The 70,647-nt window shown below is 47.2% G+C and overlaps 3 protein-coding genes across 3 annotated transcripts; all 3 read left to right on the top strand.

The window, feature by feature from the left end:
• The first annotated feature begins 12,056 nt into the window (after nt 1-12,056).
• Nucleotides 12,057-31,614, top strand: LOC103017913 (uncharacterized). Its single transcript, XM_057534088.1, has 7 exons — nt 12,057-12,214; nt 14,921-15,010; nt 15,656-15,747; nt 24,559-24,664; nt 27,039-27,128; nt 29,118-29,209; nt 31,309-31,614. Exons 2-7 carry the CDS (start codon nt 14,941-14,943, stop codon nt 31,489-31,491), a joined length of 633 nt encoding a protein of 210 aa, XP_057390071.1. The 5' UTR covers nt 12,057-12,214; nt 14,921-14,940; the 3' UTR covers nt 31,492-31,614.
• Nucleotides 31,615-36,139: 4,525 nt separating this feature from the next.
• LOC103018191 (uncharacterized) lies at nt 36,140-47,982 on the top strand. The gene is made up of 7 exons (XM_057534089.1): nt 36,140-36,286; nt 38,714-38,803; nt 39,432-39,523; nt 41,943-42,048; nt 44,427-44,516; nt 46,483-46,574; nt 47,693-47,982. Exons 2-7 carry the CDS (start codon nt 38,734-38,736, stop codon nt 47,873-47,875), a joined length of 633 nt encoding a protein of 210 aa, XP_057390072.1. The 5' UTR covers nt 36,140-36,286; nt 38,714-38,733; the 3' UTR covers nt 47,876-47,982.
• A 14,750-nt stretch (nt 47,983-62,732) lies between these two features.
• Nucleotides 62,733-69,712, top strand: ZIM2 (zinc finger imprinted 2). Its single transcript, XM_057533752.1, has 6 exons — nt 62,733-63,164; nt 64,767-64,870; nt 65,517-65,564; nt 66,843-66,969; nt 67,165-67,257; nt 68,730-69,712. Exons 1-6 carry the CDS (start codon nt 62,786-62,788, stop codon nt 69,710-69,712), a joined length of 1,734 nt encoding a protein of 577 aa, XP_057389735.1. The 5' UTR covers nt 62,733-62,785.
• Nucleotides 69,713-70,647: the final 935 nt, after the last annotated feature.

Genomic DNA, 70,647 nt, shown 5'->3' with positions numbered 1-70,647 from the left:
CGTTTGTGTGAGTGGGTCGTAGTTTCTAAAAGGCCTGCAAGCTGAGCGGGTGTCTCTGATTTTCTAGGAATGTCTGTGACTGCAGTGTGGGTGTGTGTCTGCAGTGTGTGTGTGTGTGTCTGTGTGTGTGCACGACTGGGTGTTGCTGAGCTTTTGGATGGATTTCCGCATATTTGTCTGTCTGATCTGCTAGTAGGTCTCAATGTTTTCAAGCTTACAAGGCTGAAGGAGTGATTCTGAGGTTTAATGTGAGCCATTGTGAGTAGAAGCTGGGGGGGCGTCCAAAGCGGAGTGATAGGCGGCATCTGAGAGGGGGAGGCCTCTGAGGGGATGGGTCCCCAGGTGAGAGCAGAGTGATAGGGGGCATCTGAGAGGGGGAGGCCTCTGGGGGGATGGGTCCCCAGGTGAGACTGTGGGTGGACCCTGGGGTGTCAGGCAGAGGTGGTCTGAGTATCCCATAGGATGCCCTTTGAGTTTTAAGTGTGCCGATGTGGGTGTCCTGCGTGTGTGTGTGCCTGGTGTGCCCAGTATTTGAAGCTGTATCTGCACATTTGTGTGTGTGTGTGTGCGTGCACATGCCTGAGTGTTACTGAACCTCAGGATGTGTTACTGCCCATTTGTGTGTATTTGAGGATCTACAAGTGGGTCTTAAATTGTATAAGCAGGACACTGAGGCCAAAGTGGTGTCTCTGAGATTCTGAAAGTATCCCACTGTGAGCAGGAGTGTGAGTCCTGGGCAGGAGGTCACCTCGTGGGAGGGATTCATTGTGTACCTGATGATCCTGCAGGACCCAACGTGTCCCCCAACCACCCCCAAGGGGTCCCCAGGCCCCAGTGCCTCTGAAGCATGAGCCTCTGTGCCTTTCCTAGGAAGACCTGGGCTGGGCAGTGGGGGAGGAGCGCTGGGGGAGGGGACGGATTCTGAGGCCCAGCAGGAACCCCTCAGTAACAAGGTTAGTGATGCTGGCAGGCTGGGGGGCCTTCGTGGAGGAAGAGGCCCCCTGACCCTCCCCCCTAAAAATACAATTGCAGCCAACACTCTGACGCCTGTGCTGGTGTCGGAGACTGTTTTAACCACCCGACTTGTGCTTGGGGGCGGGGGTTGGGGGTTTGTGTGTGTTGCTGAGCAACTCGGCCCCGTTCATTCACGTGAGTTTGTCCACAGATTCCCCGGGCATCTCCGGAGCCAGCCCTGCTCGGGCGCCAAGGACAAGCACTGAGCAAGCCCTCCCGCTCCTGCCAAGGGGCGCAGATAGACCCGGGTCCGGAGGTCAGTCCCACGGCCGCAGCTCTGAAGGGTCGGCGCCATCAGGGCGGGGGCGCAGCTAGGGGCGGGGTGCGGTGGCGGGGGGGGGGGGGCGGCGGGATGGCGCTGCGGGGTCTCCGCGGGGAGGGCGGGGCACCAGGCCAGGATGCGCGGGTGCGTTCAGGGCAATGGGGCGCAGGAACTGCTTTCTAGGAGCCCCTGAGGCCCGATGGTGCCCACGGTGGGGCCCCTTCAGGAACCCACGTCTCCCGTGAGGGCAACCCGAGTCCTCACCCCCTTTGAGCCTCGGGGGAAGTCAGGGTCCTATGATTTCTCTGGCCACTAGCTGGAGGGGACAGAGGAGGCTGGGGTGTCAGTAGTAGGGGTGGCGGTGACTCCGTCCAGGACGGGTGGAGGAGGCGCCCGGGTCCTGGTCCTGAGGTGTTAGGAGGCAGGAGGGGCGGACGGGGGACTTCGCAGTTGGATGGAGGAGGTGGGAGGTATGGGGGGGTGCTGTAAGGACACTGGAAAGGTCGGGGGGGGGTCAGGGGGGCCAGGTACAGAATTGGCCGAAGAGAACATAGGAAAATCATCTGGGGGGAATCCAGAGGGGAGTTTTGGGGACAACTTGGGGCAGGGAGCATTGTGGAGGCGTTTGGGGGTCCGCTGAGGACACATATGATGATTCGCTGATGAATAAGGTGATTGCAGAAGGGTTTTTGAGCCTCCAGTGATTCTGGGGGCTCATGTCTGGCTGCAGGTGGGGGCTGGGAGCGTCCTGGTGGCTTAGAGGGGCATCTGCGTGAGAGTAGCGTGGGCCCAGGGTGTCAGCCAGAGGGGAATTGTGTTGGAGAGGGTGACTTGTATTTTCAGGTTGTGCATCTGCCGTTGTGTGTGTCCCAAGCATGTGTGTGTGTGTGTGTGTGTGTGTATCTACTGGTGGGTCTCAATTTTTACAAATAGGTCTGTGGGCTCAAAGGGTGTCTCAGAGGTTTTCAAAGAACATCACGGGGTGTTGGAGTGTGCTTGTGAGTCCCTGATGGGGGATCACCAAGTTCCTGGGGGGTCATCGTGTGTCTGATGGTCCTGCTGGGCCAGCCCTAACTCCCCAGCCACACTTGAACGGGCAGCCAGGCCCTTGTGCCTCAGCTGCTCTGAAGCATGAAGCTCTGTGACCTGCGGATCTTCTTCCATGAGGTTCTGTCTTCCCTGGAAGACCTGGCCCAGAACCCGGGCCTGCACGGGTGGGGGAGGGGCACTGCGGGAGATCAGAGGTCAGAGGCCAGGTTGGAAGGTCCTGGCAGCAGGGACAGTGAGGCAGGGAAGGTGGGGGCGGCAGAGGAGGTGGAGGAAGAGGCCTCCTAACCGCCCGCCCCCCCACCAATAACAAGAGAGTTGGATCCAACACATAAACTGCCTGACTCTGTGTCAGGCTGTGTTCTCAATACCTGACATGTGTTTAATCATATTCAACCCTCAGGTTTAATCATTCATTGTCCTTCTTTTTGCGGAGGGGAAATCTGACAGTACAAGAGGTTAAATACCCGCTGAATCGGGGCTTGTTAGGTAAAATACAGGATGCATACTTAAATTTGAATTTCAGACAAACAAAGAATTACCTTTCAGTGTAACTATGTCCCAGATATTTCTTGCCTATACTTAAACATAACTTGGCAAAATAAATAAAGGGTGATTTTTTTATGCAGACATGTCCCATGCAGTGTTTGGGAGCTACTTATCCTAAACAATGATTTTTGTATCTGAAATTCAAATCTCAGTTTGCTGTGTATTTCTTGTAATCTTGTTGTTGTTAAATCTGGCGAACTTGATCCTTGAGATCTCTCGGCTAGTGACCGGCAGGCTGGAACCCCTCAGTGCACCCTCCAGACACACTGGCCCAAGTCCCGCCCAGGGTAAAGCTGGGGTGCAGGCGGGGCCCCAGGACCCCACAGCTGAGCCTGCTGCTAGGCACCCGTGCAGCAGTGCTGGCCGCTCCCCGGGGGCTGTGGTGAGGGGTCTGTGGACCGGCCCCCTCGTCTTCACAGCAGTCCCGACAGGCAGTCACTTAAGCATCCTGTACCAGAAGAAGCCCCCGAGGTCAGGGAAGAGAGGTCCTGGTCTGAACCATTTGGTCAAGCTGCAGTGTAGCCTTAGGACACAGCTGAAATATGGCACTGAGAATGCTGACCATGAACGCACTTATTTAGTGCCTACTGTATGCCAGACTCCAGAGACCCAGTGCCTGCTGTATATGCCAGACTCCAGAGGCCCTTTTGATACTCAGTTAACTGACGTTCACCTCCAGGGTCCCAGCACTTCGTGTCATAATTTTTCTATTCTTAAAGGGGCATAAACCCCACAACCATGATCCCTGCCCTTGCCCTTGCCAGGTGCCATGGCAATCACTCTCCCCACATCACACACTGGGCCCTGGAAGCCACTCTAGGAGGCAGGCATTGCCAACACTCCCCTTGGATGTTGGGGACCTGGAGACTTGGGGAGGGGATGGAGCTGCCTGAGTCCATCCGACACCTGAGAGCGGTGCTGGGGTTCACACCCGGGCCATCTGGGTCCCCAGCCCAGGCACTGACTGCTCTGGTCTCCTGTCCATAGGGAGCAGCTGTGCTGTCACGATGCTACCTCTCAGCACCATCGAGGGCCAGGAAACGGAGGAGGTGCAGACCAAGCCGCCCGAGAAAGGAGGTGAGACACACATGGGGTGGAAAACTGTGTGCAGGTGGCAGTGGGGGGGGGGGGTCTCCAGGGCATGGCTGATGGGGAAGTATTGACCCTGAAGACTGATCCCAACCCCAAATATCTCCCACTGGCTCCTCTTGGGGAGGGAGGGCCCTGAACTGCCCCCAGTAGTTCTATCTTACATGATGATAGTACAACATCAAAACTAGCCCATGGATATTGGCACAATCCATGTGTATTTTTCCATGTATTTTTTCACATGTGTAGTGGCCTGTAACAATCATACAGCAGACAGAAAATACCTGACTATTTCCTACAGAGGCATCCCCACAGCCAGCTGCATATCAGCTGTCCCTTCCTCCTGGACACGGGCTCCCCAGGGCCACTGTCTCCAGAGCCCCCTGTTGTCTTACCCCAGCCCCTTCACTTGCTGACATGCCCTCTCTGTTCCCTGTGGGCCTTCAGGATACAATTTAATGCATTTATGCAGGCACTGCTGTGCAACCTCCAGCAAGTGTCCTAACCTCTCTGTGCCTTCGTTTCCTCTCTAATGTTGGATTAATATAGTACCCATCTCAGAGACTTATTATGAAGAACCAAATAAGATAATCCGTGTAAAATACTTAAAAGCATGCTTCACACATAGCGAGTACACCACACATATTAGCTCTTGTCAATGGTTTCATGATAAAGATCTTATTATTACTGCATTTCTCAAGCCACAGAGGGCAAGATGGCCTCATGAGTCTTTCCTCCTCCCTCAGCCCTGCCTTCTGAGAGCCCTGGTGAGGCGCCAAGGAAGCCCCCCAGAAAGAATGCAAGAGTGTCAGCCAGACGGGTGCCGATCTGTCCCATGGTAAGCCTGCTTGTTTCCTCCCTTTGACCAGAGGCCCTTGGGTCAGAGCTCAGGCACATCTGCCACCCTCTCTGCCCAGCAGAGACCCTTGGATGGCTCGGTGCTCCTTGTACCCTTGAGGATGTAGCCCCAGCTCTGGGGGATGGTTTTCTTGGAGATGCTGCCCTCTTTCCTGCCTTCTTTTCTTTCCTAATTCCTGCCTCTGCTCCAATGTCACCTCCTCCATGAAGCCACCCTTGCTCACTTTTGCCTCATTTCTCTCTAACCCCTTGCTTTGCTCAATTTCTTCAGCATTATTATTGCTACCTGAGAGCGTACCTGTATCTGTGTGTTCATCATCTGTGTTCCCTACTAGAGCGGTTCTTGGGGGCAGGAACCTCCTCTGTTGTGCAATGGCATATACCCCTGCCTAGAACAGATGTAACCAGCCTTAGGCACTGTATACACATGAGCTGATTAAGTGAGGGAATGAATTACGTAAGGGTCCCTCCTGCATAGGCAGCTGTGGCTTTGTCCACCTGGATACCATTCCTCCTTCTCCTAACACCCTTGGTTTTTCTTGGGGGACCACCTGTCTCCATGCCCTTCGGATGGATCTGATCCCATCCTCAGACCAGCTCCAGGTACGCCCCTGACCAATCAGAGCCGGCAATGCCAAGGTTCCCCGTGATTGTTCCAGGCTGGGCACGTGACTCAACCTTAGCCAATGAGGCGTCTGCTCTGTCTCTGGGATTCTTAACAGGCAGGAGCGGAGCTTGGAGCGGCCCTGATGGGGAACCAGGGGGGCCTCGGGGAGAGGTCAGGGGAAGCACAGGGTCAGGATGCTCGCAAGAACACGTTTCCTATTAGTGCCTGCAGCAGTCCCAGGGAGGACTCTCTAGAAATCTTATTAGAAAAGAATGTAAGAGTCACAGATTTTGCAAAGCAGTACAAAGATCATCCAAATTCACCAATTTTTAGCACTTTTTCTATTTTCTATTTTCGCGCATTCAACCCTGATACACACTTTCATCTTATCCCTGTGCTTATTCCAGTTTTGATAATTTGCTACGTGCTGTCTGCTTCGTGTTCTTTTTCCTCCTACACAAGGTCTGGTCTCGGGCCAGGTATTGTGCTTAGTAATGTATCTTTACTTCTCTTTAAGCTAGAAAATCTCCTCAGCCTTTCTTTGCTTCTTATGGCACTGAAGATTTTGAAGTCCAGAGTCACACCCCGCTCCATATTCATGGTTTATTGGGTTTATTTTTTACCATTTCCCCATGAATGAGATTCAGGGTAGCTATGATCTCTGGAATACCACCTAAGTGATGCCGCGTCATTCTCATGACATCTAGATGCACCCTAGGTCTGTCTGCCATCACTGGTGATATGAATTTTGATCCATTCAGCCAAGATGCTTGTCCCATTTCTCCACCGAATAATTTCTGATTTTCTTATTTCTCCATGTAACTAACTAATAAGAAATCATTGGAGAGACACTTGTAGATGAATCAAATAACCTAGAAGAAGAGACCATTCTGATTGGTCCTTTCGGGTTCTGTGCTCACCACTGAACCAAGCATCAGCTGAGGAGATGCAGGACCCCAATTGCCCCAGCCTGGGTCACATGCCCATGGGATTGTGAGGGGTAGAAAGTCCCTACCTTTCGCCAACCCCGAGAACAGAAGTATGGGATGCAGCAGTGATTCTCAACCAGAGGCAATGTGTTCCCCAGGGGACACCTTCAGTGTCTGGAAACATTTTTGTTTGTCACAATTTGAAGGGGTGATGCTGATGGCATCTAGTGGGTAGAGACCAGGGATACTGCTCAACATCCTGCAATGTCCAGGACGTCCCCCTCCCCCGACCCCTGCAAGAAGGATCTGGACCCATAGCGTCACTAGTATGGAGGGTAGGTAACCCGGAAATAGGGGGAAGGACGATTCTGCACAGGTGAGGACACTGAGTGGAGGGAAAGCCTTCCTGTGCACCCGAAGCCTCCCAGCTGGGAATGCCAGCCTGGTGAAGCTGAGAGCCCAGATTCCAGAGTCTCAGTGCTGGGTTCAAATCCGGCCTCAGCCACTACCAGCTGTGGGACCCGGGACCAGTTCCTGAACTTCTCTGAGCCTCGGTTTCCTCATCTGTGAAATAGGGCAGTAGGAACACCCCCCTCACAGGGTTACTACGAGGATTAAGTGAGTTCACATTTGTGCTGTGCGTACAACAGTGCCTGGGATATAAGTATCTGTCACATAAATGATGGGAGATTTCTGTCCCCTGAGGAGGTTATATACTCACTTCTAATCCTGACTGCCTCATATCCCCCACCTCTATGTCTGATCATAAAGAGTGAGAAAACTTACTGGTCCCTCCCCACCTCCGTTACCTCATCTGTAGGATGGAGAAATAAGAACAAAAGCCACCTCATGAGGATTAAGTGGAACCTGACATGTCATTCATGCAGCAGAGTAAATACTCAATAACCACTGGGTAGAAATAATAGTCCTCTCAGAAATTACTGCAGCTACATACTGCCAGCACCGTGGGAGATGCTTTATATTGAAAGGAAGTGTTTAATTTTTTTAGCAAAGCAGATGGTTTTAAGAAAGCAGCAAAGCAAACGTTGTCACAGCTAACGGGTTTCCAGCTCTCAGTAAGTGGCAAACATTGTTAAATTTAAAGATCCTTTTCTAGGATTACCTTGTTCATACCTCACACTCCCCTATGAGAGAGCAGTTATTTATATTCCATTATACAGAAATGTAAACTGAGTCCACGGAAGGTCAGGTCGCTTGCCCAAGGATCCCCGGCTGTACGTGGCCAAGTAGGAATTCAACCCCAGGTGGGCTGCCCCTGAGTGCACGTGCTCAGCCCCCAAACTAAAGGTGACTGGACACTACCTAGGCACTAACATTCTCTTCCTTCGTCTCTGTTCTCTGTCCTTCCAGCCAAGTGTTTGCTTCACCTTTTACATGGAATCGAATGACTCTGACTTTGAATCCCAATCTTCTCTTGAAACTTCGAAACCTGGCTCAAAGTGCACCTCCCCTTCGAAGCCTCGTGCAAAGTATCAGGAGATCCAGGCGTGGGAATGTCCCCTGTGCTGCCTCAGCATTCTCTACCTTTCCTAATACCTGAGGTCCCTCTGCTTCCCGCCTAGACCCCGTGCTCCCAAAACACACTTCCTGGGCTACTGTGGTGTAAAACTCCAAAATACAGCTGCTTAAATATGCTAAAGTTGATTTCTCTCTGTTGGTGATCGTGTGTAAACTTCCAGGGGGGAAGTGTTACAAACTGGTGGATTTGGGCAGCCAGGGTCCTTTGACTTTGGTGCTCTGTGCCACGTGGCTGGAGAAGGCTCACCCCCCACACCCAGGCCACATTCTGTCTCAGGGGAAGGGGGAGGGGGAGAGGGAAGGGGAAGACACACTTTAGTCCTTCAAAGGGCAACTCCTACAAGATGCCCAGATCACTTTTCCTCAAACCTCATTGGCCAGAGCATAGTCACATGACCACATCTAGCTGCAAGAGATGCTGGGAAGTGCAGTCCTTAGCTGGGCAATCCTGTGCTCACCTAATAGCTTCTAGTATTATAGCAAAGGGGAATGGCTATTGTGTCCCCACTGACCAGGTCTGTTATGTTAATTTAGCCCCAGAATCAGGCTGTAATGAATACATGAGTGAATAAATGTATTCTTCAGTTCTGTATCTCTCTCCCATTGACTAGGATCTCCTCCATTTTTACACAAATATTTAGAATGATGAACCTTCGAGCACTGACCATGTGGTAGGCACTGAGCTAATGTCTTTACACATTTTGATCCACTTAATTCTCACAACCATATGGCTGGTTCTGTTATTATCCATCTTTCCAAGATAAGAGAACAGAGGCACAGAGAGTTCATGTCATTTGCTTCAGGTCACACAGATCATAAGTAGCCAAGCCAAGATTCAAACCCAGGCAGGCTGGCTCCAGAGTCTATGCCCTTAACCATCATGGTAATAACCTCACACATGTGGACACTGGAACTTTCCCAGATGGTCACACAACTGTGAGTGGAAGAGCATCTTCCAACATTCATACCTTCCAAGATTCATAGCATCCATTCACTTACCTCTTCAGATATTGCGTAAATACTTGGAATATGCATGTAGCACTTATGTTTAGACACAGTAATGCCACTTAACCACAACAACAACAAAATCCATAGAAATTGTCGATTGAAGTAAAAATGCACAATGTGAGAGCTGTGAGTTTCAGTATTTGGGGACTTACTAAGGACTATAGCCCAGGAGAGAGCCTCTCAGAGAGCTCTGAGGAACTGCTCCAAACGGTAGGTAGGAGGTCAGTTTCTGTGTGGTTTTGGAGAAGGGGTCCATGCAGTCAAGCACACACCTCAGCACAAGGTTCCTGTTGGTCATGAAGAACAGACGTCTCAGTCAATGATTTTAGAGCTTTTCTAAGTATGGGAAGATGCAAGAATCTTGGTTCATAGTATTTTTTTTTCTGAAAATATCTAATTATCTGAGGGCCATTTTTGCCACTTTCCCCAGAGCATAGAGTGCCTCCCCCAGGTCTTAACCCTGAATTCCTTTCAGGGTGAACTGTAGGTGGTACGGAATGGTGGGCAACATCCTTTAGTTGGCAAACTTCAGGAGCAACAGCCACAAGGGGTCGTGGAGGTGGCTCTGCTGAGGTTTCTGGGCTCCTCCAGATGCCAGGTGGACGCTGGTCTTCAGCTCACCTAGGCTGGCTTCTCTTGGGGCACTGGGGAGACCTGGCCCTACTCCAGGTATCTTTCATCCTCCAGCAGGCTTGCTTGGTCATGTTCATCCTCATGGCAGGGGTAAAGACACAAGAGAGAAACAAATGCCAGTTTCATAAGCACTTTTCAAGCTTCTGGTTAAATCACATTTTACCAGCATCCCTTTGCCAAAGCAAATTCCATGGCCAAGTACAGATTCAGAAGAAGAGGGCAGTGCACACGTAGGACAAAGGGTATGGACATGGGGGAGGGTAAAAAACTGGGGCCATGTTTGCAACCTACCACAAGGCAGGATTGTGATCATATCCCCAACATGCATCGACTCCCACCTGTCAGAACACAAGAGGATTCACCAGCCAGGCACCTGGGAGGGAAGCCAGGAATGTGGGAGAGCCTCCACCTGCCAGGTGGCCCTTCTCAAGAGTCAGAAAAGTCTCTGGGAGGATATGTTATCAGTGTGAGGGATGAGGAAAGACTTCCTGTGTAAGTCAAGTGTTCAGAGACATCAGAGCATGCTTCCCAGATAGAAACCCTACAGGTGTCCTGAGTGTGGGAAAGCTTTCACCGAAGGCCTGACTCTTAATAATCACGGGAAATTCCACACTGCAGGGAAGCCGTGTGCATGCACCAAAGGTGGGGTCCTTTGGGCAGGTCTCCTCCCTGACGCACCACCAGAAAATTCACGTTGGAAAAGACTGTAAACTCTCCCGGTGTGAAAAGACCTTTAGCTGGAATGCACGCACAACCCCCAGTGCAGGTAAAATGAGGGAACCTATGTGGGTGGAGATTTCCTTCAGTTCTGCTCAGAAGTTTTCTGGTAGACCAGACGTTCTCATTTGGGGTGATACTCCACCGCCCCTCCTGGAACTTCTCCACAATGTAGGGATATTATGGTTGGTCCAACTTGGTGGTGCTACTAGGCTCTAATGGGCAGGGGCCAAGGATCCTCTACACCTCCTCCAATGCACAGGCACACCCCCTGCACAAGGAATGTTCTGGCCCCAAATGTCAATAGCGATACTATGGGAAACTGCATTTGAGAAGGAATTCAGTTTAATTTTCTTGCCCCCAGCAAAGTAACCATGAACTTCATATGGCTACTTCAACATAAAGGAGTCAAACATAAATAAAATTCAGAACAGAGTTTCTCAGCTGCTCCAGGCAAGTTTCAGTGGCCAAATGTGGCCAGGGGCTACCATACTGGATACTGCAGATACAGAACATTTCCATGGGCACAGAAGGGTCTGTCTCAGGACTGCTTTAGATCTTGTAGGCTATCAGAATTATCACAAAGTGTAGCCCCCAGAAAGTGAGGATGTGGGCTTGGTGCTGTGAGAGACTGAAGAAGCACAGCCAGACAGAGCATCTTATCAATGGCTCTTGGAGACTCCTGGCTCCATGCACGGTCCTCTGGGCAGTTTGAGTCTCAGCATGGCCAGTGCCCTGCCCGCAGGACAACCCCTCTGCCTGGGGCAGATTAACCAGTTGGTTACTGATAATGTAGATAAATGCTAACATTTCCTGGGTACTTTCCACCTGTCAGGTATGGTGCTGAGCACTTTACATAAATGATCTCATTTACTCTTCACCAGAGTCCTAGGAAATAGGAACTAATATGATCCCCATTTTATAGGAGATAAAAGCGAGGCTCTCATGAGCTTTTCCAAAACACTATCGTTTAAATTTTTCTACCAAATTCAAGACTATGTGCCTATTTGTATACTATGCTCTTTCAATTCACAGGATTCAATATTACAATATTTTTTCAATATTATTTTCATAAAACATTTCTTTTTTTTAAAGACATGCCCATTCAGTTTTCTGCTCAAACGGCCCTTTTGCCAGAGAGCAGCTTGGCTTTATCTACTGCAGGGTCTGGTACAGAAAATTCTCTAGGTCAGGGATGGGCAGACTCTGGTCATCCAGCTCACAGCCTGTTGTGTAAATAAGGGCTCATTGCCACAAGTACACCCATTCCTTACCTAATGTCCGGGCTGCTTTCATGCAAAGCGGAGTAGCTGCTACACAGACCCGATGGCCCAGAATTCTAAAGTATTTGCCATGACATCCTTGACAAGAAAGGTGACTGACCTTGCTTCGAATAGATGCCAAACTGAAATCAATACGGGAGAAGGTGTGAGAATGGTTAGAAAAAGGAAGGAAAATCGTGAACTATTGCAACTGTGATGCACAGTGTAAAAGATATTTTGTGTTTGAGTCCAGGGCACATGCTACATACATGTGTTCCTCCGTGTGTGGCGTGTGTTTGTTCATATTCGAAGAACAAGTTTAGAAATACTAGGTACTCTTATTACCTGCACAAGTAATTCTCAACCACTAAAGACCTACCCAGGGCGACCTCCTAAATTGCTTTCCCTAACGAACGAGGACGAAGAGGCCCCCGACCCTCCCCACTAACAACGGAATCGCAGCGAACACTCTGACGCCTGTGCTGGTGTCAGAGACAGTTTTAACCACCTGACTTGTGTTTGCGGGCGGGGGTTGGGGGGTGTGCGTGTCGCCGAGCAGCTCAGCCCCGTTCATTCGCGCGAGTTTGTCCACCGCGTCCCCGGGCATCTCCGGAGCCAGCGCTGCGCGGGCGCCAAGGACAAGCACTGAGCAAGCCCGCCCGCTCCTGCCCAGCGGCGCAGCCGGAACCCGGGTCCGGAGGTCAGTCCCGCGGCCGCAGCTCCGAAGGGTGTGCGGCATGGGGCGGGGGCGCAGCGCGGGGCGGGGGGCGGCGGGACGGCGCTGCGGGGTCTCCGCGGGGAGGGCGGCGCGCCCAGGGAGGACGCGCGGGTGAATTCTGGGGAGTGGGGCGCAGGAGCTGCTGCCTAGGAGCCCCTGAGACCCGACGGTGCGCGCGGTGGGGCCCCTTGAGGAGCCCGCGTCTCCCCTGAGGGCGGTCGGGACGCTCAGGTCCTCGTGAGCCGCGGGGCGACTCCAGGTCCGAGGATTTCTCTGGCCACTGGGAGGAGGGAAGAGTGGAGGGGACAGAGGAGGCTGGGGTGTCAGTAGTAGGGGTGGCGGGGACTCCGTCCAGGACAGGTGGGGGAGGCGCCCGGGTCCTGGTCCTGAGGTTTAGGGGGCAGGAGGGGCGGACGGGGGACTTTGGAGTTGGATGGAGGAGGCGGACGGAACAGGTTTGCTCTGCACACCAGAGAGGCCGCTCGGGTATCGGGGGGTCAGGTGGCGAACCGGCCAAGTAGAGAATCGGAAAATGATACTGCAGGGGGTCCAGAGGGTAGTTTGAGGGATGAGGAGCGGGGGGAGCCCGTCCGGTTGTGTTGGGGGGTTCGCTGAGACGCATAAGAGGTTTGCAGATGAGAAGGGCCTTTGGAAAACAGCTTTTGAGCCGCCAGCGCTTCTGTGCGCCTGCGTGCTGCGGGTGGGGGCAGGGAGCCTGTTTGGGGCGCGCATCTTTGCGGGGCAGCCTCGGGGGGATGGACCCTGGGTGAAACTGGGGGTGGGCCCTGGGTGCCAGCCAGAGGGAAATTGTATTGGAGAGGGTGATGTGTATTTTCAGCTTCTGCGTCTGCAGTTGTGTGTGCCCCGAGTGTGTGTGTGTGTGTGTGTGTGTGTGTGTGCATGTCCAGGACTGCCTGTGAGGAGGGCATTCAGTACTGACAAGCACGCCTGTCCACGGGGGATGCGAGGGTCTCTGAGTTTCCCTGGAGTGTGTCTGCAGATGTGTTTGTGTCATTATGCCCTGGTTTCCCCAGTGTTCATCTGAAAATGTGTGTCCTTAACAATTTTGTGTGTGTCTATCTGACCGGGTGTTCCCGCCCTTTGACGCACCTTTATTTGCACGATTATGTGTGAGAGTCTGTGATGGGTCTTATTCTTTAAAAAGGCTTAGAGGGAGAGGTTTGACTCTAAGTTACCAGACAGTGTGTTCTGAGTGTGGCTGTGTATTTAATCATATTTAATCCTCAGGTTTAGTATTTATAGTCCTCATTTTCATGAGGGGAAAGCTGACAGCGCAAGAGGTTAAATAACCCCTGAATCAGGGATTGCAGGTAAAATACAGGACACCTGCTTAAATTTGAATTTCAGATAAATAATGAATTACCTTTTAGTATAAGTATATCCTGAATATTTCATGGGACTTACCTATACTTAAACATAATTTATCAAAATAAATAAAAAATGATTTTTATGTAGACATGACCCACGCAGTGTTTGAACATACTTATGGTAAAAAATGATTTGTGTATCTGAAATTCAAATCTCAGTTTGCTGTGTATTTCTTGTAATCTTGTTGTTGTTAAATCTGGCGAGCTTGATCCTTGAGATCTCTCGGCTAGTGACCGGCAGGCTGGAACCCCTCAGTGCACCCTCCAGACACACTGGCCCAAGTCCCGCCCAGGGTAAAGCTGGGGTGCAGGCGGGGCCCCAGGACCCCACAGCTGAGCCTGCTGCTAGGCACCGTTGCTGCAGTGCTGGCCCCTCCCCAGGGGCTGTGGTGAGGGGTCTGTGGACCGGCCCCCTCGTCTTCACAGCAGTCCTGAGGGTCAGTCTTAAGACTTAAGACTTAAGCATCCTGTACCAGAATGGGGCCCCTGAGGCCAGGGAAGCAAGGTCCTGGTCTGAACCATTTGGTCAAGCTGCCTTGTAGCCTTAGGACAGGGCTGAAATATCACACTAGGAATGATGGCCATGAGGTGCACCTATTGAGTGTCTGCTGTATGCCAGACACCAGAGGACCTTTTGATACTCAGTTAACTGACATTCACCTTCAGGGTCCCAGCTTTTTGTGGCATAATATTTCTTCATTTTTACTTATTTACAATACAGAAACAGACTCACAGACTTAGAGAATGAACCTATGGTTACCAGTGGGGAAGGGATAGTTGGTGGGTTTGGAATTGACATGTACACACTGCCATATTTAAAATGGATAACCAACAAAGACCTACTGTATATCACAGGGAACTCTGCTCAATGTTATGTGGCAGCCTGGATGGGAGGGGAGTTTGGGGGAGAATGGATACATGTATGTGTATGGCTGAGTCGCTTTGCTGTACACCTGAAACTATCACATTGTTAATCGGCTCTACTCCAATATAAAATAAAAAGTTTTTTTAAAAAGGTAATATTTCTTCATTGTTTAAATGGTCATAAACCCCAGACCCATGACCCCTGCCCTTGCCAGATGCCATGGCAATCGCTCTCCCCAAATCACACACTGGGCCTTGGAAGAACACTAGAGGGAGGCATTGCCAACACTCCCCTTGGATGTTGGGGGCCTGGAGACTTGGGGAGGAGATGGAGCTGTCTGAGTCCATCCGACACCTGAGAGCGGTGCTGGGGTTCACACCCGGGCCATCTGGGTCCCCAGCCCAGGCACTGACTGCTCTGGTCTCCTGTCCATAGGGAGCAGCTGTGGTGTCACGATGCTACCTCTCAGCACCATCGAGGGCCAGGAAACGGAGGAGGTGCAGACCAAGCCGCCCGAGAAAGGAGGTGAGACACACACGGAGTGGAAAACTGTGTGCAGGTGGCGGTGGGGAGGGCCTCCAGGGCACGGCTGATGGGGAAGTATTGACACTGAAGACTGATCCCAACCCCAAATATCTCCCACTGGCTCCTGCTGCGGAGGGAGGGCCCTGAGGGGCACCCAGGATGGAACCTCCCTGACATCCCCTCATGTCAGTGCGTCCTGTCTCTCCCCTGTTCAGAGCCTACAGCGGTGTCTCCTGGGAGCTGAATGAATTGGAGCTTCTTTTTGTGGCCTGGACACCCCTGTTGTCTTACCCCAGCCCCTTCACTCACTGACATTCCCTGTCTGTTCCCTGTGGGCCTTCAGGATGCAATTTAATGCATGTCTGCAGGCACTGCTGTGCAACCTCCAGCAAGTGTCCTAACCTCTCTGTGCCTTGGTTTCCTCATCTCTAAAGTGGGATGATGAGAGTAGCCATTTCAGAGAGTTATTATGAAGAACCAAAAAAGATAATACGTGTAAAATACTTAAATGCATGCCTGGCACAAAGCAAGTACTCCACATATATTAGCTCTTGTCAGTGGTTCCATGATGAAGATTTTATTATTATTGAGTTTCTCAAGCCTCAGAGGGCAAGATGGCCTCATGCCTCTTTCCTCCTCCCTCAGTCCTGCTTTCTGAGAACCCTGATGATCCACCAAAGAAGCCCATCAGAATGAGGGGAACAATGTTATTCAGAGTCCTGCCGTTCTGTCCTGTGGTAAGTCTGCTTGTTTCCTCCCTTTGGCCAGAGGCCCCTGGGTTCTGAGAAGTCAGGTACATCCACCACCATCTCTGCCCAGCAGAGACCCTTGGGTGGCTGGGTGCCCCTTTCTCCATCTTTCATCCCGGATATGGCCCCATCTTGTGGGGGATAGTTTTCCTTGAAGATGCTGCCCTCTTTCCTGCCTTCTTTTCTTTCCTACTTCCTGCCTCTGCTCCAATGTCACCTCCTCCATGAAGCTTCCCTTGCTCACTTTTTCTCCATTTCTCTCCAACCCCCTTGCCTTGCTGAAGTTTTTCCAGAGTAATTATTGCTACCTGAGAGCGTACCTGTATCTGTGTGTTCATCGTCTGTCTTCCCTACTAGAGTAGTTCTTGGGGGCAGGAACCTCCTCTGTTCTTCAATGACATACCCCTGTGTGTAGAACAGATGTAACCAGCGGTAAGCACTGTATACACATGGGCTGATTAAATGGAGGAATGAATTAGGGAACGGTCCCTGCTGAGGCAGGCAGCTGTGGCTTTGTCCACCTGGATACCATTCCTCCTTCTCCTACTAACACCCTTGGTTTTTCTTGGGGGACCACCTGTCTCCATGCACTATGGATGGATCTGATCCCATCCTCAGACCAGCTCCAGGTATGCCCCTGACCAATCAGAGCCGGCAATGCCAAGGTTCCCTATGATTGGTTCCAGGCTGGGCAGGTGACTCAACCTTAGCCACTGAGGCATCTGCTCTGTCTCTGGGATTCTTAACAGGTGGGAGGGGAGTTTTTGGAGCAGCCCTGATGGGGAACCAGGGGTGCCGCGGGGAGAGGTCAGAGGAGGCACAGGGTCAGGATGCTCTCAAGAACGCCTTTCCTATTAGAGCCTACAGCAGTCCCAGGGAGGACTCTCTAGAAATCTTATTAGAAAAAAAAATTTAAGAGTCACAGATTTTACAAAGCAGTACAAAGATCATCCAAATTCACCAGTTGTTAACACTTTTTCTATTTGCATGTTTTCTCATATATATATAATGTACATTATATATAATATACATATGTATTCCTCAGTGTGTATGGCCTTAGAAATAGAATATTCTCTTTGGTAAGTGTGAGACTGTTGTAACCTTTGGGCTTTTAACTCTTACATGCACTTTCATCTAATCTAATGTCCATATTCCTGGTTTGTTAGTTTAACACCTAATGTCTTTTTGACTTTCTTTTTCCTCTTACACAAGGTCTCGTCTAGGTTTCTTAGTAATGTATCTTTAGTCTCTTTAAGCTGGAAAATCCCCTCAGCCCTTCTTTGCCTCTTATAACACTGACGATTTTGAAGACCAGAGTCACACCCTGCCCCATATTGATGGCTTTTTACTTTGTTGTTTCTGTTGTTGTTTTGACCCTTTCCCCCTAATGAGATTCAGGGTAAGCTATGATCTCTTCAATACCACCTAAGTGATGCCCTGTCCTTCTCAAGACATCACATCTAGATGCACATGAGGTTTTGCATGTGAGAAGGAGTTCAGGTATAATTTTCTTGCTCTGCAACATAGTAATCACTAACTAACTGCATGAGGCTACTTCAATGTAAATGAATCAATCTTAAAAAAAATTCAAAACACGGTTTCTCAGCCGCTCAGGGCAGGTTTAAGTGGCCAGATGTGGCCAGTGCCTACCGCACTGGACACTGCAGATACAGAATATTTCCATGGTCACAGAAGGGTCTGTCTCAGGACTGGGTTAGATCTCTTAGGTTATCAGAATTATCACAGAGCATAGCCCCCAGAAAGTGAGGTTGTGGGCTTGGTGCTGTGAGACACTGAAGAAGCACAGCCAGATGGAACATCTTGTCAATGGCTCTTGGAGACTCTTGGCTCCATGCACGGTCCTCTGGGCAGTTTGAATCTCAGGGTGGCCAGTGCCCTTCCTGCAGGACACCCCCCTCTGCCTGGGGCAGATTAACCAGTTGGTTACTGATAATGTTAGATAAATGCTAACATTTCCTGGGCACTTTGCACCTGTCAGGTATGGAGCTGAACACTTTATATAGATGATCTCGTGTAACCTTCACCAGAGTCCAAGAAATAGGAACTAATATGATCCCCAATGTATAGGAGAGAAACCCAAGGCTCATGAGAGCTTTTTTAAGGTTGTTATTTCAAATTTTGTACATAATCAAGACTCAGTGGCTATTTTTATATTACACTCTTTCGACTCTCAGGATCCATATCTTCATAAAGTATTTCTTTTTTAAAAGAAAAACAACAGACAGTTACAGAAAGACAGAGAAGATGAAAAGGCAGAGGGCTATGTACCAGATGAAGGAACAAGAAAAAACCCCAGAAAAACAACTAAATGAAGTGGAGATAGGCAACCTTCCAGAAAAAGAATTCAGAATAATGATAGTGAAGATGATCCAGGACCTCGGAATAAGAATGGAGGCAAAGATTGAGAAGATGCAAGAAATGATTAACAAAGACCTAGAAGAATTAAAGAACAAACAAACAGAGATGACCAATACAATAACTGAAATGAAAACTACACTAGAAGGAATCAATAGCAGAATAACTGAGGCAGAAGAACGGATAAGTGACCTGGAAGACAGAATGGTGGAATTCACTGCTGTGGAACAGACTAAAGAAAAAAGAATAAAAAGAAATGAAGACAGCCTAAGAGACCTCTGGGACAACATTAAATGCAACAACATTCGCATTATAGGGGTCCCAGAAGGAGAAGAGAGAGAGAAAGGACCAGAGAAAATATTTGAAGAGATTATAATCGAAAACTTCCCTAACATGGGAAAGGAAATAGCCACCCAAGTCCAGGAAGCGCAGAGAGTCCCATACAGAATAAACCCAAGGAGAAACACGCCGAGACACATAGTAATCAAAGTGGCAAAAATTAAAGACAAAGAAAAATTATTGAAAGCAGCAAGGGAAAAACGACAAATAACATACAAGGGAACCCCCATAAGGTTAACAGCTGATTTCTCAGCAGAAACTCTGAAAGCCAGAAGGGAGTGGCATGAAATACTTAAAAGTGATGAAAGGGAAGAACCTACAACCAAGATTACTCTACCCAGCAAGGATCTCATTTAGATTTGATGGAGAAATCAAAAGCTTTACAGACAAGCAAAAGCTAAGAGAATTCAGCACCACCAAACCAGCTCTACAACAAATGCTAAAGGAACTTCTCTAAGTGGGAAACACAAGAGAAGAAAAGGACCTACAAAAACAAACCCAAAACAATTAAGAAAATGGTCATAGGAACATACATATCGATAATTACCTTAAACGTGAATGGATTAAATGCCCCAACCAAAAGACATAGACTGGCTGAATGGATACAAAAACAAGACCCATATATATGCTGTCTACAAGAGACCCACTTCAGACCTAGGGACACATACAGACTGAAAGTGAGGGGATGGAAAAAGATATTCCATGCAAATGGAAATCAAAAGAAAGCTGGAGTAGCTATACTCATATCAGATAAAATAGACTTTAAAATAAAGAATGTTACAAGAGACAAGGAAGGACACTACATAATGATCCAGGGATCAATCCAAGAAGAAGATATAACAATTATAAATATATATGCACCCAACATAGGAGCACCTCAATACATAAGGCAACTGCTAACAGCTATAAAAGAGGAAATCGACAGTAACACAATAATAGTGGGGGACTTTAACACCTCACTTACACCAATGGACAGATCATCCAAAATGAAAATAAATAAGGAAACAGAAGCTTTAAATGACACAATAGACCAGATAGATTTAATTGATATATATAGGACATTCCATCCAAGAACGGCAGATTACACGTTCTTCTCAAGTGCACACGGAACATTCTCCAGGATAGATCACATCTTGGGTCACAAATCAAGCCTCAGTAAATTTAAGAAAATTGAAATCATATCAAGCATCTTTTCTGACCACAACGCTATGAGATTAGAAATGAATTACAGGGAAAAAAACGTAAAAAAGACAAACACATGGAGGCTAAACAATACGTTACTAAATAACCAAGAGATCACTGAAGGAATCAAACAGGAAATAAAAAAATACCTAGAGACAAATGACAATGAAAACACGACGACCCAAAACCTATGGGATGCAGCAAAAGCGGTTCTAAGAGGGAAGTTTATAGCTATACAAGCCTACCTAAAGAAACAAGAAAAATCTCAAGTAAACAATCTAACTGGGCTTCCCTGGTGGCGCAGTGGTTGAGAATCTGCCTGCTAATGCAGGAGACACGGGTTCGAGCCCTGGTCTGGGAAGATCCCACATGCCGCGGAGCGGTTGGGCCCGTGAGCCACAGCTGCTGAGCCTGCGCGTCTGGAGCCTGTGCCCCGCAACGGGAGGGGCCGCGATAGTGAAAGGCCCGCGCACCGCGATGAAGAGCGGTCCCCGCACCGCGATGAAGAGTGGCCCCCGCTTGCCGCAACTAGAGAAAGCCCTCGTACGAACGGAAGACCCAGCACAGCCAAAAATAAAATAAATAAATAAATAAATAAATAAAAAGAAAGAGCAGGGTAACTTTAAAAAAAAAAAAAAAAAAAAAAACAATCTAACTTTACACCTAAAGAAACTAGAGAAAGAAGAACAAACAAAACCCAAAGTTAGCAGAAGGAAAGAAATCATAAAGATCAGAGCAGAAATAAATGAAATAGAAACAAAGAAAACAATAGCAAAGATCAATAAAACTAAAAGTTGGTTCTTTGAGAAGATAAACAAAATTGATAAGCCATTAGCCAGACTCATCAAGAAAAAGAGGGAGAGGACTCAAATCAATAAAATCAGAAATGAAAAAGGAGAAGTTACAACAGACACCGCAGAAATACAAAACATCCTAAGAGACTACTACAAGCAACTTTATGCCAATAAAATGGACAACCTGGAAGAAATGGACAAATTCTTAGAAAGGTATAACCTTCCAAGACTGAATCAGGAAGAAACAGAAAATATCAACAGACCAATCACAAGTAATGAAATTGAAACTGTGATTAAAAATCTTCCAACAAACAAAAGTCCAGGACCAGATGGCTTCACAGGTGAATTCTATCAAACATTTAGAGAAGAGCTAACACCCATCCTTCTCAAACTCTTCCAAAAAATTGCAGAGGAAGGAACTCTCCCAAACTCATTCTATGAGGCCACAATCACCCTGATACCAAAACCAGACAAAGACACTACAAAAAAAGAAAATTACAGACCAATATCACTGATGAATATAGATGCAAAAATCCTCAACAAAATACTAGCAAACAGAATCCAACAACACATTAAAAGGATCATACACCACGATCAAGTGGGATTTATCCCAGGGATGCAAGGATTCTTCAATATACGCAAATCAATCAATGTGATACACCATATTAACAAATTGAAGAATAAAAACCATATGATCATCTCAATAGATGCAGAAAAAGCTTTTGACAAAATTCAACACCCATTTATGATAAAAACTCTCCAGAAAGTGGGCATAGAGGGAACCTACCTCAACATAATAAAGGCCATATATGACAAACCCACAGCAAACATCATTCTCAATGGTGAAAAACTGAAAGCATTTCCTCTAAGATCAGGAACGAGACAAGGATGTCCACTCTCACCACTATTATTCAACATAGTTCTGGAAGTCCTAGCCACGGCAATCAGAGAAGAAAAAGAAATAAAAGGAATACAAATTGGAAAAGAAGAAGTAAAACTGTCACTGTTTGCGGATGACATGATACTATACATAGAGAATCCTAAAACTGCCACCAGAAAACTGCTAGAGCTAATTAATGAATATGGTAAAGTTGCAGGTTACAAAATTAATGCACAGAAATCTCTTGCATTCCTATACACTAATGATGAAAAATCTGAAAGAGAAATTATGGAAACACTCCCATTTACCATTGCAACAAAAAGAATAAAATACCTAGGAATAAACCTACCTAGGGAGACAAAAGACCTGTATGCAGAAAACTATAAGACACTGATGAAAGAAATTAAAGATGATACCAACAGATGGAGAGATATACCATGTTCTTGGATTGGAAGAATCAACATTGTGAAAATGAGTATACTACCCAAAGCAATCTACAGATTCAATGCAATCCCTATCAAATTACCAATGGCATTTTTTACGGAGCTAGAACAAATCATCTTAAAATTTGTATGGAGACACAAAAGACCCCGAATAGCCAAAGCAGTCTTGAGGCAAAAAAATGGAGCTGGAGGAATCAGACTCCCTGACTTCAGACTATACTACAAAGCTACAGTAATCAAGACAATATGGTACTGGCACAAAAACAGAAACATAGATCAATGGAACAAGATAGAAAGCCCAGAGATTAACCCACGCACCTATGGTCAACTAATCTATGACAAAGGAGGCAAAGATATACAATGGAGAAAAGACAGTCTCTTCAATAAGTGGTGCTGGGAAAACTGGACAGCCACATGTAAAAGAATGAAATTAGAATACTCCCTAACACCATACACAAAAATAAACTCAAAATGGATTAGAGACCTAAATATAAGACCGGACACTATAAAACTCTTAGAGGAAAACATAGGAAGAACACTCTTTGACATAAATCACAGCAAGATCTTTTTTGATCCACCTCCTAGAGTAATGGAAATAAAAACAAAAATAAACAAGTGGGACCTAATGAAACTTCAAAGCTTTTGCACAGCAAAGGAAACCATAAACAAGACGAAAAGACAACCCTCAGAATGGGAGAAAATATTTGCAAATGAATCAACGGACAAAGGATTAATCTCCAAAATATATAAACAGCTCATTCAGCTCAATATCAAAGAAACAAACACCCCAATCCAAAAATGGGCAGAAGACCTAAATAGACATTTCTCCAAAGAAGACATACAGACGGCCACGAAGCACATGAAAAGATGCTCAACATCACTAATTATTAGAGAAATGCAAATCAAAACTACAATGAGGTATCACCTCACTCCTGTTAGAATGGGCATCATCAGAAAATCTACAAACAACAAATGCTGGAGAGGGTGTGGAGAAAAGGGAACCCTCTTGCACTGTTGGTGGGAATGTAAATTGATACAGCCACTATGGAGAACAATATGGAGGTTCCTTAAAAAACTAAAAATAGAATTACCATATGACCCAGCAATCCCACTACTGGGCATATACCCAGAGAAAACCGTAATTCAAAAAGACACGTGCACCCGAATGTTCATTGCAGCACTATTTACAATAGCCAGGTCATGGAAGCAATCTAAATGCCCATCAACAGACGAATGGATAAAGAAGTTGTGGTACATATATACGATGGAATATTATTCAGCCATAAAAAGGAACGAAACTGAGTCATTTGTTGAGAAGTGGATGGATCTAGAGACTGTCATACAGAGTGAAGTAAGTCAGAAAGAGAAAAACAAATATCGTATGTTAATGCATGTATGTGGAACGTAGAAAAATTGTACAGATGAGCCAGTTTGCAGGGCAGAAGTTGAGACACAGATGTAGAGAATGGACATATGGACACCAAGGGGGGAAAACTGCGATGAGGTGGGGATGGTGATGTGCTGAATTGGGCGATTGGGATTGACATGTATACACTGATGTGTATAAAACTGATGCCTAATAAGAACCTGCAGTATAAAAAAACAAACAAAACAACTAATACTAAACTTTCATTGGGTTATTTGTATGGAAATATGTTAATATAAATGTTTCAGACATTACATGAAATTTCTAAAAATCTTATATTTGTATTTGTATGGAAATATGTATGGAAATATGTTAATATAAATGTTTCAGACATTACATGAAATTTCTAAAAATCTTGTATTTGTATGGAAATATGTATGGAAATATGTTAATATAAATGTTTCAGACATTACATGAAATTTCTAAAAATCTTATATTTGTATTTGTATGGAAATATGTATGGAAATATGTTAATATAAATGTTTCAGACATTACATGAAATTTCTAAAAATCTTATATTTGTATTTGTATGGAAATATGTATGGAAATATGTTAATATAAATGTTTCAGACATTAAAAAAAAAAAAGAAAAACAACAAAGTGTATCTATTCACATTTCTGCCCAAACTGCCCTTTTGCCAGAGAGCAGCTTGGCTTCATCTACTGAAGGAGCTGGCACAGAAGATTCTCTAGGTCAGGAGTGGGCAGACTCTGGCCATGCAGCCCACAGCCTGTAGTGTGAATAAGGGCTCATTAGCACAGCCACGTCCATCCTTAGGTAGAGTCTGGGCTGCTTTCCTGCAAAGTCCAGTAGCTGTGACACAGCCTGTATGGTCCAGATAGGGTAAACTATTCGCCATGACATCCTTGACAACAAAGGTGACTGATCTTGCTTTGAATAGATGCCAGACTGAAATCAATACGGGTGAAAGTGTGAGAATGTTTAGAAAAAGGAGGGAAACTCTTGAACTACTGTGAGTGTGTTACAGTATATAAAAGGTATTTTGTGTTTGGGTCCAGTGTACATGCTACATACATGTCTTTCTAGGTGTGTGCGGCATATATTTCCTCATATTCAAATAAGAAGTTTAGAAACAGTACTTACCCTTATTACCTGCATAACTGATTCTCATTCTGTTAAAACCTGCCCGTGGCGACCTCCTAAATTGGTTCCTCTAATGAATGAGGCCCCCGACCGTCCCCCCTAAAACTAAAATTACAGCCAACACTCAGATACCTGTGCTGGTGTCAGAGACTGTTTTAACCACCTGACTTGTGTTTGGGGCCGGGGATGGCGGGGGGTGCTTTGCGTGACGCTGAGCGACTCAGCTCTGTTCATTCCTGCGAGTTTGTCCACAGATTCCCTGGACATCTTCGGAACCAGCGCTACCCGGGCGCCAAGGACAAGCACTGAGCAAGCCCGCCCGCTCCTGCCCAGCGACCCAGCCAGAACCCGGGTCCGGAGGTCAGTCCCGAGGCCGCAGCTCTGAAGGGTCTGCGCCATGGGGCGGGGGCGCAGCGAGGGGCGGGGTGGGGGCGAGGGGGGAGGGGGCGGCCGGATGGCGCTGCGGGGAGGGCGGGACCGCCTGGCCAGGACGCGCGGGTGCGTTCGGGGCAATAGGGCGCAGGAGCTGCTGCCTAGGAGCCCCTGAGACCCGATGGTGCGCGCGGTGGGGCCCCTTGAGGAACCCGCGTCTCCCCTGAGGGCGGTCGGGACGCTCAGGTCCTCGTGAGCCGCGGGGCGACTCCAGGTCCAAGGATTTCTCTGGCCACTGGGAGGAGGGAAGAGTGGAGGGGACCGAGGAGGCTGGGGTGTCAGTAGTAGGGGTGGCGGGGACTCCGTCCAGGACAGGTGGGGGAGGAGCCCGGGTCCTGGTCCCGAGATTTTAGGAAGTAGGAGGGGCAGACGGGGGACTCTGTAGTTGGATGGAGGAGGCGGGAGGTATGGGAGTTGGTCTGCACACCTGAGAGGCCAGTTAGGTGTCAGGGGTTCGGTTATCTCACTGGCCGAATAAAAACATAGGAACATGACTTTGGGGGGAGTCCATAGAGCATGCCTTTTAGGGGTGAGGAGGAGCGGGGAGCCCCTCCGGAAAGGTTTGGGGGTTCACTAAGAACGAATAAGAAGATTTGCAGATGAGAAGGGCGCTTGGAGAACAGCTTTTGAGCCTCCAGCGCCTCTGTGCGCCTGCGTGCTGCGGGTGGGGGCAGGAAGCCTGTTTGGGGCGCGCATCTTTGAGGGGCAGCCTCGGGGGGTTGGGCCCTGATTGTCAGCCACAGGGAAATTGTGTGGGAGGGTGATGTGTAATTTCAGCTGGTGCATCTGCAGTTATGTGTGTCCCGAGTGTGTGTGTGTGTGTGTGTGTGTGTGTGTGTGTGTGTGCATGTGCAGGATTGCCTGTGAATGGGGCGTTCAGTACTGACGAGCAGGTCTGCCTGCTTGAGTAGTGGGGGTCTCAGATTTCCCTGGATGTGTCTGCAGATGTCGGTGTGTCGTTATGCCCTGGTTTCCTCAGTGTTCATCTGAAAATGTGCGTTTCTGTGTGTGTGTACCTGGCCGGCTGGTCCCACTATATGATGCACCTTATATTTGCACGATTATGGGTGACAGTCTGTGATGGTTCTTAAGCATCTTAAAAAGGCTTCGAAGAAGAGGTTTGACTCTAAGTTACCAGATAGTGTGTCCTGAGTGTGTGTGTGTGTGTATTTAATCATATTTAATCCTCATGTTTAATCATTTATTTTCCTCATTTTCATGGACGGGAAAGCTGACAGCACACGAGGTTAAAAAACCCCTGAATCGGGGCTTGCCAGGTAAAATACAGGATGCTTACTTCAATTTGAATTTAAGACAAATAATGAATTACCTTTTAGTATAAGTATGTTCCAAATATTTCATGGGACTTGCCTATACTTAAACATAATTTAGAAAACTAAGTAAAAAATGACTTTTTATGTAGACATGCCCCAGGCAGTGTTCGGATATGCTTATACTAAAAAATGATTTGTGTATCTGAAATTCAAATCTCAGTTTGCTGTGTATTTCTTGTAATGTCGTTTTGTTAAATCTGGCAAACTTAATCCTTGAAATCTCTTGACTAGTGACTGGCAGCCTGGAACCCCCCGCAGCCCACCCCTTCCAGACACACTGGTCCAAGCCCTGCCCAGGGTAAAGCTGGGGTGCAGGCGGGGCCCCAGGACCCCACAGCTGAGCCTGCTGCTAGGCACCGTTGCAGCAGTGCTGGCCGCTCCCCGGGGGCTGTGGTGAGGGGTCTGTGGACCGGTCCCCTCATCTTCACAGCAGTCCTGAGAGGCAATCACTTAAGCATCCTGTACCAGAATGGGTCCCAAGGCCAGGGAAGTGAGGTCCTGGTCTGAACCACTTGGTCAAGCTGCAATGTAGCCTTAGGACAGCCCTGAAATACAGCACTGGGAATGCTAACCATGAGCGCACTTATTTAGTGCCTGCTGTATGCCAGACACCACAGGCCCTTTTCATATCCAGTTAACTGTTATTCACCTTCAGGGTCCCAGCTTTTTGTGTCAAGATATTTCTTCTTTTTCTTAAAGGGGCATAAACACCAGACCCATGATCCCTGCCCTTGCCCTTGCCAGGTGCCGTGCCAAATGCTCTCCCCAGATCACGCACTGGGCCTTGGAAGCCACTCTAGGAGGGAGACTTTGCCAACACTTCCCCTTGGATGTTGGGGACCTGGAGACTTGGGGAGGAGATAGAACTGTCTGACTCCATCCGACACCTGAGAGCAGTGCTGGGGTTCACACCCGGGCCATCTGGGTCCCCAGCCCAGACAGTGACTGCTCTGGTCTCCTGTCCATAGGGAGCACCTGTGGTGTCACGATGCTACCTCTCAGCACCATCGAGGGCCAGGAAACGGAGGAGGTGCAGACCAAGCCGCCGGAGAAAGGAGGTGAGACACACACGGAGTGGAAAACTGTGTGCAGGTGGCAGTAGGGAGGGTCTGCAGGGCACGGCTGATGGGGAAGTATTGACGCTGAAGACTGATCCCAACCCCAAATATCTTCCACTGGCTCTTCCTGGGAAGGGAGGGCCCTGAGGGGCACCCAGGATGGAACATCCCCGACATCCCCTCATGTCAGTGTGTCCTGTCTCTCCCCTGCTCAGAGCCTGCAGGGGTGTCTCCTGGGTCTCCTGGGAGCTGGAATCAATCTGGGCTCCTCTCTGTGATCTGGTCACCTGCCTGGACTAGCCCTGCATCCAGTTGCCAGGTCTAGGGGCTACCAGGTCATTTTTTTGGGATATGATGGAGGCCTGACCCAAGGATTTAGTTGAGGGGATGGGCAGGAGTCGGGTAGGTTGTGGAGCCTGCTGGTGGCTTGGCCTCATGAGTGAGGGATGCTGGGTCTGTTGTAATGTTTCCTTTCTGAAACATCTTACTTTGCAATAATTTTATATTCACAAGAAGTTGCCATAATAGTACATAGAAGTTCCATGGACACTACATCCCACTTCCCCAAGTATTTTTATTTTATATGATGATAGTACAACATCAGAACTAGCCCATGGATATTGGCACAATCCATGTGTGTTTTTACTTGTATTTCATCACATCTATAGCTGTGTGTAACCATCATACAAAACAAGATACAGGCCACTTTTTTAGCTACCTACTCCCTTACCAGAGGTGGCTACTTTCCAGCTTCTTGTCCAATCTTCCAGAATGTTCTATGCCCACGCATACAGACAAGGATGTGTATGTATCTGTTACTATGTATTTATGTCTGATGTACTGTGTGTACTGTATATGCCACTGCCAGTTCCCATTTTGTCTTGTTTCATTTAATTCTGACCTGGCACTTAGTATCTTCCAGTCACCGTCCCAATGCTTTCCAAGCACCCAATCACTCGTGCTTCACAACTCTGTGAGGTAAGGAGAGTGATTACCCCATTCTGCAGATGGGAAATCTGAGGGGTGAAAAGGATGAATGATTAGCTCATGCTGGGACTTGAAGTGTCTGGCCTCGGGGTCTTTGACCTTAAGCCCTGTGTCTCCTGTCCATCTTGGGGACTCTTCCCCACAAGATGACAAGTTTGTGTTTCAGCTGCCTGGCATTCCATGGTCTGTCTGTCCTGTACTGTAGTTTATTTAACCTGGTTCCTGCAGGTGGCCGTTCGGGTTATTCCCAGTCTTTGAGGAAAACAATAAATGCAAGTAGAAATAAGATTATAGTTGGGTCATATTGCACACAGGGGAGTATATCCAGGACAATATGTCTAAAAGGGGGAATGGCTGCATCAGAGGAGGATGTGCATTTGTAATTTGGTGACTTTGACTGAATGGTCCTCCATAGAGAGGCGGATTTCCATTCCCAGCAGGAGTGTAGGAGTTTCTAAGAAAATATCTGGATTTGTTGGTAGCTTTGAAATATCAGGAGATTTCACTCTAAATCAAGACAGCTGTCTTCTGTGGGGAAACTAGACAATTTCCTGCAGAGGCATCCCCACAGACAGCTGCATATCAGCTGTCCCTTCCTCCTGGACACGGGCCCCCCAGGGCCACCATCTCCAGAGCCCCCTGTTGTCTTACCCCAGCCCCTTCACTCACTGACATTCCCTCCCTGTTCCCTGTGGGCCTTCGGGATGCAATTTAATGCATGTCTGCAGGCACTGCTGTGCAACCTCCAGCAAGTGTCCTAACCTCTCTGTGCCTTCGTTTCCTCTCTAATGTTGGATTAATATAGTACCCATCTCAGAGAGTTATTATGAACAATCAATTAAGCTATGATGTGTAAAATACGTAAAAGAGTGCCTGACACATAGCAAGTACTCAACACATGTTAGTTCTTGTCAATGATTTTATGATGAAGATCTTATTATTATTGAGTTTCTCAAGCCTCAGAGGGCAAAATGGCCTCATGAGTCTTTCCTCCTCTCTCAGCCCTGCTTTCTGAGAACCCTGATGAGCCACGAAAGAAGTCCACTGGAATGAAGGGAAGACTGTCATTCAGAGTCCTGCCGATCTGTCCCATGGTAAGCCTGCTTGTTTCCTCCCTTCAACCAGAAGCCCCTGGATTCTGAGAGCTCAGGCACATCTGCCAGCCTCTCTGCCCAGCAGAGACGCTTGGGTGGCTGGGTGCCCCTGTTCCCCCAAGGATGTGGCCCCACCCTCTGGGGGATGGTTTTCCTTGAAGATGCTGCCCTCTTTCCTGCCTCCTTCTCTTTCCTAATCCCTGCCTCTGCTCCAATGTCACCTCCTCCATGAAGCCTCCCTTGGACACTTCCTCCCCATCTGGATCTAACCCCCTGCCTTGCTGAATTTTTTTCAGAGTAATTATTGCTACCTGACAGCATACCTTCTATCTGTGTGTTCATCATCTGTCTTCCCTACTAGAGTAGTTCTGGGGGGGGGGGGGCGGGGGCAGGAACCTGCTCTGTTGTTCAATGACATATCCCTGTGCATAGAACAGATGTAACCAGCGGTAGGCACTGTATGCAGGTGGGCTGATTAAATGGAGGAATGAATTAGGGAACGGTCCCTGCTGAGGCAGGCAGCTATGGATTTGTCCACCTGGATACCATTCCTCCTTCTCCTACTAACACCCTTGGTTTTTCTTGGGGGACCACCTGTCTCCATGCACTATGGATGGATCTGATCCCATCCTCAGACCAGCTCCAGGTACGCCCCTGACCAATCAGAGCCAGCAATGCCAAGGTTCCCCATGATAGGTTCCCGGCTGGGCACGTTGACTCAACCTTGGCCAATAAGGCATCTGCTCTGTCTCTGGGATTCTTAACAGGCAGGAGCGGAGCTTGGAGCGGCCCTGATGGGGAACCAGGGGGGCCACGGGGAGAGGTCAGGGGAGGCACAGGGTCAGGATGCTCGCAAGAACGCCTTTCCTATTAGAGCCTGCAGCAGTCCCAGGGAGGACTCTTTAAAAAATCTTCTTATTAGAAAATAATATGACAATCAAAGATTTTTTTAAAAAAAACAGTACAAAGATCATCCAAATTCACCGATTGTTATCATGTTTTCTATTTTCATGTTTTCTCATATTATATATATATTCATATATATTCCTATAGGAATATATATATATAAAACTATTCTCCCCTGTGTATCACCTTAGAAATAGAATATTCTCTTACCCTACTGTTGGTATGTTTTCACCTCTGGGCTTTTAACCCTGATACACACTTTCGTCACATCTGCTGTCCATATTCCAGGTTTGTTAATTTACTACATACTGTCTGCTTGGTGTTCTTTTTCCTCCTATGCAAGGTCCTGTGTAAGGACAGGTATAGTGCTTAGTAATGTATCTTTAGTCTCTTTAAGCTGGAAAATCCCCTCCGTCTTTCTTTGCCTCTTATGATACTGATGAGTCTGAAGATCAGAGTCACACCTCGTACAATGTCGATTGCTTTTTTGGTTCTGTTTGGTTTCATTTCTTTGCTTGTTTGTGTTTTACGCTGTCCCCCTAATGACATTCAGGATAAGCTATGATCTCTGGAATACCACCTAAGTGATGCCCCATCCTTCTCAGGACATCACATCTAGATGCACCCTAGGTCTGTCTGCCATCGTTGGTGATACGAATTTTGATCCACTCAGCTGAGATGCTTGTCCCTTTTCTCCACTGAATACTTTCTGATTTTTGTTTTCCCCATGCAACTAACTAATGAGATATCAGTGGGGAGACACTGTAGATGAACCAAATAATCTAGAAACAGCATTCTGATTGGTTCATTTCGGGTCCTGTGCTCACCAATGAACCAATCATCAGCTTAGGAGATGAGAACCCTAAAACTCTCAACCTGGGCCACATGCCCATGGGTGGTAGAAGTTCCCTACCTGTCCCCAACCACAAGAACAGAAGTATGGGGTGAGGCAGCTATTCTCAACCACAGGCAGTTTATCCCCCAGGGGACACCTTCAGTGTCTGGAAAATTTTTCTTTGTTACAGCTACAGGGATGGCGCTGCTGGTACCTGGTGGGTAGAGGCCGGAGAAGATGCTCAACATCCTGCAATGTACAGGATGCCCCCCTTCCCCGAAAGAATGATCTGACCCCAAAATGTCACTAGTGTGACACTAACGTTCTCTTCTTTCTTCTCTGTTCTCTGTCCTTCCAGCCAAGTGTTTGCTTCACCTATTACTTGGAACCGGATGACTCTGACTCTGATTCCCAATTTCCTCCTGAACCTTCGAAACCTGACCCAAATTGCACCTTTGTGCCTCTGCCTGTGTTAGAGTTTCGTGAAATCAAGGTGTGTGAATGTCCCCTGTGCTGTCTCAGCTTTGTCACTGCTTCCTAATACCTGAGCTCCCTCTGCTTCCTGCTCTTGCCTCAGCACCCTGGAATCATGCATGCTGGTCTACTGTGATGTAAAATCCCCAAATACAACTGCTTAAATAAACCAAACTTGATGTCTCTCTCATGATTGTGGTCTGTGTGTAAAACTCCCAGGGCTGGGGTGTTGCATCCCCGTGGAGTTGGGTAGCCAAGGTCCTTTGACCTTGGTGCTCTGTGCCACGTGGCTGGAGAGGGCTCACCCACCACAGCCTGTCCAAATTGTGGCTCAGGGGAAGGGGAGGAGGATGAGGGAAGGGGAAGACACACTTTAGTCCTTCAAAGGGCAACTCCTACAAGATGCCCAGATCACTTTTCCTTAAACCTCATTGGCCAGAACATAGTCACATGACCACATCTAGCTGCAAGAGATGCTGGAAAGTGTAGTCCTGTGCTCACCTAATAGCTTCTATTATTACAGCAGAGGAGAATGGATATTGTGTCCACAACTGACCAGGTCTGTTATGTTAATTTAGCCCTGGCACCAGGCTGTAATGAATACATGAGTGAATAAATGTACTCTTCAATTCTGTATCTCTCTCCCATTGACTAGGATCTCCTCCATTTTTACACAAATATTTAGAATGATGAACCTTCGAGCACTGACCATGTGGTAGGCACTGAGCTAATGTCTTTACACATTTTGATCCACTTAATTCTCACAACCATATGGCTGGTTCTGTTATTATCCATCTTTCCAAGATAAGAGAACAGAGGCACAGAGAGTTCATGTCACTTGCTTCAGGTCACACAGATCATAAGTAGCCAAGCCAGGATTCAAACCCAGGCAGGCTGGCTCCAGAGTCTATGCCCTTAACCATCATGGTAATAACCTCACACATGTGGACACTGGGACTTTCCCAGATGGTCACACAACTGTGAGTGGAAGAGCATCTTCCAACATTCATACCTTCCAAGATTCATAGCATCCATTCACTTACCTCTTCAGATATTGCATAAATACTTGGGATATGCATGTAGCACTTATGTTTAGACACAGTAATGCCACTTAACTACAACAACAACAAAATCCACAGAAATTGTCGATTGAAGTAAAAATGCACAATGTGAGAGCTGTGAGTTTCAGTTTATTTGGGGACTTACTGAGGACTATAGCCCAGGAAGCAGCCTCTCAGAGAGCTCTGAGGAACTGCTCCAAATGGTAGGTAGGAGGTCAGTTTCTGTGTGATTTTGGAGAAGGGGTCCTTGCAGTCAAGTACACACCTCATTACACGGCTACTGTTGGTTGGGACGAACAGACATATCAGTTAATGTGTTTAGTGCTTTTCTAAGTATGGGAGAATCAAAGAATCTTGAGTCATATTATTTTCTCCTGAACATATCTAATGTCTGAGGTGTAACCAAACCCAGGTTTGGCCACTTGCCACTCATAAACTAATAATTAAAGAGGCAAGTGTCAATAGAAAGGAAAGGTGCTTTAATCAGGAAAGCCGACAATCTGGGGAGATGGTGGACTCATGTCCAGGGACCAACTCCAAAGATTCTGTTCAGCCTTGACAGTTTTAAAAGGAAAAAATGGAGGAATCTCAGTGAATCATCGAGGCAGGAGGTTGGGTTCTGCATCATTCTCCATTGCATGCAGAACTGGCTGAGTCTCTCTTCAGATGTTATCTTGTCCACGTGATCTGCCTGCAGGATTGCTTAGGGGCGCTACTGGGGGTAGAGAGCTAGTCATACTTCCTTTTATCTAGGAAAAGAATCGTCAGGTTAGACAAGGCATGATGTGCATTCAGGAGAGCATAAGTCAGGAGTTGGTTTCAATTGCTTAGTGATCTCATTCCTATAATTAGGTTCTTTTAAGGTTAGAGGGGAACAGAAATGGACAAACAGGAAAGGGCCAAAAAAGCTGCATTCAGAGGGACCTTTCTGCCACTCAGAGTGCCTCACCCAGGTCTTAACCCTGAATTCCTTTCAGGGTGAACTGTAGGTGGTACGGAATAGTGGGCAACATCCTTTAGTTGGCAAACTTCAGGAGCAACAGCCACAAGGGGTCGTGGAGGTGGCTCTGCTGAGGTTTCTGGGCTCCTCCAGATGCCTGGTGGATGCTGGTCCTCAGCTCACCTAGGCTGGCTTCTCTTGCGGCACTGGGGAGACCTGGCCCTACTCCAGGTATCTTTCATCCTCCAGCGGGCTTGCCTGGGCATGTTCATCTTCATGGCAGTGGTAGAGGCACAAGAAAGAAACAAATACCAGTTTCACAAATACTTTTCAAGCTTCTGCTTGAATCACATTTTGCCACACCCCTTTGGCCAAATCAATTTCATGGCCAAGTGCAAATTCAGAAGAGGAGGGCACTACACACTTAGGGGGCAACAGGTTTGGACATGGGGGAGGGTAAAAAACTGGGGCCATGTTTGCAACCTAACACAAGGCAGGATTGTGATCATATCCGCAAGTTGCATCGACTCCCACCTGTCAGAACACAAGAGGATTCACCAGCCAGGCACCTGGGAGGGAAGCCAGGAATGTGGGAGAGCCTCCACTTGCCAGGTGGCCCTTCTCAAGAGTCAGAAAAGTCTCTGGGAGGATATGTTATCAGTGTGAGGGATGAGGAAAGACTTCCTGTGTAAGTCAAGTGTTCAGAGACATCAGAGCATGCTTCCCAGATAGAAACCCTACAGGTGTCCTGAGTGTGGGAAAGCTTTCACTGAAGGCTCGACTCTTAATAATCACGGGAAATTCCACACTGCAGGGAAGCCGTGTGCATGCACCAAAGGTGGGGTCCTTTGGGCAGGTCTCCTCCCTGACGCACCACCAGAAAATTCACGTTGGAAAAGACTGTAAACTCTCCCGGTGTGAAAAGACCTTTAGCTGGAATGCACGCACAACCCCCAGTGCAGGTAAAATGAGGGAACCTATGTGGGTGGAGATTTCCTTCACTTCTCCTCAGAAGTTTTCTGGTAGACCAGACGTTCTCATTTGGGGTGATACTCCACCGCCCCCTCCTGGAATTTCCCTGCAAGTTTGGGGATATTTCTGGTTGTCCAAAATTGGTGTTGCTACTAGGTTGTAATCGATAGAGACCAAGGATCCTCTAAACATGGTGCAATGCACCAGGAAACCCCCTGCACAGAGAATGTTCCGGCCCCAAATGTCAATGTCAATAGTATCATTACAGACAATTGCATTTGAGAAGGAATTCAGGTATAATTTTCTTGCTCTCCAACACAGTAATCACTAACTAGCTGCATGAGGCTACTTCAGTGTAAACGAATCAATCTTGCATAACATTCAAAACAGAGTTTCTCAGCTGCTCCACGAATGCTTCCGTGGCCAAACGTGGCCAGTGGCTACTGCACTGGACAGTGCAGATGCAGAAAATTTCCAAAGTCATAGAATGGTCTGTCTCAGGACTGCTTTAAATCTCGTAGGCTAACAGAATTATCACAAAGTGTAGCCCCCAGAAAGTGAGGATGTGGGCTTGGTGCTGTGAGAGACTGAAGAAGCACAGCCAGATGGAACATCTTATCAATGGCTCTTGGAGACTCTTGGCTCCATGCACGGTCTTCTGGGCAGTTTGAGTCTCAGCGTGGCCAGTGCCCTGCCCGCAGGACACCCCCCTCTGCCTGGGGCAGATTAACCAGTCGGTTACTGATAATGTTGGATAAATGCTAACATTTCCTGGGCACTTTCCACCTGTCAGGTATGGTGCTGAGCATAGAAGATCTTATGTAACCTTCACCAGAGTCCTGTGAAATAGGAAAAAATATGATCCCCAATTTGTAGGAGAGAAACCCGAGGCTTATGAGAGGTGTTTATAAAGGTTGTTATTTCAAATTTTACACATATATCAAGAATCTATTCTTATTTTTATATTACACTCTTTCAAGTCACAGGATTCAAATTGTCATAAAATATTTCTTTTTTTTTTAAGTGTATATGTTCTCATTTCTCTCCAAACAACACTTTTTACAAGAACTTCTTGGCTTTATCTACTCCAAGGTCTGGAACAAAAAATTCTCTAGGTCAGGGATGGGCAGACTCTGGTCATCCAGCCCCCAGCCTGTTGTGTAAATAAGGGCTCATTGCCACAAGTACACCCATTCCTTACCTAATGTCCGGGCTGCTTTCATGCAAAGCGGAGTAGCTGCTACACAGACCCGATGGCCCAGAATTCTAAAGTATTTGCCATGACATCCTTGACAAGAAAGGTGACTGACCTTGCTTCGAATAGATGCCAAACTGAAATCAATACGGGAGAAGGTGTGAGAATGGTTAGAAAAAGGAGGGAAAATCGTGAACTATTGCAACTGTGATGCACAGTGTAAAAGATATTTTGTGTTTGAGTCCAGGGCACATGCTACATACATGTGTTCCTCCGTGTGTGGCGTGTGTTTGTTCATATTCGAAGAACAAGTTTAGAAATACTAGGTACTCTTATTACCTGCACAAGTAATTCTCAACCACTAAAGACCTACCCAGGGCGACCTCCTAAATTGCTTTCCCTAACGAACGAGGACGAAGAGGCCCCCGACCCTCCCCACTAACAACGGAATCGCAGCGAACACTCTGACGCCTGTGCTGGTGTCAGAGACAGTTTTAACCACCTGACTTGTGTTTGCGGGCGGAGTTTGGGGGGTGTGCGTGTCGCCGAGCAGCTCAGCCCTGTTCATTCGCGCGAGTTTGTCCACCGCGTCCCCGGGCATCTCCGGAGCCAGCGCTGCGCGGGCGCCAAGGACAAGCACTGAGCAAGTCCGCCCGCTCCTGCCCAGCGGCCCAGCCAGAACCCGGGTCCGGAGGTCAGTCCCGCGGCCGCAGCTCCGAAGGGTGTGCGGCATGGGGCGGGGGCGCAGCGCGGGGCGGGGGGCGGCGGGACGGCGCTGCGGGGTCTCCGCGGGGAGGGCGGCGCGCCCAGGGAGGACGCGCGGGTGAATTCTGGGGAGTGGGGCGCAGGAGCTGCTGCCTAGGAGCCCCTGAGACCCGACGGTGCGCGCGGTGGGGCCCCTTGAGGAGCCCGCGTCTCCCCTGAGGGCGGTCGGGACGCTCAGGTCCTCGTGAGCCGCGGGGCGACTCCAAGATTTCTCTGGCCACTGGGAGGAGGGAAGAGTGGAGGGGACAGAGGAGGCTGGGGTGTCAGTAGTAGGGGTGGCGGGGACTCCGTCCAGGACAGGTGGGGGAGGCGCCCGGGTCCTGGTCCTGAGGTTTAGGGGGCAGGACGGGCAGACCTGGGGACTTTGTAGTTGGATGGAGGAGGAGGCGGGCGGAACAGGTTTGCTCTGCACGCCAGGGAGGCCGCTCGGGTATCGGGGGGTCAGGTAGCGAACTGGCCAAGTAGAGAATCGGAAAATGATACTGCAGGGGGTCCAGAGGGTAGTTTGAGGGATGAGGAGCGGGGGGAGCCCGTCCGGTTGTGTTGGGGGGTTCGCTGAGACGCATAAGAGGTTTGCAGATGAGAAGGGCCTTTGGAAAACAGCTTTTGAGCCGCCAGCGCTTCTGTGCGCCTGCGTGCTGCGGGTGGGGGCAGGGAGCCTGTTTGGGGCGCGCATCTTTGCGGGGCAGCCTCGGGGGGATGGACCCTGGGTGAAACTGGGGGTGGGCCCTGGGTGCCAGCCAGAGGGAAATTGTATTGGAGAGGGTGATGTGTATTTTCAGCTTCTGCGTCTGCAGTTGTGTGTGCCCCGAGTGTGTGTGTGTGTGTGTGTGTGTGCATGTCCAGGACTGCCTGTGAGGAGGGCATTCAGTACTGACAAGCACGCCTGCCCACGGGGGAGGCGGGGGTCTCTGAGTTGCCCTGGAGCGTGTCTGCAGGTGTGCTTGCGTGGTCATGCCCTGGTTTCCCCAGCGCTCATCTGAAAATGTGTGTCTCTAACAATTGTGTGTGTGTTTATCAGGCCAGGTGTTCCCGCTCTTTGACGCACCTTGTATTTGCACGATTATGTGTGAGGGTCTGTGATGGGTCTCATGCTTCTTAAAAAGGCTTAGAGGGAGAGGTGTTGACTCTAAGTTACCAGATAATATGTTCCGAGTGTATGTGCGTATTTAATCATATTTAATCCTCATGTTTAATCATTTATAGTCTTCATTTTCATGGAGGGGAAAACTGACAGCACAAGAGGTTAAATAACCCCTGAATCGGGGCTTGCCAGGTAAAATACAGGATGGTTTCTTAAATTTGAACTTTAGACAAATAATGAATTACCTTTGGGTATAAGCATGTCCCAAATATTTCATGGGACTTACCTATACTTAAACATAATTTATCAAAATAAATAAAAAATGATTTTTATGTAGACATGACCCATGCAGTGTTTGAACATACTTATGGTAAAAAATGATTTGTGTATCTGAAATTCAAATCTCAGTTTGCTGTGTATTTCTTGTAATCTTGTTGTTGTTAAATCTGGCGAACTTGATCCTTGAGATCTCTCGGCTAGTGACCGGCAGGCTGGAACCCCTCAGTGCACCCTCCAGACACACTGGCCCAAGTCCCGCCCAGGGTAAAGCTGGGGTGCAGGCGGGGCCCCAGGACCCCACAGCTGAGCCTGCTGCTAGGCACCGTTACTGCAGTGCTGGCCGCTCCCCGGGGGCTGTGGTGAGGGGTCTGTGGACCGGCCCCCTCGTCTTCACAGCAGTCCCGACAGGCAGTGACTTGAGCATCCTGTACCAGAAGAAGCCCCCGAGGACAGGGAAGAGAGGTCCTGGTCTGAACCATTTGGTCAAGCTGCAGTGTAGCCTTAGGACCGGGCTGAAATACAGCACTGGGAATGCTGGCCATGAGTGTGCTTATTTAGTGCCTGCTGTATATGCCAGACACCAGAGGCCCATTGCCTGCTGTATATGCCAGACACCAGACGCCCAGTGCCTGCTGTATATGCCAGACACCAGAGGCCCTTTTGATATCCAGTTAACTGACATTCACCTTCAGGGTCCCAGCACTTCGTGTCATAATATTTCTTGTTTTTCTTAAAGGGGCATAAACACCAGACCCTTGACCCGTGCCCTTGCCCTTGCCAGATGCCATGGCACTCGCTCTCCCCAGATCACGCACTGGGCCTTGGAAGAACACTAGAGGGAGGCATTGCCAACACTCCCCTTGGATGTTGGGGATCTCAAGACTTGGGGAGCCGTCTGAGCCCCTCCGACACCTGAGAGCAGTGCTGGGGTTCACACCCGGGCCGTCTGGGTCCCCAGCCCAGGCACTGACTGCTCTGGTCTCCTGTCCATAGGGAGCACCTGTGGTGTCACGATGCTACCTCTCAGCACCATCGAGGGCCAGGAAATGGAGGAGGTGCAGACAAAGCCGCCGGAGAAAGGAGGTGAGACACACATGGGGTGGAAAACCGTGTGCAGGTGGCAGTGGGGAGGGTCTGCATGGTAAGGTTGACCCTGAAGACTGATCCCAACCCCAAATATCCCCCGCAGGCTCTTCCTGGGGAGGGGGTGCCTTGAAGGACACCCAGGATGGAACTCCCTGACATCACCTGATGTCAGTGCATCCTGTCACTGCCCTGCTCAGAGGCTGCAGGGATCTCCTGGGAGCTGAATGAATTTGGGCTCCTTTTTGTGGCCTGGACACCCCTGTTGTCTTCCCCCAGCCCCTTCACCCACTGGCATTCCCTGTCTGTTCCCTGTGGACCTTTGGGCTGCAATTTAATGCATGTCTGCAGGCACTGCTGTGCAACCTCCAGCAAGTGTCCTAACTTCTCTGTGCTTTGGTTTCCTCATCTCTAAAGTGGGACGATGAGAGTAGCCATCTCAGAGAGATATTATGAACAACCAAATAAGCTATGATGTGTAAAATACTTAAATGTGTGCCTGGCACAAGGAAACTACTCCACACATATTAGCTCTTGCCAATGGTTTCATAATGAAGATTTTATTATTATTGAGTTTCTCAAGCCTCAGAGAGCAAGATGGCCTCATGCCTCTTTCCTCCTCCCTCAGTCCTGCTTTCTGAGAACGCTGATGATCCACCAAAGAAGCCCATCAGAATGAAGGGAACAATGTTATTCAGAGTCCTGCCGTTCTGTCCTGTGGTAAGCCTGTTTGTTTCCTCCCTTTGACCAGACTCCTGAGTTCTGAGAGATCAGGAACTTCCTTTGCCCAGCAGAGACCCTTGGGTGGCTTGTGCCCCTTGTCCCTCCCTCATCCCAGATGTGGCCCCATCCTGTGGGGGATGGTTTTCTTGGAGATGCTGCCCTCTTCCCTGCCTTCTTTTCTTTCCTAATTCCTGCCTCTGCTCCAATGTCACCTCCTCCATGAAGCCTCTCTTGCTCACTTTTGCCCCATTTCTCTCTAACCCCTTGCTTTGCTCAGTTTCTTCAGCGTTATTATTGCTACCTGAGAGCGTACCTGTATCTGTGTGTTCATCATCTGTATTCCCTACTAGAGTGGTTCTTGGGGAGCAGCAACCTCCTCTGTTGTTCAATGGCCTAGAACAGATGTAACCAGCCTTAGGCACTGTATACACATGGGCTGATTAAGTGAGGGAATGAATTACGTAAAGGTCCCTCCTGCGTAGGCAGCTGTGGCTTTGTCCACCTGGACACCATTCCTCCTTCTCCTACTAACACCCTTGATTTTTCTTGGGGGACCACCTGTCTCCATGCCCTTCAGATGGATCTGATCCCATCCTCAGACCAGCTCCAGGTATGCCCCTGACCAGTCAGAGCCAGCAATGCCAAGGTTCCCTGTGATTGTTCCAGGCTGGGCACGTGACTCAACCTTGGCCAATAAGGAATGTGCTCTGTCTCTGGGATTCTTAACAGGCAGGAGCGGAGCTTGGGGCGGCCCTGATGGGGAACCAGGTGTGCCGCGGGGAGAGGTCACGGGAGGAACAGGGTCAGGATGCTCGCAAGAACACGTTTCCTATTAGTGCCTGCCGCAGTCCCAGGGAGGACTCTCTAGAAATCTTATTAGAAAAGAATGTAAGAGTCACAGATTTTGCAAAGCAGTACAAAGATCATCCAAATTCACCAATTGTTAATATTTTTCTGTTCGTATGTTTTCTCTTGTAAATATAATATGTATATTATATGTATATAATATGTATGTTATATATATATGTATATATTCCTTAGTGTGTATCACCTTAGAAATAGAATATTCTCTTATATAGTGTGGTTTTGAAGACCAGAGTCACATCCTGCCACATACTAATGTTTTTTGTTGTTGTTGTATGTGGTTGTTTTTTACCTTTTCCCCCAATGAGATTCAGGGTAGCTATGATCTCTGGAATACCATCTAATTGATGCCGTGTCTTGCATTTGAGCAGGAATTCAGGTATAATTTTCTTGCTCTGCAACACAGTAATCACTAACTAACTGCATGAGGCTACTTCAATGTCAATGAATCAATCTTGAAAAAAATTCAAAACACGGTTTCTCGGCCGCTCAGGGCAGGTTTCAGTGGCCAAATGTGGCCAGTGGCTACCATACTGGACACTGCAGATACAGAACATTGCCATGGTCACAGAAGGTTCTGTCTCAGGACTGGGTTAGATATCTTATATTATCAGAATTATCACACAGTGTAGCCACCAGAAAGTGAGGATATGGGCTTGGTGAGAGCTTTTTTATTTTAAGGTTGTTATTTCAAATTTTGTACATAATCAAGACTCAATGGCTATTTTTATATTACACTCTTTCAACTCTCAGGATCCATATCTTCATAAAGTATTTCTTTTTTAAAAGAAAAACAACAAAGTGTATCTGTTCACATTTCTGCCCAAACTGCTCTTTTGCCAGAGAGCAGCTTGGCTTCATCTACTGAAGGAGCTGGCACAGAAGATTCTCTAGGTCAGGAGTGGGCAGACTCTGGCCATGCAGCCCACAGCCTGTAGTGTGAATAAGGGCTCATTAGCACAGCCACGTCCATCCTTAGGTGGAGTCTGGGCTGCTTTCCTGCAAAGTCCAGTAGCTGTGGCACAGACCTGATGGTGCACAAAGGCTAAACTATTCGCCATGACATCCTTGACAACAAAGGTGACTGATCTTGCTTTGAATAGATGCCAGACTGAAATCAATATGGGTGAAAGTGTGAGAATAGTTAGAAGAAGGAGGGAAACAAACTGCTGTGACTGTGATGCAGTGTAAAAGATATTTTGTGTTTGGGTCCAGCACACATGCTATATACATGTGTTTCTATGTGTGTGGAGTGTTTCTTCATATTCCAGTAAGAAGTTTAAGAAACACTACTTACCCTTATTACCTGAACAACTGATTCTCTTCCACCTAAAACGTGCCATTGGCGACCTTTTATATCGGTTTCTCTAACCAATGAGGATGAGGAGGCCCCCGACCTCCCCCAATAATGAAACTGAAGGGAACACTCAGATACCTGTGCTGGTGTCAGAGACTGTTTTAACCCCCTGACTTGTGTTTGGGGCCGGGGATGGGGGGGTGTGCGTGACGCTGAGCGACTCAGCTCTGTTCATTCCTCCGAGTTTGTCCACAGATTCCCTGGACATCTTCGGAGCCAGCGCTGCGCGGGCGCCAAGGACAAGCACTGAGCAAGCCCGCCCGCTCCTGCCCAGCGACCCAGCCAGAACCCGGGTCCGGAGGTCAGTCCCGCGGCCGCAGCTCCGAAGGGTGTGCGGCATGGGGCGGGGGCGCAGCGCGGGGCGGGGGGCGGCGGGACGGCGCTGCGGGGTCTCCGCGGGGAGGGCGGCGCGCCCAGGGAGGACGCGCGGGTGAATTCTGGGGAGTGGGGCGCAGGAGCTGCTGCCTAGGAGCCCCTGAGACCCGACGGTGCGCGCGGTGGGGCCCCTTGAGGAGCCCGCGTCTCCCCTGAGGGCGGTCGGGACGCTCAGGTCCTCGTGAGCCGCGGGGCGACTCCAAGATTTCTCTGGCCACTGGGAGGAGGGAAGAGTGGAGGGGACAGAGGAGGCTGGGGTGTCAGTAGTAGGGGTGGCGGGGACTCCGTCCAGGACGGGTGGGGGAGGTGCCCGGGTCCTGGTCCTGAGGTTTAGGGGGCAGGAGGGGCGGACGGGGGACTTTGTAGTTGGATGGAGGAGGCGGGCGGAACAGGTTTGCTCTGCACACCAGACAGGCCGCTCGGGTATCAGGGGGTCAGGTAACGAATTCGTTTAATGGAACATAGGAAAATGATTTGGGGGAGAATCCAGAGGGTAGTTTGGGCGGTCGGGAGGGGCGGGGAGTCCCTCCAGATGGGTTGGGGGTTCACTAAGGACGCATAAGCAGGTTAGCAGATGAAAAGGGCGCTTGGAAAACAGGTTTTGAGCCTCCAGCGCTTCTGTGCGCCTGCGTGCTGCGGGTGGGGGCCGGGGGTGTGCTGGGCGCGCTTATCTTAGAGCGGCGGCCTCTGCGGATAGGCCCCGGGGGAGAATGAGCGTGGGCCCTGGGTGTAGGCAGAGGGAAATTATGCTGGAGAGGGTGATGTGTAATTTCAGCCTGTGGGTCTGCGTTTGTGGGTGGCCAGAGGGTGTGTGTGTGTGTGTGTGTGTGTGTGTGTGTGTGTGTGTGTGCGCGCGCGCACGCGCACACACACACGTACATCCAGGACTTTGTGTGAGGAGGGCGTTCAGTACTAACTAGCTGGCCTGCCCGCCTGAGTGGCGGGGGTCTCAGAGTTTCCCTGGAGCGTGTCTGCAGGTGTGCTTGCATGGTCATGCCCTGGTTTCCTCAGTGTTCATCTGAAAATGTGTTTCCAACAATTGTGTGTGCGTCTATCTGGCTAGGTGTTCCCACAAATTGATGCATCTTGTAGTTGCATGATTACGAGTGAGAGTCTGTGATTGCATCTTACACTTCTTAAAAAGGTTTACAGGAAGAGGTGTTGACTCTAATTTTCCAGATAGTGTATTGTCAGTGTGTATGTATGTGTGTGTATATAATCATATTTAATCCTCATGTTTAATAATTAAGTTTACTCATTTTTCTGGAGAGGAAAGCTGACAGCACAAGAGGTTAAAGAACCTCTGAAATGGGGCTTGCCAGGTAAAATACAGGATGCTTACTTAAATTTGAATTTCAGACAAATAATGAATTACCTCTGGGTATAATTATGTCCCAAATATTTCATGACACTTGGGTATTCTTAAACATAACTTCGTATATTAAATAAATGATTTTTATGTAGACATTTACCATGAGGTGTTTGGGACCTATCATGCTAAAATATGATTTGCCTGTCTCAAATTCAAATCTCAGTTTGCTGTGTATTTGTTGTAATATTGTTGTTAAATCTGGCAAACTTGATCCTTGAGATCTCTCAGCTAGTGACTGGCAGGTTGGAATACCCCCAGTGCACCCTCCAGACACACAGGTTGAAGTTCTGCCGAGGGTAAAGCGAGGGTGGGGCGGGTCCCAGGACCCCACAGCTGAGCCTGCTGCTAGGCACCGTTACTGCAGTGCTGGCCGCTCCCCGGGGGCTGTGGTGAGGGGTCTGTGGACCGGCCCCCTCGTCTTCACAGCAGTCCCGACAGGCAGTCACTTGAGCATCCTGTACCAGAAGGGGCCCTCGAGGTCAGGGAAATGATGTTCTGGTCTGAATCACTTGGTTAAGCTGCCAAGTTAATCACTTACAGCCTTAGGACAGCCCTGAAATACAGCACTGGGACTGCTGACCATGAGATGCACTTATTGAGTGCCTGCTGTATGCCAGACTCCAGAGGCCCTTTTGATACCCAGTTAACTGACCTTCACCTATGATTCCCAGCACTCTGTGTCATAATATTTCTTCTTTTCCTTAAAGGGGCACCATGGCAATCGCTCTCCCCAAATCACACACTGGGCCTTGGAAGCAGCTCTAGGAGGCAGGCATTGCCAACACTCCCCTTGGATGTTGGGGACCTGGAGACTTGGGGAGGGGATGGAGCTGTCTGAGTCCATCCGACACCTGAGAGCAGTGCTGGGGTTCACACCCGGGCCATCTGGGTCCCCAGCCCAGACACTAACTGCTCTGGTCTCCTGTCCATAGGGAGCACCTGTGGTGTCACGATGCTACCTCTCAGCACCATCGAGGGCCAGGAAATGGAGGAGGTGCAGACCAAGCCGCCCAAGAAAGGAGGTGAGACACACATGGGGTGGAAAACTGTGTGCAGGTGGCAGTGGGGAGGGTCTCCAGGGTAAGGCTGATGAGGAAAGGTTGACCCTGAAGACTGATCCCAACCCCAAGTATCTCCTAGTTGCTCTTCCTGGGAAGGGAGGGCCCTGAGGGGCTCCCAGGATGGAACCTCCCTGACATCCCCTCATGTCAGTGGGTCCTGTCTCTCCCCTGCTCAGAGTCTTCAGGAGTGTCTCTTGGGAGCTGGAATTAATCTGGGCTCCATTTTGTGGCCCAGATACCTGCCTGGACTGGCCCTGCATCCAGTTGCCAAGTCAGGAACTGCAGGGTCATTCAGGTGGAAGATGAAGGAGGCCTGACCCAAGGAGTTGGCAGAGAGGGTTGGCAGGAGTGGGGTGATTCCTGTGAAGCCTGTGGATCCTGCGGGTAGCTTGGACACATGAATGAGGGCTGTTGGTTTTGTTGTGATGCTTCCTTTCTAAAACATCTTACTTTGCAATAATTTTATATTCGCAAGAAGTTGCCATAATAGTACATAGAAGTTCCATGGACACTTCATCCCATTTCCCCCAGTATTTTTATTTTATATGATGATACTACAACATTAAAACTAGCCCATGGATATTGGCACAATCCATGTGTGTTTTTACTTGTATTTCATCACATCTATAGCTGTGTGTAACCATCATACAAAACAAGATACAGGCCACTTTTTTAGCTACCTACTCCCTTACCAGAGGTGGCTACTTTCCAGCTTCTTGTCCAATCTTCCAGAATGTTCTATGCTCACTCATACAGACAAGGATGTGTATGTACCTGTTACTATGTATTTATGTCTGATGTACTGTGTGTACTGTATATGCCACTGCCAGTTCCCATTTTGTCTTGTTTCATTTAATTCTGACCTGGCACTTAGTATCTTCCAGTCACCGTCCCAATGCTTTCCAAGCACCCAATCACTAGTGCTTCACAACTCTGTGAGGGAAGGACAGTGATTACCCCATTTTGCAGATGGGAAATCTGAGGGGTGACAAGGATGAATGATTAGCCCATGCTGGGACTTGAAGCGTCTGGCCTCGGGGTCTTTGACCTTAAGCCCTATGCCCCCTGTCCATCTTGGGGACCCTTCTCCACAACATGCCCAATTTGTGTTCCAGCTGCCTGGCATTCCATGGTCTGTCTGTCCTGTGTTCTAGTTTATTTAACCTGGTTCGTACAGGTGGCCATTTAGGTTATTCCCGATCTTTGAGGATGACAATATATGCAAGTAGAGGTAGGATTATAGTTGGGTCATGTTGCACACGGAGGAGTAGAACCATGATAATGTGTTTAAAAATTGAAATGGATGCATCAAAGGGGTGTATTTTGTAATTTTGACAGGTTGACTGAATGGTCCTCCATAGAGAGACCGATTTCTGTTCCCAGCAGGAGTGTAGGAGTTTCTAAGAAAATATCTGGATTTGTTGGTAGCTTTGAAATATCAGGAGATTTCACTCTAAATCAAGACATCTGTCTTCTGTGGGGAAACTAGACAATTTTCTAGAGAGGCATCCCCACAGACAGCTGCATATCAGCTGTCCCTTCCTCCTGGACACGGGCCCCCCAGGGCCACCATCTCCAGAGCCCCCTGTTGTCTTACCCCAGCCCCTTCACTCACTGACATGCCCTCTCTGTTCCCTGTGGGCCTTCGGGATGCAATTTAATGCATGTCTGCAGGCACTGTGTGCAACCTCCAGCAAGTGTCCTAACCTCTGTGCCTTGGTTTCCTCATGTCTAAAGTGGGATGATGATAGCAGCCATCTCAATTTAGCTATGATGTGCAAAATACTTAAATGCGTACCTGGCACATAGCAAGTACTCAACACATGTTAGTTCTTGTCAATGGTTTCATGATGAAGATCTTATTATTATTGAGTTTCTCAAGCCTCAGAGGGCAAGGTGGTTTCATGCCTCTTTCCTCCTCTCTCAGCCCTGCTTCCTGAGAACCCTGGTGAGCCGCGGAAGAAGTCCACTGGAATGAAGGGAAGACTGTCATTCAAAGTCCTGCCATTCTGTCCCATGGTAAGCCTGCTTGTTTCCTCCCTTTGACCAGAGGCTCCTGGGTTCTGAGAGGTCAGGTACTTCCACCACCCTCTCTGCCCAGCAGAGACCCTTGGGTGGCTGGGTGCCCCTTGTCCCCCCGAGGATGTGGCCCCATCCTGTGAGGGATGGTTTTCCTTGAAGATGCTGCCCTCCTTCCTGCTTCCTTCTCTTTCCTAATTCCTGCCTCTGCTGCAATGTCACCTCCTCCATGAAGCCTCCCTTGTTCACTTTTGCCCCAACCCCCTGCCTTGCTGAATTTTTGTCAGATAATTATTGCTACCCGAGAGCATACCTTGTATGTGTTTGTTCATTCTGAAGGGGTAGGAACCTGTTCTGTTGTTCAAGGACATATCCCCCCTGGCTAGAACAGATGTAACCAGCGGTAGGCACTGTACACATGTGGGCTGATTAAATGAAGGAATGAATTAGGGAACGGTCCCTGCTGAGGCAGGCAGGTGTGGCTTTGTCCACCTGGATACCATTCCTCGTTCTTTTGCTAAAACACTTGATTTTTGGGGGGACCATCTGCCTCCATGCACTTTGGATGTGTCTGATCCCATCCTCAGACCAGCTCCAGGTATGCCCCTGACCAATCAGAGCCGGCAATGCCAGGGTTCCCTGTGATTGGTTCCGGGCTGGGCACGTGACTCAACCTTAGCCAATGAGGAGTCTGCTCCGTCTCTGGGATTCTTAACAGGTGGGAGGGGAGTTTGGAGCGGCCCTGATGGGGAATCAGGGGGGCCGCGAGTAGAGGCCAGGGGAGGCACAGGGTCAGGATGCTCGCAAGAACACCTTTCCTGTTAATGCCTGCAACAGTCCCAGGGAGGACTTTTGAAGAGGTTTTCTTGTTAGGAAATGTGAGAATCAAAGACATTATAAAAACAGTACAAAGGTCATCCAAATCCACCGATTGTTAACACATTTTCTATTTGCATGTTTTCTCTAATATGAATATATATAATATATGATGTTGCTGGTGCTCAACATCCTGCAATGTACAGGATGCCCCCCTTCCCCGAAAGAATGATCTGACCCCAAAATGTCACTAGTGTGACACTAACGTTCTCTTCTTTCTTCTCTGTTCTCTGTCCTTCCAGCCAAGTGTTTGCTTCACCTATTACTTGGAACCGGATGACTCTGACTCTGATTCCCAATTTCCTCCTGAACCTTCGAAACCTGACCCAAATTGCACCTTTGTGCCTCTGCCTGTGTTAGAGTTTCGTGAAATCAAGGTGTGTGAATGTCCCCTGTGCTGTCTCAGCTTTGTCACTGCTTCCTAATACCTGAGCTCCCTCTGCTTCCTGCTCTTGCCTCAGCACCCTGGAATCATGCATGCTGGTCTACTGTGATGTAAAATCCCCAAATACAGCTGCTTAAATAAACCAAACTTGATGTCTCTCTCATGATTGTGGTCTGTGTGTAAAACTCCCAGGGCTGGGGTGTTGCATCCCCGTGGAGTTGGGTAGCCAAGGTCCTTTGACCTTGGTGCTCTGTGCCACGTGGCTGGAGAGGGCTCACCCACCACAGCCTGTCCAAATTGTGGCTCAGGGGAAGGGGAGGAGGATGAGGGAAGGGGAAGACACACTTTAGTCCTTCAAAGGGCAACTCCTACAAGATGCCCAGATCACTTTTCCTTAAACCTCATTGGCCAGAACATAGTCACATGACCACATCTAGCTGCAAGAGATGCTGGAAAGTGTAGTCCTGTGCTCACCTAATAGCTTCTATTATTACAGCAGAGGAGAATGGATATTGTGTCCACAACTGACCAGGTCTGTTATGTTAATTTAGCCCTGGCACCAGGCTGTGATGAATACATGAGTGAATAAATGTACTCTTCAATTCTGTATCTCTCTCCCATTGACTGGGATCACCTCCATTTTTACACAAATATTTAGAATGATGAACCTTCGAGCACTGACCATGTGGTAGGCACTGAGCTAATGTCTTTACACATTTTGATCCACTTAATTCTCACAACCATATGGCTGGTTCTGTTATTATCCATCTTTCCAAGATAAGAGAACAGAGACACAGAGAGTTCATGTCACTTGCTTCAGGTCACACAGATCATAAGTAGCCAAGCCAAGATTCAAACCCAGAGAGGCTGGCTCCAGAGTCTATGCCAACAACCACAAAGTCAATGTTGTCGACTGAAGTAAAAATGCACAACATGAGAGAGGTGGATTTCAATTTTATTTGGGGACTTACTGAGGATTAGAACCAGGAGATAGCCTCTCAGAGAGCTCTGAGGAACTGTTCCAAAAGGTAGGTAGGAGGTCAGTTTCTGTGTGATTTTGGAGAAAGGGTCCATGCAGTCAAGCACACACCTCAGCACAAGGTTCCTGTGGGTCATGAAGAACAGACATCTCAGTCAATGATTTTAGTGCTTTTCTAAGTATGGGAAGATGCAAGAATCTTGGTTCATAATATTTTCTCCTGAAAATATCTAACTATCTGAGGGCCATTTCTGCCCCTTTTCCCAGAGCATAGAATGCCTCACCCGGATCTTCACTCTGAATTCCTTTCAGGGTGAACTGTAGGTAGGACTGGAGAGTGGGGAGCATCCTTTAGTTGGTAAATTTTAGAAGCAACAGCCACAAGGGGTCGTGGAGGCGGCTCTGCTGAGGTTTCTGGGCTCCTCCAGATGCCTGGTGGGTGCTGGTCCTCAGCTCGCCTAGGATGGCTTCTCTTGGGGGACTGGGGAGACCTGGCCCTGCTCTAGGTATCTTTCATCCTCCAGCAGGCTTGCCTAGGCATGTTCGTCCCCACGCAGTGTTCAGGGCACAAGAGAGAAACCAATAACAGTTTCGCAAGCACTTTTCAAACTTCTCCTTAAGTTACATTTTGCCAGGATCCTATTGGCCAAAGCAATTTTCATGGCCAAGCACAGATTCAGAACAGGAGGGCAACACACACTTAAATGTCAAATGGTATGGACATGGGGCAGGGTGGAAAACTCTGGCCATTTTTGCAATCTACCACAATGCAATTCTGAACACATTCCCAACTTCCTAGTGGATTTCCATGTCCTCTCCTGGGCCGGGTGGGGGACCAGTCCCTTGGTGAACAAGGATGCTGTCTGGTGGTACAGGAACCAGTGATCTTCAAGGACGTGGCCATGTCCTTCACCCAGGTCCTGCTGGAGCTGGCTCAGAAGAACCTGTACAAGGATGTGTTACTTGACAACTGTGGGAACCTGAGCTCCCTGGGTAAGGACGGCCTCCCCCAGTTCAGACAGGGCTCGCCAGAGCTTGGTGGTCTGGTGATTCCAAAAGGCTATAAAGTTTCCAGAAGACACGGATGAGCTCCAGCCCAGGACTGGCCTCTAGCACTGGGGTTTTGATGGTGTTGGCTCTGCTCCTGGTCTCAAGACAGCTTCCAGGAGCCCTAAGAGCACCAGTGTTCTAATTCACTTGCAACAGGAATGGTAGACTATTTTGGTGCTTGTATTCCCCCCAGGAGTCTGACCTGATCTGATAGGACCTGGCTTCATCACATGACCACAGCTAACCAGTTACAGTGGCCAAAGAGACAAGGTATGAGCTGATTGGCTGATGTACTCAATGGGGTGGGCTCTGCTGCCTGGGAACTACTTGGATCTCCATCCTTAGAAATTTGAGCTGGTGGGGTGGAAGGTGTGGGTAGGTCAAGGTGGATGTGGAGGCTGGGGAGGGAGTTTCCCCACGTTCTCTCTGGAGGTCCTTTTTTTATCACATGGTTGGTCTTTCTATGCAAACATTTGGTCTGGGTTGCATGCTGGGAGGCATCTCACCCTTCTTTCCTTCTTTGGAGCAGGGCATCAGGTTTTCAAACCAAAGTTGACCACCAGGTTGGAGCAAGGAGATGATCCTGGTGTCAGGGAGAGAGATGTCCCTGGAGCCCCCCAGCGAGGTGATGTGGAATCAACGTGAGACACACCTCCACATGTGAGCCGGAGAGATAGCACCGCAATCTCCTTGGGAAACCCTCCCTATACGCCCCTGGGGAGGTGGGACTAGTCTGCAGGACAAGTTTCCTTCCAGAAATGCTTTTCCATTCCTCCAGCCCGAGAGATTCTTCCACTCTCACGTTCTCATCCCCACCCTTCTTCCTTGTCCTGCATCCTCTGTATCAGACTCCTTGGGTGGCAAGCGACAGAAACCCTGACTCAGGGCCTTGGCACTGGCTGTTTCCTCCATCTGCAGTGCCCCTCCTCCAGGGTTTTTCTGTTGCTGCTTCAGCCAGCATCTTTTCATTTTCCTCCTTGTATGCATGTATTGGTGCCTTCATAGTTTAAAAGATATTTATGGCAGTTCTTTCGTGCTGGCTGGTTTTAAGATTATCACCAGTTTACAGCCCTTTGTTACTTAGGAAAGCATCCACCCATTTCTGAGTAGTAAAATTATCACCCTTCAGCTTCTTCACCTCAAGAATATAGGAGAATATATAGAGAGTTTTCTCTTTCAGATAATACATACATTTCATAAGAATCCCAAATAGTAACAAGGTGTATTCATTATAAAAACAAACAAACAAACAACCTCTTTCTCACTCCAGCTTCTACTTCTGAAGTTCTAATTTTGTTGATATTTATAACCTATCCAGCTTGAGAATTTTCTTTAAATTAAAGTTTTGCTTTCCAAAACCAGATTGCAGTGGTACGAGTACATATCCATCAGAATGACTAGAGGAAAAATATGAGAGTTGGTGCGGCTGTGGAACCCCTGGAACTCTCATGCATTGTTGTGGAAGGTAAATTGGTGCAGCTCTTCAGAAGAGAAAACTGGTGGCCGGCATCTAGGAGAACTGCACCTATACATGCTCCGATCCCAATAACTCCACAGTGTGGCTGGGGGTCACTGTGTGTCTGATGATTCTGCAACCCCCTACCCCCCCCCCCACGCCCCGTCCCCCCGTGACCCGGGCATCCAGGCTGTTGTGTCTCTGCTGCTCGGAAGCATAACCTGCGGCTCTTCCCTGTCAACTCGCACTTCCGTTCTCCTGGAAGACCTGGTCCAGGGCAGGGTCCAGGTGGGGCGAGGGGGAGGGGCGCTCTGGGGAGGATGGCTATTTGAGGCCCAGCTGGAACGCCCAGAAACAGAGACAGTGAGTCAGGGACGCTGGGGTCAAAGAGGAGGTGCAGGACCAAGATTTCCAAACCCTAGTAACAATAAGTTGTAGCCAGCATGACAACTTTGAATACTTTGTTTCAAGCACTGTTTCAGTCACTCGACCTGAGTATCTATGTGGACAGGGGAGGGGCGGTGGTCGTGAGGGGCTCCTTTCGCGCCTTTGTCCTGCGCGGTCCCCGGGCACATTTTCTGGACCCCCTGCAGGATGCCAGGGACCAACACTGAGGTAGCCCGCCCCGCCCCTGCCCCCCGGGAAGCCCGCGCCAAGTCACAACCCGGGAGGGGAGGGCAGTCCCGCCGCTGCAGCTCGGAAGGGTCTGCGTGTGCTCGGGGCTGGAGGGCTGATGGGGGTCGGGGCGGCAGTGGGATTGCGCTGAGCGGCTGCAGAGGGAAGGGGAGGAGGCTCCCTGAGAGCGCGCGCCAAGTGCGTTCAGGGTCTGGGGGGCTCAAGGGGCGCTGCCTAGGAACCCGGGACCCGTGTGGCGGGCGCGCCGGGTAGTCACGGTGAGGACCAGGGAGTCACCCCAGGACGGCCAGCAGTTCTTGGTCCAGTTGAGCGCACAGGCGACTCTGATTCCCGTGGATTCCTCCTGCCACCTAGAGGAGAGAAGACCGGAGGGACAAGGCAGGACGCAGGGTCCAGCAGGGAGGGGACAGCCAGGGCTCTGTCTTCCTGACTGGTGAGGAGCACGGGTCCAGGGGGTATGGGGACAGCGACAGCGACAGTGATGCAGGGAATCTGAAGCCCCGGCGAGGAGGTGAAGGAAGCCGTCTCCTGATACTCACCCCCTAATAACAATAAAATTGTAGCCAACCCATAAATTGCCTGTACAGGTCTCATACACTATTTCAATCACTTGACATGTGATCTGGTTCAGGATACCCTACCCCCAAATGTGGCACCTGGCATATTGAAGCCAAAGGGGTTTGAGAAAACAGCCAAAGCAGGAAATTAACTCTCAGCTCGCCTTTCCCCTTCTTCCCTGAAACAGGTCATAAATCCCTCATGGGAGACGTTCCCTCCCTATACCAGGAGGAAAGGAGTATCCTTACCTCCAAAGAAAAAGGAACGCTTCCAAGAAGAATCCTAACACACAGGCCTTGCTAAGTTTCCACCAAGTTATTACACTGACCTCCTATTCCTTAACCTATTATAGTCTTCCACAACTGTCCACGCCCTATCAAACCTAGCATAAAATACTCAGGTCTGTTTCTTTGGGTCTTCATTTCCTTAGAAAGGCTCTTGTGTCATGTAAAAGTTATATTAAAACAACTTGTAAGCTTTTCTCCTGTTAATCGTCTTTGTTAGTTAATTTTCAGACCCACCCAGGGACCATAAGAGGGTAGAGGAAAAAATTTTCCTCCACTACGCATGTATTTAATCATATTTGATTCTTATATTTAATAAGTTACTGTCCTTTCACTCTGGAGAGACAAACTGAGGCTCAGAGAGTTTAAATGACCTCTGAATTGTAGATTTCCAGATAAAATACACAGGAGGGCACTTCTGGGGAATCCCCCCACCAGGAGTTTGTGTGTTCCGACTTTGTGAGACTAGGCTTGACTCTGCAAGAGTCTGCACGTGTATACCTAAAAAGTCATCGCCAAATCTCAGGTCATAGGTTTTTCTCTTATGTTTTCTTCCAGGAGTTTTCAAGTTTTGGTTTTACGTTTAGGTGTGTGATCCATTTTGAGTTCATTTTTGTGATGGGTACAAGGTCTGTGTCAAGAAATATTAACCATTATGTCATCATTATCATCACTACCATGATCATCATTATGCATAAAATAATTATTGCACGTTTCAGTATGCTTTTCCCACATACCTTGAGCCCCCGCCTGATAAATATTCTTTAGTTAAATACAAATGGCTCCTAAACACAGGAAAACATGTTCTACCTTGCTCATGAAAAAAGAAACATAAACTAGAACTGCCTTGGGTTTCTCAACCTTGGTTTTGGAAAATATGAAAAAGCATCATATAACACTGAGAATGCAGGCTTGCTCACACAGGCAGGTGGGGGGTCTAAGCTGCAACAGTGTCTATGGAACGCAATTTAGAAATCTCTATCAAAATGACACACACATGTGCACTTTGCCTCAGTGATTCCACTCCAGGGGATTTATCTTCCTAGCAGATTTACACACCGCGGAATCGCTGAAGGTCAAAATTACGCACTGAATACTGGTAGCAAAGGGCTGAAAACAACTCAACCACCCAGTAGTCAGGAATGGGTTAAATAAATCAAGTCACAACTATACAACAGAAGCCAAACAGCTGTTCAAGAACAGTGAGCAAATTCTCTTTGTACTGATATGAAAAGCTCTCCAAGGTATACTGGTAAGTAAAAAATGAAGGCACAGAATAGTGTGCAAAGTCTGCCACCTTTTGTATAAAAAAGGGAGGAAATAAGACCATGAGTATTTTTGCAAACATAAAAATATATGTATTATTTTTGGACAAATATATAATTATACATAATAGTGAATCTATGTATCATAATGATAGATGTATTATATATTACTTAAGTACACATTTTATGTTACAGTATATATCATATTGTGCAAGTGTCATATTATACATTGTATTATATCTTTACATTTTAAATTTATTTATAAGATATATATTATATTTATATTTTAAAAATATTTTATATTTTAAAATATATTTATTTGTATTACAGATATATATGTACAGAACCTATATTATAGTACAGATACACGTTTATAATATATATCAATGATAACCAGACGCATCTGTGTGTATAATGCACAAATACATACACATATATATCTACTTATATATACATAAAGAAATTGTGGAAGGACGCTGAAAACATGCATGCTTTCATAATTATTCAATATAATTATTCATAAATATTTAAATAATTGCACTGGTTATCTGGGTGTATGTGGTTTATGGCATTAAAGATTTGGTGGGTGAACACCACACACAAAAATAAACTTAAAATGGATTAAAGACCTAAATGTAAGGCCAGACACTATAAAACTCTTAGAGGAAAACATAGGCAGAACACTCTATGAGAGTAATGGAAATAAAAACAAAAAATAAACAAATGGGACCTAATGAAACTTAAAAGCTTTTGCACAGCAAAGGAAACCATAAACAAGACGAAAAGACAACCCTCAGAATGGGAGAAAATATTTGCAAATGAAGCAACTGACAAAGGATTAATCTCCAAAATTTACAAGCAGCTCATGCAGCTCAATATCAAAACAACAAACAACTCAATCCAAAAATGGGCAGAAGACCTAAACAGACATTTCTCCAAAGAAGCTATACAGATTGCCAGCAAACACATGAAAGAATGCTCAACATCACTAATCATTAGAGAAATGCAAATCAAAACTACAATGAGGTATCACCTCACACCAGTCAGAATGGCTATCATGAAAAAATCTACAAACAATAAATGCTGGAGAGGGTGTGGAGAAAAGGGAACACTCTTGCACTGTTGGTGGGAATGTAAATTGATACAGCCACTATGGAGAACAGTATGGAGGTTCCTTAAAAAACTAACAATAGAACTACCATAGACCCAGCAATCCCACTACTTGGCATATACTCTGAGAAAACCATAATTCAAAAAGAGTCTTGTACTGCAATGTTCATTGAAGGTCTATTTACCACAGCCAGGACATGGAAGCAACCTAAGTGTCCATTGACAGATGAATGGATAAAGAAGATGTGGCACATATATACAATGGACTATTACTCAGCCATAAAAAGAAACGAAATTGAGTTATTTGCAGTGAGGTGGACGGACCTAGAGTCTGTCCTACATAGTGAAGTAAGTCAGAAAGAGAAAAACAAATACCGCATGCTAACACATATATATGGAATCTAAAAAAAAAAAAAAAAGGTTCTGAAGAACCTAGGGGCAGGACAGGAATAAAGATGCAGACATAGAGAATGGACTTGAGGACACGGGGAGGGAGAAGGGTAAGCTGGGATGAAGTGAGAGAGTGGCACGGACTTACATACAGTACCACATGTAAAAGAGATAGCTAGTGGGAAGCAGCAGCATAGCACAGGGAGATCAGCTCAGTGCTTTGTGACCACCTAGAGGGGTGGGATAGGGAGGGTGGGAGGAAGACGCAAGAGGGAGGAGATATGGGGATATATGTATATGCATAGCTGATTCACTATGTTATACAGCAGAAACTAACACACCATTGTAAAGCAATTATACTCCAATAAAGATGTTAAAAAAAAATTGGTGGGTGGCACGCGCACGCGCACACACACACACACAAACGGTGAGCAGACTTTCCACTGCATACTGCTTATTTAATTTAAAAAAATTTAAACCATGTGTTAAGTATTGAAAACATTACTAAAGCATTTACAGGAAGCAGGTCTTCTGTCCCCTCCAATCCAGCCTGGTTCTCGCGCGCCCCCCAGCGGAGCCTGCCGGAAGCGGCCTGCGTTTCCCGCGCAGCCCTCCGGCCGCCCCACAGGGCGCACGCGCAGACCGCACACAGCGCATGCGCCATGGATTTGGGCGCCAAGTCCGAGGCGGAGCGATTCAGTCAGGCGGCGGCGGCGTCGGGCGAGTACGGTGAGCGCGTGGTGTCCCGGACCCGGACACGGCGGGAGGCACGTGGGGGCGCGGAGAGGGCTCGCGGGCAATGGAGGCGCGGGCCTACCTGAGGCGACGCTGGGGCGGCCGGGCCCCTTCACTGGGAAGTCGACGGGAAAGGAGGCGCTAAGTAGCGGCCCTGAGGGGAAGAGGCGGGAGGCCGCGCGGGCGGTTGTCGGCTCTGAGGAGGACGCGGCGGCCTCCCTGCCCCTCATACCTCGGCCTCCTGCTAACGCCCTCCTCAGCCAGAAGGCTTTCCGGGCTGGACGGATCCGCCCGCCCCCGCCCTCCCCCACCAAACACCCTCCTTTCCCCCTGAGGACCTTCGCGCATCCCCTCCAGGGCACCCCTCCCCTTCGAGGACCCCCCCTTCCCCTCAGAACACGCTCCTTCCCCTTTGAGGACCCCCGCCCTCCTCCTCAAGGACCCCACCCCGGCCCTTCCCCCCGGAACATCCTCCTTTCCCCCTGAGGACCTTCGCGCATCCCCTCCAGGACACCCCTTGCCTTCGAGGACCCCCCCTTCCCCTCAGAACACGCTCCTTCCCCCTTGAGGACCCCCGCCCTCCTCCTCAAGGATGCCACCCCGAGTCTCCCCCCAGAACACCCTCCTTCCCCCTTGAGGACCCTCCCCCGCCCTCTCCCCAGAACCCCTCCTTCCCTCTGGAGGACCCCCACCCTCCCCTTCGAGTACCCCCCAGCCCTCCCCCTCCAGGACCCCTGCCTTCCTCCTCAAGGACCCCACCCCGGCCCTTCCCTGGCCAGAACACCCTCCTTCCCCTTGAGGACCCCCCTCCTCAAGGACCGCTTTCCCTTTTGAGGACCCCCCCAGTCACTTTCCCTCCCCCCCGTAGGCCTCCTCCGCTCCGCATCGAGACCCCACGCCCCCTTAAGCCCCCACCTCTCCCCTCAAGGCCCAGCTCTCGTACTTGGCCGTGCCTTGGTCCCGCCCCTCTGCCCTGTCCCTGACTGTCTCCCAGCTCCGCCCGCTTTCTCTACCGCAGCTCAGCTCCTTCATTCTGCGCCCCCCCCCCACTCTGTCCCGCCCTTCCCTCTCTGCGTTTCTCCCCCGTGCTCTGGTTCCACCTCTCCTCTCCCAGTCCCTTACCTTCCCTCTGCCTCAGCACTGCCCCACTCCTGCGGCTCTGCCTCAGTCCCACTCTGCGTCTGTCCCCTCTGCCTTGGCCCCTGCCCCTCCCCCATCTCAGTCCCACCCCTCCTGTCTGTGTTCCTTCCCCTTGCCCCATGTCTCCGTCTCCCTCAGCCCTGTTCCCCCTTCTCCTCCACTTCTGTCCCCCCTTCTCCTCCACTTCTGTCCCAACCCTCCTCTCCGTATCCTTCCCCTCTGTGCTGGCTCTCCGCAGTCCTGCCTCTCTTCTCTGCTGCTCCTTTACCTGAGTCCTGCCCCTTCTTTCTGTGCGCCTGGCCCCTGCCCCGGCACACCCCTCCTTTCCCAGACTGGCAGCTCTCTTCTGCGCTTCCTCCTTAGCCTGCCCCACTCCTGCTCTGCTCTGCCCCTGCGCTCTGCCGTGCCTTGCTTTGCTCCCTTTCTCTTGCCTCGCACCTCTCTTCCGTTTGCTCCCTTCAGCCCCTGCTTCCTCCTCGCACCACAGCCTCTGCCCACCTGGGATCTCTCGGTCTCCGCCCCCTTCTCCCGACACTCTCATCCCCGTTTCTCTGGAAGTTCTTCCCTACTCAGAAATCAAACAACCTACCATCTCTCATACATTTTTTTTAGGAACTCTTGAGCTTTTTTTTTAGCGTTTAACGTATTAGCTACTTTTTTTTTTAATTTTTTTTTTTTAGTCATTTTATTTTTATTTATTTATTTATTTATTTATGGCTGTGTTGGGTTTTCATTTCTGTGTGAGTGCTTTCTCTAGTTGTGGCAAGCAGGGGCCACTCTTCATCGCGGTGCGCAGGCCTCTCACTATCGCGGCCTCTCTTGTTGCGGAGCACAGGCTCCAGACGTGCAGGCTCAGTAATTGTGGCTCATGGGCCCAGCTGCCCCGCGGCATGTGGGATCTTCCCAGACCAGGGCTCGAACCCGTGTCCCCTGCATTGGCAGGCAGATTCTCAACCGCTGCGCCACCAGGGAAGCCCTGTATTAGCTACTTTTGTCACTACTGTCTAGCATGCTTCCCTGGAGAACGGGGTGGGGGGGCGGGGGTGAGATAGAAGGGGCTAATTGGGTAGAAAGGATAGAAAGTATAAATATTACCTTTCTCCTTTCAGGAAATTTACTTGCTGCCCTGTTTCGTTTCAAAATTCATAATATTTTTGCATTAAATTACATTAACACATCTATTTTCGTCTTACTATAAAACATGTTTCTTAATAGTAGACTTAAAAATTGATTCTTCAGGATGGTATGCCTCGTGATTATCAGCTCCCACCTTATTTAAACCTTACAGCAACATGAGAAAAAAGGTCTTTCTTCTTTTTCCTTATTTTCACAGATGAGAGAAGCTAAATTTATTTATTTAGTTATTTATTTATAATTAATTAATTTTTGGCTGCGTTGGGTCTTTTTTGCTGCACGTGTGCTTTCTCTAGTTGTGGTGAGCAGGGGCTACTCTTGGTTGCGGTGTGCGGGCTTCTCATTGCGGTGGCTTCTCTTGTTGCGGAGCATGGGCTCTAGGTGCGCGGGCTTCAGTAGTTGTGGCACACAGGCTCAGCAGTTGTGGCTCGTTGGCTCTAGAGCACAGCCTCAGTAGTTGTGGCGCACAGGCTTAGTTGCTCCGCAGCATGTGGGATCTTCCCGGACCAGGGCTGGAATCCATGTCCCTTGTATTGTCAGGTGGATTTTTAACCACTGCACCACCAGGGAAGTCCCGAGAAAAGCTAAATTTAGAAAGGTGCTACTAATTACCCACGTTTCCACATCATTTTGTGTAGATGGCTAATGTTCCAAAATAAAGAAACCATTTACTTCCCATATGTCAAGTAAATATTTAATAATGTTTAAAGTGGAAATGAAATTATATTCTTCTAAGGAACTTTTTGGTGAATGGAGAAATCAGAAGTGCAATTATGAATTATTTTAAAAATAATTGAAATAGGAGTGGTGACATCCCCTAAATTTTGATATATAACCAAAATTAACAGCTTTCAGTAGTCAAGAAAGAATGAAATAAATTAGGCATTTGTTTCAGGAGATTCCCAAAGTCCCACAAACAAACTGATAAAACTCTAAAGGAACCAGGAGTGAGAAAATAATAAAGATAAGTGAAACTAATACATGAGAAAACAAAAATAATGGCATTGGAACTAGCAGCTGGTACTTGGGATGAGTGGCAATAATGAAAAAAACAATAGCAGTAATTAACAAAAAAGACAAACTGGGAATAAAGCAACATTGATTAGAGACAGGATAAAGTTGTGTACTTAGGAGATTTCATATTCTCAATCATGTGTTAATATATTTCAACTTCAAGAAAATGGATGATTTTCCAGGAAAAGTATTTTTTAAAAATTGGATTCAAGAAATAGAAAACCTGAGCAGACCAATGAGCATTACAAAGCACCGAACAAAGTCATTAATTGGTTGACATCAGAGAGCCTTTTGCCCAGATGGTTTTAGTGGTATCAAGAATTAAAAAATAAAGTTTGAGTAAAAAATTGTTAGGAAGAAAAACAATGTGCCAAGAACTACTGAGGTATGTGGTTAAAAGTTGGATGATAAGGGATGTAGGGTTAGGATAAGACTGAGCTCCAAAAGATAAATATTTAAGGGAAGCAGAATCAAGAATTTATGTAAAAGAGAGAAAAGGATGGATGCTGAGGGTGCCCTCTGAGGAGACAGAGCCATGAGCCTGGAGGGCCTTGACTGTTCAAGGTCTTGCTTTCTCTCTTTGGGCCAGGAGAAAGAATTGTGACTCTGTTCTAGCTTTGGACCTGGCTAGTCTTGGGAGGCAGGCTGGCAGGATTTCACAGTCATTTCCACTACTCCTTTCTCAGGATCCTTCCCTGGAGGCTGCAGACCTAGAAATTCAATGCAGGGGGGCCTCACACATCCCAAGAAGGAAGCGATAGCAAATTTAATAATTGGTGGTAGGTGGGAAAGTTTTTAGAAAAAAATTATACTCTTCTCATACCTTATCCCAGACTAAATTCCAGCTAAAGAATTACAATGAAATGTTTAAATAAAGAAATAAAATATATTTAAATATTTAACTGATCTCTGAATGGGTAGTGATAAATTGGACTTTGAAATATTAAAGTTCTATGAAGACTAAAGAGAAAGTGTGGCATGGTTGGAATTTTTTTTTAAGCAAATAGGTCAAAGAGTGAATATCCTTTATTTATATGGAGCCTTTACCAATCAGCAATAGGAACGCCCTGGTGGAAAAAGGGCAAAGGGTAGGAGCAATGTATAATTGGCCAATAAATCTGAAAAAAGTAGTAAGCTCTATTATTAATCAAAGGAAATGCAAAATTAAAGGATAAAATATATCTTTCATTTGTCTTATTGGCAACAGATTTTGAGAAATGATAATGTTCTTGGCTGGCAGAACTAGTTACATAATTTGCAGGGTGGAGTGCAAAATGAAAAAGTGGGGCCCCTTGTTTAAAATATGGAAAGTCTCAAGACAGCAACAAGAGAGCATTAAATTAAGCTTGAGCCCTTCTGAGGCTCTGTGTGACTGCACTGGTTACATGCCCATGAAGCTGGCCTATTGACTTGCAAGGTGGGTATGTAATCTTATATATGGAGATTGGAAGAAGAAATTGGGGGAAGCCTTTGGGAGGAAAATTTGGCAGATTGTGTTAAGAACTTTTTAAAAAGTTCATACCCTTTGTCCAGGTAATTTCGCTTTTAGGAATCTGTCCTAGAAGGGAAATATCAGAGATGTGGACAAATACTTAGTTTCAGTGGTGTTCATGCATTATGATTTATAATAATGAAAAACAAAAATGTCTTCAAACAGAAAAACTGCTTGTCATATAAATCACAGATGCATGTTTTTTAGTGGAGAGGAGAAAAGAAAAAAGGAAATGTTTCCCCCAAGTGACAGTTTTGTTCGTGATTTCATTGAGTGCAAATTTTATAGAAGAAAAGTATTTTTTATTTTCCTGATCATAGAAGATAGAAGGTTCATTGTAGGACATTTGAAATTAGGAAGTAGTTTTGAGGGAGAAAGTATAAAATCACCAGTAAAAATAATTTGTAGTCTCACTGCTCATAGATAACCCCCTTGGTGTGGTATTTTGGTTTACTTTCCAGTTTTTTTTCCTGTGCTTTATATGGTTGAGTATACATTCTATATTCAAGTTTGTTTCCTGCTTTTTCACTTAATATTACAACCTAGATATTTCCCCACAACTATAACAAAGCTAAAAATTTTTTAGTCAAATATAATACAGAAAAAGGCACAAACCATTAGTATATAGCTCAGTTTTCACAAAACGAACACACTGTGTCCATGTCGTGAGCTCCTGGATTAAGAAAATAGAACATTACCAGCTTTCCGGAAACCTCTTATGTTGTCCTCTCCCAGTCATTACCACTGGCCCCCGAATCTCAGTCCCAACTTTTACCACCATTCTGACTTCTAACACCTTAGATTTGTTTTGCTTCTTCTTGACCTGTGTACAAATGGACTCATATAATGTGGACCTTTTTTTGAGCCTGGTTTCTTTTACTCAACAGCAAGATGCCTCCATATTCTCAATTCTGTTTAGAATTCCACTGTTATGCATATACCATTCTACTGTGGCTCTGTCTCCTCTCGAACACTTAACTATCATCTGATTTTTTCATTTTGAATATTCTGGAGGGTGTGTAGTGATATCTCATCGTGGTTTTAATTCAAATTTCTCTGATAACTAATGAAGTTGAGCCCTGTTTCGTATATTTACGGCCATTTAGCTGTCTTCTTTTATGCAGTACCTGCTCAGATCTTTTAACTTTTTTGCTCTTGTTTTGTTTGCCTTTTTCTTACTGATTTGCATGATTTCTTTATATATTTTGCATATGAATCCAGTTCTTTGTAGGACATATGTTTTGTAAGGATCTTTCCTCATTCTGTATTAACTCATTTAAATTCACTTTTTTAAGTGACATTCTTCTGTGATTCATCAGTTAGTTCAGTTCATTGTGGTTTGGGGTTCAAGCCTCTTTTCCCTTCACTGCCATTTCTGAAATTTTACTAGCCTGTGCCTGTGGATCTTCTAGACCTGGTACTGTGACTGAGGCAGCATCCTGTCTGTAGATGTGCAAATCTATGTGAATGTTCATTTAGACATTTGTGTGAAAAGAGCTAACTTCCTTTGCTTCAAATAACCTTTACTGTCCAGTCCTAACTGTGGAAGCCATTTGTGAGTCTCTCTATGTAATTTCTGCAGGTCCTGAGGTTTCTGAATCCTTTCTTCATCTGGTACAACTCTGCACACCATCTTCCACAGCAGTGTCTTCTGAAGCAGCCTGCCTTTTAGAGTATTTTCATCCTTTGAAGGGCCAAGCTGTAAAGATGCTGCATATGACAGAGGTTTTGGATATCTTGAGGAATCCCCAGCTCATTCATCTACGTGATCAAGAAAAAAATCCAGAAACCATCCGCATAAGAAACCCAGGGGCTCTGAAAGTTTCTCACCAAAAGTTTAGGCATTTTCAATACCTGTCAGTGACTGAGCCTCACCAAGCTGTGAGCCAGATCCAGGAGCTCTGCTGGCAATGGCTGCAGCCAGAGACCCGCACCAAGGAGCAGGTGATGGAGCAACTGGTGCTGGAGCAGTTTCTGAATGATCTGCCAGAGGAGGTTCAGACATGGGTGAGATCAAAACAGCCCAAGAGCAGCAAGGAAGCAGGAAACCTGGTGGCAAACTTGATCCAAGCGTGTGAGGAGAGAGGTGAGAGAGGAAAGATGCAACTGGCTGTTTGTATTTATTGAACATTTGCTGTATGCCTGGCATGTAATAGGGAGCTTAATAAAGATTTGTTGAATGACTGAACAAATGAATTTTATAATCCAGTCTCATCTGCCTAATCTTGTGTGAAATGGAAGAAATTAGGGGTTTGGCTTTTGCTTATTTATTATTTCTCTAGGAGTACCCCTTCTCTCCAGCTTTGTTCCCCCTCCCTTCCACATTTCTTATTAAACCTAAACTTTAGTATCAACACAAAAGACCACACAACCAAAAAAAAAGGCATAAAATGTGGGAGATATGAGGCCTGGAAATTTAACTTCTGTTAAAATTTGACTTGTCGCTTAGCAACTCAAGTTACTAGATTGGAACTAAGGGCATTTCAATAATGAGAGAAGAAAGCTGTTCACTCCTAATAGTCCTTTGAATAAAATTGATACTAAAAACAAAGTATTGTTTGGGTGTATATAGAGAGAGACAAGGAGAGAAAGGCAAGGGAACAAGACTTGGGTGTGGACCAGTGGGATGGGTTAATTACATTTAAAAGTATAAACAAATAAATCTGAAATAAACATGAGGGTCATGCATGGCTGAATACTGATGTGTCATGAATTAAGGATTCTGATCAGTCCTGTGCACCTGAATTCCTTAAAAGAATTTTGAAGATGTTAATAGTGAACATGTTGGACACTTAAAATGTACTACATTCTAGGTATTTTATAATATTCACTTACTTCTCTTACTAGCCCTTGAAAGAGGTATTACCCTCCTTCCATAAATGAGGAGACAGAGGCACAAAAACGTTGACTGACTGGCCCCTGGTCCCACGGTTAGTAATTGGCAGTCAGGATTCAGCTGGGAGGCTGGCACCAGCGTCTGTGCTCTTAATCATGGTGTTACACTGCCTCCAGTGGACATGGGGGATATTGTCCCACGTTGGTTTTAAACTTGGCCAAAGGCACAGCCTTTGATGGAGCTGGAATTCAGGGGAAAGGAAAGCGCTCTCTAGGATATGAGAAAGAAATTACAGATTAATGAGAGGTACACTTAGAGACTGCAGGCAAGGAAGGCCTTCAAGGTTCAAGTTTCTTTAGGGAAGGTGGTGGTTGTATTCTAGATCAGTGAGTGAAAAAGATGTAGGGAAAGCTTAGTAATAAGAGTTACCGTTTTTAAAAAATGCATGCTGTGTGCTTTACATATGTAACGTTTAATCCTTACAGGAGCCCTTAGAAGTAGAGGTCTTATCATTTGCATGTTACAACTGGGAAACTGAGGTTCCCTGGTGACTGAATGGACGATGAGGCTAGGACCACTGATACAAATAAAGAGGAACTTCTGCTTTATTTGGAAGGCACTGAGAAGCAATGGAAGGGTTTAGAGGTGGGAGATAACCAGAACTCTTTTCTGGAACTTGCCATATTGAGCTGAGAAATGACTTCTGTGGTCTTTTTCTTGTCATAGGAAGTCCAGGACTGCTGCTCCCTCCCTTGGCAGGACAGGGTGGCGTGGGGGTGGCAGGCTACTCTCTGCACCTGTGGGTGCTGCCAGACTGGACTCAAGCCCATGGTCATTTCTGCTCCCTTCTAGGTTTCCCTGCTCGGGACTCTGTCCTTACAGAAAAGAGAAACACCGAAGAACACCAAAAGAAGGACACAACGATGTTTGACAGTATGCCATCTGCTAGATCTCAGGTGAGTCGAGCTTTCTTCTGATTTAGTTCTCCAATATGGGGACCTCACCTTCCTGATTTCCAGACCTTCCCCGTCTAATTAAACCACATCCTCATTTCCTCAAAGTCTTTATATAAACATTACCTAACTGAGCCTTTGCCTGGCTTTTGTATAAAAAATGTTCTTCTGACTCTTCGTATTCCCCTTCCCTGCTTTATTTTTCTGTGTCACACTTATCACCACCCCACATACTATATCTTCAACGTTGTCACTCTTTTCCTGTCTTTTGAATTAATTTTTCGTTGTTTCGTATTCCATTTTATCTCCACTTTTGGCTTAGTCAAAACCACCCTCATGTGGTTTGTACTATTATTATGCTCCTTTTTATATATGAAATAAATGGCAGCTATTACAGGGACATGATACTGTTGTGAGGTGTTTTTTTTTTTTAATTTGCTCCTTAATGTTCTTTTTAAATCACATTTTGAAACCTAGAAGAAATTAATATGCTGCACTTCCTTTAGAAACAGAAAAAAATTCATGGGAGGGGGTGACGATTAGGAAAAAAATTGTCTAAAAATGCTCCTTGAGGGAGAGATGGGGGGAAAAAGTTGAGAAACACTGTCCTAGATGATCTGTTCCTGAGAGCAGCCCTCTGTCCTTACAGTGTCCGTGTCAAGGATCCCAAGTGAAGATGCCCACAGGGACTACTGAGGTAATATAAATGAATACCATATGTAAGTGGGTGGATTATGACAAACTGGGGGGGCACCTGCCCCACCTAAGGGGCAGCTATGACTCAGCTTCAGCTGATGGTACCGTGTGAGGGTGTGGGACCAGATCCCCAGATCTTCTGATTTTTTTTAAAGAGAAGCCAAAAATCCAGTTAATAATTTGAAATACACAAATTTTTTGGTGTTGGCAGCTAATACGAATTTTGAAGAAAGAATTTAAAAAAACACATGTGAGCCAAATAAATCCCTCTGTAGGAGCTGGGCAGCCAGTATATGCCCTCTAGTTTAAGTCATATGTTCATTGATCTGCATAATGTTTCCATAAAAACACAAAAGATGTGTATTAGTAAAACGGGTATCATAGTCTTATGTAGTCTTCTAATATCTGCTTTTTAAATTCGCCCTTCGGTTACCAAAATTGTTGCATGTAACTGTAGTTAATTAGGTTGTATTGCTGGAATACTATTCCATGGTATGACTATACCATAATATATTTATTTCTTCTACTATAAATGAATGTTTGGGTCTTTTCCATATTTTGGATGTTATAAGACAGATGTTATGAACATATCTATCTCCAAGTACACGTGAGCAAATATACCTAGGAACAGAATTTCTGAGTCCAAAGTGGTTTACTAATTTACATTTCCCTTAGCATCTTATAAGAGGCCCCAAAGGTCCACATTTTAGACAATATTTCATATTGTCAGACTTATTAACTTTTGTCAGTTGAATGGGTATAAAATCATACTTTGTCATTTTGAAATGTATTTTCTTATTTATTAATAAGATCGAATATCTCTTCATATTTATGAGCTCTTTGTGTTTTATGGATGAGTCACTGAGGCTTAACCTATCCATTCTCATAAAGCTTGTTGGAAAGAACCAGACCCAGAACCTAAACCCAACTGTCTCGGATTCCTGAGGTTGAGGTATACTGCTTAGCTTTTAATTATTTGCATTTTTTCTTTCTTTATAAAGTGACTTAAAAGGATTTTTCTCCTGCAACCCAAATCTTTCAAAATTAGCAGCAGGAACTATCTCAGAAATGTTCTCACTTCTCTCAGACTATAAGACAAAAAAAGGTATCTTTCTAAGTCCCTAGAAATAATCTAAGTGGATTAGAACACTTGGATTAGAAGCTTTCTGCTGGTCTGAACATCTGCTTCATGGTCAGTCCCCCTCTCATCAGGCACCTTTCCCCCTCCTTGGGATAATTCCTGGATTTCAATCATTTAGGAGTGTATCTGGTATTTTAGGAGCTGGTGACTTTCAAGGATGTGGCTGTGGACTTCAGTCCAGAGGAATTAACCTACCTTAGTGCTGCTCAGAGGAAACTCTACCGGGAAGTGATGCTGGAAAATTATAGGAACCTGGTCTCCCTAGGTAAGCTGTGATGACCAAAATTGTCTCCAGACATTGCCATATGTCCCTGGTGGCAAAATCATTGGAAACAGCCTTTATTTTTCTTCTGTTTAAATTTGCATCTTCCTTATTATCTCACCGTCTTTATAACCCAGGCTAGGAGTTCCTGTGGGTACAGGACAGAACCCCCAAGTTATGAGTCTCCTTCTTCAACAGGGTACCAGTTCCCTAAACCTGACATTATCTCAGGGCTGGAAGCAGAGGAGTCACGTGCAGTGGAGGAAGACAGCAGTACAATGATATGTCAAGGTGAGTAGTGAGACAGGAATCGTGGGAAGACAACCCTGGTCAGCCAGGAGGGGCCTGGGAGCTGTTCCCCAAAGCCCTCTCAGCTCAGGGAGAAGGTTGGTAAGTGCTCTCACCTCAGGGGTTCATGCCGCTTCCCCACATCACGTGCACTCGGTACTTCTTTCATCTCCTCTCTGAAGCTCATCTCTTCCTGCAGCATGAGTTCCTCTCCTGCGCAGCTCCAGAGAGGCCAGTTTCCCTTTTCTCTAGTGTTCCAACTCCTGCATTCATTCATGCCTTTCCCCTGGCAGCTAGAAATCAGAGGTCTTTCCTCTTTAACTGAGACAAGCAAAAAACTTTGGCGTGATACCACTCCTCTTTCCAGCCCCACTCAGAGAGTTACCTTTATAAAGCACAGACTTTTGACCAGCTTCTTACCACCCTCAAAAGAAAATCCAAACTTTTAGCAAAACATTTAAATCCGTCCCACTCTGGCCTAAAATTCACATCCCAGCCTCATCTCTCACAGATATTCCAAGTAGAAACCTGTGTTGCTGGCTCCCCAGGACTGTGTACTTTCACAGTTCAGTGTCTTTGCTCAGGATGTTTCATAAGCTTGCCACCCCCTTCACTGCTTACTGAGCCCTGATGCCATCCCCTCCGTTGAGTTTTTCCTGTTCCTAAATGAAATCAACCCCCACCCCCATCTCTTCTCCTGTAGTCATTTATTGCCTGATTGGGGTCCTTTTTATAGACTTATTATGACCATGTGGTTGGATAATGCTTTGCTCAAAATAGGCATTTAATAAATGGTGAATTGAAGGGAATGGGGTAAGATTAGAGATTGGGAGCCAAGAAAAGAGTTAGAATCCTTTTGCTTTATTCTGAGCAAGAGGTCGTTGACCTGTTTACGCCAGCGTTTCCCTAATGGTCCTGTAGAACTATGGTAATAGGCGTTCTTTAAAAAAAAAAAAAAAAAAAGTGTTCCATGACGAGATCAGTTAGAGAAATGCTGCCTACTATATTTCCCCTCTTTGGAATTTGAGATGCTGATTAAAGGTTCTGAAGAGTCCTACAGGATTGAAAGCTGCTTGACTTGCATCCTATGGTATCTCCCAAATTGACTTGACAGTGGAATCCCTTTATCGCCACAGCTATTAGTTTCTCGGAATAGTAGTAATTTGCCAAGCATGGTCTGGATGCAGACAAACCCCAGTCCCAGCTCTTTCTCTGGTTTCCTCCTTGTTCTCCTGTCTGTGTCTCTGGCATCTTTGTCAACATTCCATCCTCCTGGATGGTCTCTTTTCTGCCTCATCCTCACCCTTCCTTGCTTACTGTCCTTTGCATCCTCCCATTCTCTCCTTAGGTTCCCAGAAAACTCTCAAACCTCTTTAAGAACTGTTCTGCTATGTTTAGTCTCTTTCTTCTCTTTCTACTGTAATGATGTGTCTCTCTGAGTAAAAATAGTAGAGGAACTTTTACATTGCTTTTAGATTGGGAGAAAAAACCTGAAACCAAAGATCTAACTCCAGAGCAAAGCCTGCCTATAGAAAAATCATCCTCAGGGGCAGGAAGACAGGATCTGGAGGTAGGTAACTTCTGGTGTGTCTATGTAAGAGAGTCTTCTCCTGATGATGCATTGGGTTTGCACCAGGTCAACCGGGAGAAACTTTTGAGTCTGGTAAAAATGAATGACCCCAAGACCCTTTCTCAGGAAAGAAGCCATGACAGTGATCAATTTGAGAGACGCTCAGATCTTACTAAACAGTCAGAGGGTCTTCTAGGGAAGGATCCCCAGGAACGCACTCCTCCTGGAATTTGCACCAGTCCCCAGCTGGTGGACAGCAGGCCTTTCATCCAAGAGAACAAACACAACAGAAGTGAATTTTGTGAAAGAAGCTTTAGTACCCAGTTGGCCCGTGAGAGACACGAGCAGATCCATACAGGGAAGAAACCCTTTGAATGTAAACAGTGTGGAGAAGCCTTCTTCTTCATGCCACACCTTACCAGACATCAGAAGACTCATTCATGTGAGAAGTCCCCTGGATGCAATGAAGGTGGAAAGTCTTTCACTCAGCGTGCAAATATCAACGGCTGCGTAAGAATTCATAGTCAGGAGGACTACTATGAATGTTTCCAGTGTGGCAAAGCTTTTATCCAGGATGTGCATCTTTTTCAACATCTCAAGGCCCATGAGGCAGCAAAAGCCCTTCCACCCACGTTGCCCCGAAACAAGACACATTTAATTCGATATCAGCGGAAACATGACTATGTCGGAGACAGAGCCTGTCAGTGTTGTGACTGTGGCAGAGTCTTCATTCATACTTCACATCTCATTCAGCACTACAGAATTCATGCTCAAGAGAGGCCTTACCAGTGTCAGCTGTGTGGGAAGTGTTTCAGCCGACCCTCCTACCTCACTCAACATTATCAACTCCATTCTCAAGAGAAACCGGTTGAGCGCAGTTACTGTTGAAAAACCTTCACTCAGAACATTCTCAACACTTTTGACTTTCCCCTGGAGAGAGACCCTTTGAGTGCTCTGAATATGAGAAGGCCTTCGACCAGCCCTCACACCTTGTTAACGACTTGAAAATTCATCGTGGTGTGGTCAGAAAACAGAATGGTTGCAAGAGGTTAGAACAATCTTTTTGCAAAGGAAGAGTCAGCACATGTGTCAGTCACCCAGGCAAAAAGCCTTACAAAGAATATTTTTGTTGCATACGAAAGAAGCTAATAGATTTTGCCCTTCTTTGGTGTTATCCATAGAATGGAGAACCTTGATTTTGACATCCTGACAAAAAACTTGCGACTGGCAGTTGGGCTCCAGACAGGAACTCTGTTGCCTAAATTTCTACAGAAGTGTTTACATACAGTATCTTTACCACATGGGATGTATCAGCAGAGGGCATGGTAAAAAGATTTTTGAGGTGTACCTATGTTGATTCATCCACAAAGCTGAAGTAATTGGTAACATGCTTACACAGTACTTGGTAATTTACAAAACATTGCCAAATGTATTATTTGATCTTTTAAGGAATGCTGCATTGTACCTAGTATGAGGATATTTATTTCATTTTTACAGGTATAGCAAACTTGAAACTCCAAGTTGTCATTTGATTTGACCTGGGTTGTAAGTGATGGGGCAAGAACTGAACCCCAGTGTGGTTTGGTTAAGTTTGGCTTTTGAGATTCCATGAGATATTTATTTTATATCTTGATGCTCAACCCAGGTTTGTTTTATTCTTGCCATATCCCCTCTGAAGAAAAGGTACAGTACTATACTGACTGCAGCCGTCTTCCTTTTTAGTAATCCCAACACTATTTCACATTAACTCAGATGGGGACACTTGTAGTATAAGGGGTTCAGAAAGCTTTTTTAAGGTGAAGTTCTGATAGCCATTTCTCTTA

This window comes from Balaenoptera acutorostrata, chromosome 19, assembly GCF_949987535.1.
Source record: "Balaenoptera acutorostrata chromosome 19, mBalAcu1.1, whole genome shotgun sequence".
Classification (NCBI taxonomy): domain Eukaryota; kingdom Metazoa; phylum Chordata; class Mammalia; order Artiodactyla; family Balaenopteridae; genus Balaenoptera; species Balaenoptera acutorostrata.
This window is presented reverse-complemented; position numbering and strand designations above follow the sequence as displayed.

Excerpts from the sequence above, each read along its gene's own strand:
- LOC103017913 (XM_057534088.1), top strand. The coding sequence starts at position 14,941 with ATGCTACCTCTCAGCACCATCGAGGGCCAGGAAACGGAGGAGGTGCAG. Across the intron at positions 15,748-24,558 it reads TCCTGCCGTTCTGTCCTGTG|ATTCCCTGGACATCTTCGGA; the intron begins GTAAGTCTGCTT and ends GTTTGTCCACAG. Across the intron at positions 27,129-29,117 it reads CAAGCCGCCGGAGAAAGGAG|CCCTGCTTTCTGAGAACCCT; the intron begins GTGAGACACACA and ends CTCCTCTCTCAG.
- LOC103018191 (XM_057534089.1), top strand. The coding sequence starts at position 38,734 with ATGCTACCTCTCAGCACCATCGAGGGCCAGGAAATGGAGGAGGTGCAG. Across the intron at positions 44,517-46,482 it reads CAAGCCGCCCAAGAAAGGAG|CCCTGCTTCCTGAGAACCCT; the intron begins GTGAGACACACA and ends CTCCTCTCTCAG. Across the intron at positions 46,575-47,692 it reads TCCTGCCATTCTGTCCCATG|CCAAGTGTTTGCTTCACCTA; the intron begins GTAAGCCTGCTT and ends CTGTCCTTCCAG.
- ZIM2 (XM_057533752.1), top strand. The coding sequence starts at position 62,786 with ATGCTGCATATGACAGAGGTTTTGGATATCTTGAGGAATCCCCAGCTC. Across the intron at positions 64,871-65,516 it reads TGCCATCTGCTAGATCTCAG|TGTCCGTGTCAAGGATCCCA; the intron begins GTGAGTCGAGCT and ends CTGTCCTTACAG. Across the intron at positions 67,258-68,729 it reads CAGTACAATGATATGTCAAG|ATTGGGAGAAAAAACCTGAA; the intron begins GTGAGTAGTGAG and ends CATTGCTTTTAG.